This window comes from Struthio camelus, chromosome 20 (assembly GCF_040807025.1).
Source record: "Struthio camelus isolate bStrCam1 chromosome 20, bStrCam1.hap1, whole genome shotgun sequence".
NCBI lineage: Eukaryota > Metazoa > Chordata > Aves > Struthioniformes > Struthionidae > Struthio > Struthio camelus.
The window spans coordinates 4008868-4079193 of record NC_090961.1 but is presented as its reverse complement, the minus strand read 5'-3'; the positions used below and the strand labels follow the sequence as shown (position 1 = coordinate 4079193).

Sequence of the window (70326 nt, the reverse complement as noted above, 5' to 3'; positions counted from 1 at the left end):
CCAGAGCCACGGCCACAGGCCAGCACGGGTCCCCTGGGTTCGGATGCGGGACCGCTCGAGGCCGCCGGGTCCTGTCCTCCCAGGGGCTTGCCTGTCCGCCATACAGCGCAGATCCGTCTTCCTCTGCCGTTCGCTTTGGCAGATACGGGAGCTTTCTCCTGGGGGAGGGAGGACAACAAACAAGAAAGAGAAAAGGGCAGGAGAAGGCAGAGATCAAACAAAAAGAAAAGGATTAAAAAAAAAGAATATTTTTCTCCTTTCCTGGTAACCCGAATGAGAGCAGGCCAGGTGCCCGCGCCCTCCGGGAACGCCAGGTTCTGCGGGTCACGGCTCGCCGCGCACAAAAATCTCCCCTTTCATCTTCTCGCCTATCTCTTATGCTTAAGTATGCAAATACATCAGAGGAGCGTTTCAATCCACCGACTGCAAACAGATCTGAAGGCCCTTTGAGCTCTTGAAAGGCACCTGCCTTACCCCGAGGAAAACCGCGGCTGCGGGGTATTCCCGCTGCTGGGCCGAACCCCGCGCGAGGCCTCGCCCCGGCTCACGCTTTCATCTGCTCAGCTTGAGCATCGCCTGCCCAGCACCGATACCCGGCCGCCAGGAGATGCGGTTCCCCGGCGGTGTGGGACAGCATTTGTCCTGCTGGGGAAAATGCAAAGGGCTCCCCGGCATGTCCTTTGCTCCCTGGTCTTCCCATGAATTATTCTTTGTAAGCGCGGTCTGGGGCAGGGGCTCCGGGGAGCGAAGCGCGGCTCCGACCGCCTGGAGACGCTTGCAGAGATAATGGAGCTCCTCAATTTGAAAACACGGAGCGTGAGTCATGATTCCCAAGAAACAGAACAACAACAACAAAACCACAACGCCAGCTGGGAAGCACAGTGTTTTTGAAAGTCTCTGGTGGGCTCTGATTGAAGCATTTAACTGCAGAGGGACTTGGAGACAAACCTGATTCGGCTGGGCGCACCCAGCCTTGGGCTCCTGGCGTTTAGCACCGTGGCAGGACAAAGCTGAGAAAGCGGAGGTGAGCAAAAGAAACTTTCCAAAAAAGTAAGAGATTCTGGGAGCAGCCAGTATTACTGCGTTTAACACCTCGGCAAACTTTTGTCACATGGCAAGTTTACCATGCCACTATCGTTATCTCTGCTTTATATTTTGGAAAATGGAGGCACGTGGAGAATTTGGGCTGTACCCCTGTTCCCCCAAGGTGACGGCAGAGAGCCCTGGCACCCACGTGTCACCTCCCCAGCCCCGCTCTGGCCATGCTCTTGCTTCGCACGCTGTGTGTCCCCAACCGCGTGGCAGGTGTCTCAGCAGCTCCCGTCCTTCAGGCTTTAGTTGAAGTTGCTCTTTGTTGCACTCTCTTTATTTACTGCTAGGAACTTAAACAAACGCCAAATGTTTGATCCCCAGGCTGACCTGTGGTATATAGTTTAATAAGCTGGTTTAATTATGCCATACCCTAAATCTAAAGGACAGGGGTTTGGTGGCCATAAATATTCAATTTGCATAGACTGGGTCTTTTAAAGTTGCTTTTAATTATTTACGATGAAGCTTCCAAGGCTGCAGGAGAGTGTCGTAACAGTATGAAAAAAACACGCACACACACACACTGTATCTAAAAGCGCAGCATGAGCCATTTTCATATATTATGCATCACTAAGTGCTGTTTCTGGCCATTCTTGGCAGTCTGTACTGTAACGAGGCAGAGTTTGTGCACTCAGAGCAGCGAGGGGACTGGGGCATTTGCTGCACCGCGCATCAGTGCTGTCCGTGCCGGGCGCAGCAAACGGCGATGGGCAAGGCTTGAGGCCAGCGCCACGGGAACGTGCCCAGCGCATCCTCCAGCCCCACTTCCTGGCCAGAATTTAAAACATCTGCAGCTGGGTTGCTGACGATGGGAAAGTTGGCGCATCGCTTGGTCGCCTAGATTTCAGCTGCGGACCTGCTGAAGCACTGCAAGCACCGGTGTGACTTAACGGTCACACTAGCCTCCTGAGCACGTGCATCAGCGGGGATCACCACCAGCTGCAGCAATGGGCAGCCCTGCGTCCGTCCTACATGCATGCAGACCCGTGGGTCCTGTGTTTGGCCCTGAATGAAGGACCAAGCACTCATCTGTGCCAGCTGGATGGAGGTCCCTGGGGGGTCTTTATTCTGCTGGCCAAGCATCTGATGATATTTTGCTGAGAAGAGTCTGAGAAGAGCAAGGTATTATCAATATTAGCTGCATTAAAATGTTACCTGGCTGTCCCAATGTGATACGTCTTAGCCGCAACTGTGCCCTGCTGCCTCTTAAAAGATCTCAGCAAACACGATGAAATGCCTGAAAACAAAGGAGAATGTGTTGGATGCAGTCAGCAGAAGGGGGGGGTCAGCGCTGCGGCCAAACATCGTCCCACGTGGCGTTGGGCGTCAGGGTTGCCCCTATCAGATGCGATTGCCACTGGAAGAGGAATCCCATCTGCACTGATCAAACTCGGGGCCATGGGGCAAGCTAGCAGAGAGGTTGTCAAAGCTCAAATCAGTCGAACAGCTGAAATGGCCCCTGATGAACACCGAGACGGACTTTGTCTCTATGCAGAGCAGCACGACGCAGCCTAATTGATTGCTCTTTCCAGATGCTGTTGGAGAGCGGCTTTATTATCCTATCTTTTCAATTTTTTAGCAGTCCTCAGCTCTGCCTCCCAGAGAAGTTCCTTCTTCTGCAAAAAACCTGCAGCCCCTGCTCCCCAGGCACCCCTCATCCAGTGCACATCAAAGAAGCAAATATGCTGGGAGCTAAACCCCCAGGGAAGGCTTTGAGATGTTGCAAAGCCCAGGAAGGCCGGATTACACGGAATTTGGAAAAATGCACTGTCCTTTGTATCATGGAGCTAATGAGTCTTGGTCTCCTGCAGGTTTGTATTATGAACCTGATCTCCCACTTGAAGTCTCTGTGCAGTGCGAGGGGAACCTAAATGGGTTTGCCCATACTGCATGCAGACTGGCCTGCAAACTAAAAAGGAAAGGAGGAATGATGGGCAAGCAAATGGATGTACAGCATGCACACGCATGCACGCAGCGTGTGATCTCACAGGCTTCATTTTGAGAGGAAGTCAGGTTTAAAATTAAGGCTAATGGGAGTTAAAAAAGCACTGCAGTTACCCTAAACCAAATGATACTATAATGTACTCAGTATATTACATTCTCAATAGCAAAGCAGCATCTGCTACATAAAATGAAATGTGTGTGTCACCATATGTAGGCAGCATAATGTGGACTCAAATTAAATAAAAACATTTCAGAGTATATGGTCCAATATGCAATCTGGGCCCTGGGAAATGCTGAGATTTACTCTATAGTTCTTAGCAGTTGGCTAAAACGCTGAACCCAAAACAGTGCAAACTTGTTTTTTTAGCAACATAAGCTGTTGTCAGCACTTCCCTCCCTATGAGCCAATATTACTTCTGGAAATTTAGGAATTCATTGTTTTGCTTTTTAATTTTTTTCTATTTTTCCCAATCTCATTTTGTATGAGGCTTTTTGCATGTTTCCATTAGCTGCAAAATATCTGAGAGAGCAGAACCCCAAATGGTAGCAAACACTGCTTTCCATCTAATCAGCTGCACTTCACAAATGCCATGGAAACTCTTCAAGAGCATGCAATTTAAAAGCCCCATAAACCAGTCAGATAGTCTGTGATCTGTGTGCTACAAATAAACTGAAAGAGGTAAACTTGGCAAAATGACTTGACTCTCACCTTTTTCAGCTTTTTTTCTGCCCTCTGAAATCTCTCCTGGAGCAAGGGGCTCAGGAAAGCGTGTAGAATATAGTGTTATTTTGCAAGAGATCAGGCTGCTAACGCGAACAAGGCAATCTTCCCTGTGTGAATCTAGCTTGCCGAGTCTCTAATGTTAGCTATTATCCTCCTTGACCTCATTTGTTTGATGCGAAAACGTGGCAGAAAGCATTGACTCCTTCCAGGTGTCAGAAACCCTAGGAATATACTGGACATTTTTGCCTGGCTTGAATACCAGAAGAGTTTATTATCGTGAAACATTGATCCTTGTGTGAGTTCAAGGCTGCTGGGAAGCTTGCAGGCACTTTAAAATGGGCTAATGTGGATTTTTTTTCTTTTGGAGAAAATTCATCAGGTGCAAAGGAAGAAAACATAAAGCCGCTTTACAGTGCTAGGAAGGAAAGTGATGCTTTGCACGGTGCTTGGGACAGGGTGGCTCAGGCAATTGTGCCCTCCCAAGCCGAGTTCACCTGATTGTGGTTTTATCTTTCTTACTCAACTCCTTGAATTAGTTGGGTAATGAGGAGGCCAGGAGAGGCACTGTTCCGCTCTTTAAAAGCAATGATATAAAATTTCCAACTGTGAGGCTTGGACTGAAGTGTCTGATGAGGTAAAAATACAACTGTACCAGAAAGCAAAGGAAAACACAATGCCAGCTAATGACACTAGCTGTGCCTCCGTCTGGAAATTCTGGATACACCTACAAAGACCCTAGGAAGTCGCTACGACGCAAAGGCAAAATATCTGCATGCCCTTCACACCAGGAAAAGGAATTCAAGGCAAATAGTAGGGACAATACTGCAGCAAACCTGTTTCTGCCTGGGGCACTACAGCTGACAGGAGCCTTTGCCTTGGGGTTACTGGAGACTTTATGCAGTGATGGGGAAAGGACTCAGCATCTCCTTTTGCACACATCCACCACCTGGCTCCCTTCACCATTGCAAGCAGATGTGCAACTCAGTGCAGCCAACAAAGAAACAAGCTGCAAACGTTACAATAATTGACCTGGTAGGTCTTTGTTTTCATGCCTACCTATGTGCAAGTTGCTGGAGTGAGAAGGAAGATTATTGCCATCATTTTAACTAGTAAGCCTCCTAAAGTGGCTGAAACAATGCGATACAACCCAACATCTGGAGCAGGCTCTCGTTTCCCTCCCGCAGCCCCTGAGTCTCTCCTGGTGCTCCGAAGATGAGTCCCCCATCCAAGACCAGCTTTATGAGCTGGGCCATAGAAAATGGCATAGCTACAAAGTTCAGCCCTAGCTCTCCATGGAGAAACCATCCTGTTGTCCTCTACTTAATTGCACTTTCTTCTGGGGAGTTAATACAGAAACTCAACAGCTAATCGCCAACAAGCATTCCCTCGCCTTTTGATTTGTCTTTTCCAGTTATCTTCCTGCTATTCATCCTCTCCGCCTCCTCATTTCTTCAGCTGCTTTATCATTTCTTCTCTCTGATGTAAAAGGCTGGTTCTTACCATTCCTCACATGCACTGCCTGTTTCTGACCTGTGCTCACCTGCTCTCCCTGAAGCATTAGTGGATGGACTGAAGTCAAGTGGTGTCTGCTCTTCAACCCATTTCTAAACAGGAAAGTAAAGAGCTGCAAGGAGTGAGAGTTGTTTACTAAAAATACAAGCAAGCCACCTTTTCAGATGCATGCAGGCATCTTGCTTTCCTTTCCTACCTCCTCCATCGTTTGGGTGCATTTTAGACCCCCAGTGCTGAGACAGCAGGTGAAAATGCAAGGGAAACGGTCCTGCCTGACCCCAGATCAACTTCCCAAGAGACTACGTCCTCAGAGGAGGAGGTAAATCTGTGACATACGTCTGCAATCAGTTGATATTGTCCCTAGGCTGTTCACAGCACTTCAGGCTATGGGCAGATACTGCAGCACCTTTTCCAGTCCCCTGTGGACATTAATTTTACAGCCAAGGGGTGTGCAGAGCACAGCCGTGGTGCATACATGAAGGCATCTGCCCAATCCATTGCAGTTCCATCCCAGAAGGCAAGGTGCTGCTGCAGCTCTGCTCCCCGATGCAAGCTTGGAGATGGCGCAGACAAGTGTTTTGCCCAGAGAATTAGCTCTGGCAAGGAAAGAGCACAAAGATTTGCAACCACCACCCTGCTCCCTCCATCAGCTGGAGTGTGGTGCCACGGCTACCCAGCACAGGTGGAAAATGGATGTTGTTTGGGAATGCTTCTGCACTCCTTGGACCTTCAGTCCAAACGCAAAGCCCACTAACAGGAGGTTTTAATGGGCCAGTTTCTAATCTTGTGTTTGGCTTGGGCAGCCAAAGATCACAGCATAGACAAGGCTCAGGTGTAGGAGAGTTTGGAAGAGCCACATGAAAGCCCCTTGCGTGCATTGGCCAAAGACACTCCATTGGCTTGGAGCCTCTGCTTGGAGGGGATGAAGGCAGCTGCAAACAAGATGTTTCCGGACATAAATAGTACATGGGCACGTGTAGGATTGTTTTTCAAGAAAAAAATAAAAAATAAACATCCTGTCAATACATGTAACCCTAGGGCAACATAACATATATCCTGGCAATGTATGTGGGTTTTACTGTTCCATGACAATTTACTTTGCTATTCATGAAAAAATATGTTGGTGCTGTTACCTTAGCAACTGCCGCATCACGTTATGGTGATGCTCTGCCCGAGGTACATGGAGCCCTGTCTTAAAGGAGCACATACTTATTTAGTTGTACCTTTACCTGTGCCAAGGGAGAAGAGCTGAGTCTGCACCCTTGCCAGGGAAGCTACAGTAGCTAGTAATGAAACAGGAGGAAACGCATTAATTTACATTTACTGTTTGGACCACAACACTGCCTGATAATGGCCCAGAGCCACTTTGGACTACATGCTGTATAAACGTACAGCAAAATGTGGTTATTTTCTCAAAACAGTTACACTTATAGAGGAAGGACAAGGGCAGTAAGTGACCACAGGCAGGCTGAAGGTATGGTGAGGAGCAATTTTGTTCACTGCAACAGGCAGGAATCTCCATCCGTACCGTCCCTATTAGCATCCTCTACTAAAGCTGGCCAATTTTCCAAGAAACACCAATTTTTGTCTTCCTTTGGGCTGATGCCAATAACAAACATGCACTGGAGAAATCCACCCCCAATGTGTGCAGCTGGGATCCTGAGGCGTCCCTCGGAGGAGGTGGAAGCAGAACCTCTTGCATGGGCCATCGCGGTAGCATCCAGGCTGCCAGAAGAAAACGTCCAGTGTTCATCGTTGATCTGCATGAAGAAGGCTGCTCAGGAGGATCACATGCATGATTTTCTCTGAGGACAGATTGCCTGTTATTCCAGTATCGGATGCTACCGAGCCATCATTGCACACTGAAGGGAGCACTCCTGGAGGGGCCCCAGCAGCAAGCTCTCCTTTCACACACCAGGTAGCCCCATGACAGCATTTTTCTGGCAAAGGGATCTATACTTTGGGTCAGTCTGGAAAGTTAATTTTATGCTGGGCAGCCCTTGAAGGGCCACCAACAAAATGTCAGGAGAGCCAAGGCCCCAGGAAGAGATGAGCTCTACCTGAACTCACTTATTATACATAAATGGTGAGCAGGGGAGGAGAAGGGAACGCTTTACAAATGTGTATTCCTACACAGGTCGGTTAAATAGTCTCCTCAGCTTTTGTATTGTCTCTTGCGGAGCCATCGTCCAGTGTCGTCCAATTGCACTGCTCTGTTTGACCATTTCTCATGTGGTAGCAGAGCCCTGAAGCCAGGAGGATGGAGGTTGCCTGATCACACACAGCTCACTGGCATGAGCCAGGGAACTGCTTCCTGGGAAGGAAAGTTTCCACAGGGATATTTTCCCATGGTTTTCCTCAGGAGAGACCAATCCAGGGAGCAGAAAATGGCAGACTTCTTCTTTATAAGCGTTTACACATCCATGTCTTCACTGCACATTAACCCTGGCAAGCCTGACACCAAAACGTCAGAGGAAAGGGCACAAAAGAGATAGAAAGGCATCTTAAGTGGATTTATATAAAAGAAAATGCAAATGAATGTGAAAATAGGTCTTTTGAAAAAGTTGTTTTGGAAATGTCCTAGGTAGCAAAGCCTGGTAGAAGCTCTTTTCACTGGGCCTGCAATAGCTTCATCTCAGTGGAGAGGAAGAGAACGGGATCCTCGCGAGCAAGAGCCACTTGGCTCCACAAGAGGCTTTTCAAGAACCATAATGGTAGGAGAGGGGAGATTGCAGAACTGGGAAAACTACCGGGGAGGGAGACTAACAAGCTGCTCTTTGAGGAGAAAACAGAAAGTTTTGTTCTTTAAATCTAGGCACTAGTAAAGGGCAGAGAGAACTAGGCCACACGAATGAAGGGCCACCATCTGGCCTTGCTCAGGGAGCACGGTGGATGGGGCCCTGTCACGCATGTGAAAGGACCAAAATAGCCAAAACTCAGCGCACAGGGAGGAGGGTCAGGCTGGAGCTCAGCGTGCTGCCGAGGGCATTTCGGCCTCCCAAACTTAGTCTCAGAGTGGGAAAGCCAGGCCGTCCCGCAAAGCCCTTCGAGCCCGGCTCTCTGAAGAGCTCCATGAAGCGGCACCTCTGGCTCCCGGTGGAAGGACGATAATGCAACATGGGTGGCTGGGTTGCCTGCTCATCTGTGGAGACAACCCTCCACTTTTCCCAAATGGGAAGTCTGGTTTCAGCTGAAGCCAAAGAAGGGGACGGCCGGGGTGTTGGGGGGCTGGCGTGCCGAATTCCTAAGGGGCAGAACCAGAGTCGGGGATGCTGCAATCCCAAAGGACCGCTACATGCAAACAGTTGTGGCTAATGCTTTTTAAAATTTCACAAGCAAAATTTTATAAAATACACCCAAAAATGCACATGATTCCAGCAAGATTGCGCACCAGCCTGTGGATTACTTCACCTTTCCAGGCACCCATGGTTGACCTCTCCACAGACTGCCAGGACAGACCTTTCTTGATCTCACCCCACCATGGCTGCATGTGGCTGCTCTGCAGAGGAGGGTGGGGGCAGGAGAGGCAGGGCCAGGGGCAGCTTGCTGTCCCCCACCAGCGCAATGCTTGCGCACTGAGATCAAGCGCATGTCCTGGCAGCAGGATGCTCCGGAGAGGCAGTGTGGTCTCGGGCAGAGGGTGCTGGCCAAAATCGTGTTACACGCCTGAAGCTTTCTGATCTGTTCTGCAGCAGGACTTCACTGACTGCGTCTTGCCTGTAATCTGTGGCGGAGCTAGGATACATCTTTCCAAAAGGCTCTTGGCTCTGATTTAACTATGTCAGGCAACGGAGAGGGCACCATGCCTTTCGCTGAGTTACTTCACAGTCTGATTACCCTCCTTTTAGGAAAAAAATAGGCCCTATTTCTAACCTGATTTTTTTCCAAAATCCACTCCAAACTATTGACTCTTAGGTGGCAGATAAAAGAGCCTTCATGTGTAAGAAACCTTTCCCCCAGGCAGTCCCCTCTCAACCCTCCCTTTCGCTGGTGAAACCTATGGAGCCTCGCTGGCCTCACTCTGTCGGGCAGGTTTTCCAGACCTTGAACTGTTCTCTTCCCTGAACCCTTTCCAACTTTCCAGCATTGTTCTTCAAAGTCTGCGTAAGACAGTGGGGGTTCGCAAGCTCATATGTGGTGTCACACTGGGCAGATTTTTTCTGTTTCTTTTGCCTTCTGTGATTGACATCTGCAGCGTGGAGCTCCCTGGGACAGGCGCTTCCCTGGAGGACGACCGTACAGGGCCTCCACATTGGAGTCTGGAGCTCCAGTTCAATGACAAGGTTCTTGATACTAATTATAAAAGCCTTTAAAAGAACAATGAATTAAAGCTAATTATAGAACTGATGCTTTGGTCATTTACCCAAGTGCAAACTGTGACTATTGCCACAAAAGCCAGTGAAGTCAGAGGCATATAAAAGCAAAAAAGGTGGGGGAAAGGGCTCACCCCCTTGGCGGCATGCTGCAGCTAACCTGGAAAAGGGCTATTTCAGAGCCTTATCACCTAGAAAGAGTTGCCTGAAACTACAGGATGCTGGTGAGAAACCCAAGTGGACTGTGTAGGGAGGTCCAGGCAACATAACAGCCATCTGCACAGTCCAAACGTTTCCTTGGACATTTTTCTGGTGGGAACACATTGAAATCTTTGTTCAGTTCATTCTCAGCTATCTGTTGCTGCTAAACCTCAGCCCAGGGTCCCCTTTTTGCAAATTTCCCGACTTCTGCTGAACGCTGTGCTCTGCACTCCCATTCGCGGGGAAGGGCCGTATGTCAGCTCATCCCTGCGGGGAGCCTGGCTCTGGCAACCCGATAACCTGCTCCCAGCAATAGCAGGTGGCAAAGGACTCGAAAAAGAAGACACCCTTCGCAAGGAGCAATCAAAATCCTCTTGTGGGGTCTCTGCTGATTGTGGGTGTCTGGCAAGTGATTTCAATTAAAACATTCAATAATCATTAAGAGAAGGAGAACTTCTGTGTTACATTTTCTGCCTCTAAAAGAGGAGGGTGATGCTATTCACCTGTGCTGCCAGATACTAAGAGACCTGGTAGAATTTGGGAGGTCCTGGGTAAACTCTGGATTAGAAACCATTTGAAGTGTGCGATTAAGAAAAAGAAAAATCAGGGGTCAGCACTCTTGTTCTGAGGAGAGGAGAGGAAGGGAAGGAGCCAGAGCTGTGCCAGGAACAAGCACTGCCTGCAGTCACTCCTGGTGAACCCAGCTGTGCTGCTGAAGTTGTCCTGGGAGCTGAGGAGTGGAAGGACGCCAGGTAAAGTGCCGCATGGGGACTTTCATCATGTGCACGCTGGCCTGAATAGATCTGGGTCTGAGTTTTGCATTAGGTCTTGTACAAGAGGGTTTGGTTTGGGAAGGTGTCTTTGGTGTTAATGCCTGGGTGGGGAGGTGCAATTTCCACCCCCCCCACTTCCCCCATCCTGGTCTTGGCACCCTCTCCTCAAACTGCAACTGAACAAGACCAGAGGTAGCAAAGAAAGTACATGAGCTCAGCATTTTGGGGGTCTCATCTCCCCTCCTGGCTGCAGTCTAGGGCCAGCAGGCAGGGAGGGGGTTAATTGGCCTCTGCTTGCCCAAATGGCCAAGCCACCCTGGCCCAGTGCCTGGTTGCTGCTGTCAGTGCCCTCCCAGCAGGGTCACCTCCAGCCTGTGCAGCATCCCTCCTTGTCTCAGCCCTGTGCCCACCCTGCTCCCCTACATCACACTCCCGAGGTGCTTTTTCCCCCCTCTCCCTTCACTGTGTTTAGTTAAATTTCCCCCGCCTTAGTTGATGTCACATCCTGTTCCACAGCCATCCCCTGCTAGTAGCCAGCCCTACCAATTCCTTTCTTTCTCTTTTTTTTTTTTAATCCCCGTCCTCTCCCCATCACCCCCCCTTTTCAAGGCAAACTTTTGGCAATAGCAGAGATAATCATTTCGTGCTCCGTTGAATTTCTCCTTGCAAATGTTTTTCGATCAGGGGAGCCATTAAAAAAAAAAAAATTGCCGGAGAGCCAGCACAGAGAGCAGAGGAGAGAAACTGGGATCCCAATAAATATGCAAAGTGAAGGCTCTGCTAAGCAGATTTCTTGCATTGCTTCCTGGGGGTGCTGAGAGCCCCCATTCTGATTTTTTTTTTAATTTGCCTTTTTTTGTCTTTTTTTAACTAAAATAATAATAACAATAAAGGACCGAGAAGGCAGCGAGGCACTCGGTGATCGGCACAGGGAGGCTCGCCCGGGAGGAGAGGAGGTGATCTGTATGCAAGGTGCCTAGAACTGGGTGCGAGACATGCAACCGGCAAGCAAGCTCCTGACCCTCTTCTTTCTCATCCTGATGGGCACAGAACTAACTCAAGTAGGTGGCTCGCTTTCTTTTTTCAGCACACCCCCGCACACACCTCCCCGCTTTCTCCCCAACGCCATTTTCTGTTAAACCTAGAGAGCATGAAAGAAAACGGGGGGAGCAAACTGCATCTCGGTGGCTCCCCCGCCGCCAGCACCCGCTTGGCTGAAGCCAGCGATAGAGCTCGGGTACCAAAACCGGGGAGCGCGGCCGCGCAGGGCAGCGGAGCGGCGGGATGGGGCGAGGAGAGGGGTGTCTTCAGCCGCGGCGCGGCCAGGATGCTGCAGCCGCACCGAGGGGCTGGAGAGGGTGGGGGGGATGTGGGCTATGTGTCTGCTCCCCCCCCCACCCAATCTCGTGGTATTAAAAGTTGAGCTTTGGGGAGAGGCGAGGCTGCGGGGGTGCGCGGAGCCCCCGCGGCTGCGGCTCGTCCCGCGCCCCCTCCGTCCCCGCAGCCCCGCCGCTCGTGCGCGCCCAGCTCCGCGCCTCGGGGCTGACGTCTCCGTCCGCCGCTCGCTCGTGGGGGAAAGGAGCATCTTTTTTCCCGTCCCCCCCACCCCTTCCCCTTTATACCAGATTTTAGTGTCTGCCTTTACTTTTCCAGCCCCGGAGTGAGTCGTGGGGCTGGGGGGAGGAGGGGACGCAGGAGAGGAGGCACACAAAAGAGGTACCTTGAAAGTGGGAATAAAAGTCCATTTGACTTCTTTGAGATATTTGGGGGAGGGGGAGAAGGGAGGTCGTGGTGTGCATGTGGATTTTGTTGTTTTCATTTCTGACTGGAAAAAAAAAAAGAAGGAAAAAAGTAATTGCAAGAGGATGCTCTAGATTGTGGGGTTAATTGTGATGCTGCCTGGAAGCAAAAAAGAAAGAAAAAGAAGCTATAAATAGGAAGGGAATGGAGGCTTCTTCCCGTAGAGGCAATTAGCAGCTGGGCTCTCATCCTCGATGGTTTATGTAGATTATTTTTTCCTTTCTCCTGCTGACAATGCTCTCTCCTGTCACTGCTCTGGATGCTGAAGTTTCAGTAGCTAAAGCCTTTTGTGTTTGCACCCTCAGAGTATTTCTGCTGCCCTCGGGAAGAAATGGCTAAAGTAAGAGCTGCCTTTAATTGCCTGGAGCCCTGCAAAGGAGGGATGGGAAGGAAATAATTTGGGGGGGTGGGGACGAGGGAAGGCAAAGAAATCCAAGCTTTGTGAATTAGAGGTGGGAAGGTATCAAGAGCTGCAAGCGACTGCCCAAGAGAAACCCATTGTGTGAGAGGGTATACACGGGGGAGCGCGCATGCGCCGGGCTGGACAAAGCAGTGAGGGATCTGCCAGGGATGCTCTTAAATCGGCGAAAAGTGGCTCCTCCTTAAGCACCCGGCACCCTGCTGACTGCCCAGCGAGCCTGGGCACCTGGGGCAGTTTCTCGGTTAAGCTTGGTGGTTTTATCAGGCCACCCCTCACTCTGCCACCCAGTGAGCTGGGGAGTGTGTCCCTGGCACAGGAGCCCTGCACCACCTGGCCAGGTTGCACATGCCTCCCGAGGTGCTGTCACCTTCCCTTTGTTGGCCCTTTCAGCCCCTATCTCTTTGCACTGGTGTTTTGTTTTGGGGTTTTTTTTTTTTTCCTCTCTCTCACCAAGGACACCGTGTTATCACATCTCATGCTGAGGATGCCTCTGTGGCTGGCTACTTTTCCCTTGTCTTGCTTTGTTTTTTGTGAATGTGGCATTCAAACTTTCTGCCCAACTTTAAGCTGGGGTGGGAGCGGGGAGTTAAATCTGGCCCTGAACTGTGGGGCTGAGCGTTGCTAGCTGACTTCGGTGGAGGGACCTCAAAGCAGGTCTCAGACCACTGGCTCAAGGCTTAAAACCCTAGCTAAAACCCTGACTTTCCAGAGCTAAGGTTTGGCTGGGATATATCCTCGCTTGCTCGGTCTACATGGGATTTGCTGCCTGGAGATAGCCTGTTCCCGCAGGCCGCCGTTCTCCGGGCATGGAGAGCTTGCCCGCCAGTGTGTTTGCTGACTTGTTTGGCACTGCAGATCCCTTTCAGAGTTTTATCATCTTGTTTCTGTAGCACAGCTGCCAGATGCAATCCCCAAATCTGCCTTTCAACCCAGGCACCGCCCAGGCCGGCGTCTTCCACGTTTAACTCGGTGGTGCCAGGTTCACATCTCCATCACATGCATGGAGTCTCTGCCATCCCCTACTGAGATCCCGTGCCGGAGGGAGGAGGGATCGTGGTTTGGGGCAGAGAGGTTTCAGATTTAGGCAGCTTCCCCTGGCGATGCGGGAGCTGCTGCCATCCCCTCCTCTCCCTCTCTGCAGTGACGCGGGGCCGGCATGCAAGGAAGGAAGAAATGGGCAGTGTCGGGGGGGAGAGCACCTGGCCGTCCCTCTGCCGGGCACCGCTCCGGGACCGCTCTCCCACAGAGGGAGGAAGCTGTCATCCCGCTGGTGGCACCGCAGCACCCCTCTCCGAGCAGGAGGAGGACGCCTGTGCCCCATCCGAAAGGGCGCAGGACCGATGCAGGCACCGCGGGCTCAGTGCCCCACATTTGGCAGAGGCTTTGAGACCTGCCTACAGTGCACGGCCACTTTATCCGTGTGAAACACAGAGGAGCTGCCCTGGCATGAGCCCCCATCCCGGGACCCCCTGCTGTGCCCTCCCTCCCCGGCAGGCCGGGCTCGGGGGCTGCCTTAGCCCCAGCCCCACAGCCAGCCTTGCAGGACGGGCAGGGATTTCCTCCAGCCACCAGACTCCTCCTAGTTCATTTTGCATCTTGCTTTGGCTCTTCACAGGTCAGTGATCAAACCCTGGAGTGATGAACATCTCGGCGGGGTTGAACGGGATGATTTTTGCACGTGGTTGCCGGGTATGGGTGGGGGCCGCTCGCTGCTACGGGCTGCCCCAGAGTGGGGGGTCCTGTGCTCTCGCTGTGCGAGTGGGTTTGTGCAGAGTGTTTCTGGGGCAAAGCACGTGGCTTGCTCTCCTGGGCAGCTCTGGTGACAACCGGGGCCATGAAGGAGCAGAGCTGCCTTCCGCCCTCCAAGGACCTGTCCCCTGCCTTGTTTTCCATGCGCGGAAATAGGTGGTGCTGCCAAAAGGACAGTGGGTTTTGGCTGCTGTAGTGAAGCCTGGGTTATCGACAGAGGGGGCCCAGGATGCCATCTGCTCGTCTGTCTGTCCGTCCTGTCCCCCTGCCGTGCCTCGTGCTTGCTGGCAGCCTGCCCCCTCTGCTGTGGTATTTGTAGGAAAAAACCTCTGCATTCCTCAAAGTTTTGAAGGTGCAGAACAGGGCCAACAGCGCTTGGACATCCACTTATGCAAAAATCATTGAAACCACACAGGAAGAAATACCATCCTGGAGCAGGGAGTTATTAAACCTTCCGGGCTTCTGTGAGCCCAAAAAAAGAAAAAGCGCTTTTTTTTTTTTCCCCCTCCTTCCCCATTGATTTCCCTAAAAGCATGTCGGGGCTGCTCCCAAGGACAGGGGGGAGCTGGCAGAGGAGCAGGCGCTGTCCCTCGGGCTGCCGCTCGTCCCCGGCCCGGCGGCTCCCGCGGCGCCTGGTGCACCCGCCGGGCACTGCTTCGGCGGCTCTTCCCCAAAGCTGCTTGGGCTCCCGGCCAGCCCTTGCCATCAGTGGGAGACTTTCAAGCTCCCAATTTGATGGCTGGGCTCTTTCCTCTCCTGTCACCGAGACGCGCTGAAACTAGTAGGATTAAGCTGCAAATCTGCAGCCTGTAACAGGAGGCAGCTGCCTCATCTCATAAACCAATTTATGTCTCATTTCACTAACTTCAGCTTTAACCAATAAAAGAGAAAGGTAATTTTCAGCCTTGGGTCATATTTATTACTCAAGTTATCAGTCCTTGTAATCGGTATTAGCATCACTGCGTAAAGTAATACAAAACTAATTACTATCGGAGTGAATTAGATAGATGGAGGCCGTAGGCTGCGTAGACGGTGGAAGGAGCTAATTCTCAGTTATGAGTGATAAGCGTTGGCTTTTCCTCGTCGTGATGAAACAACAAACAAAAGAGAATAGTAACGCTCCCAGCAGCTGCTGGCGGCACTGGGGTGGGCTGGGAAAGGCGGTCGGAGGAGCGTCCCTTTGGGTTTGTTACTGGAGAGGGATTGCATGGGGCTCTTGGGGAGACCAGGGCAGGGAGCGGGATTTCCTGGGAGTATTGGGACAACTGAGAGGCCGCGGTCGGTCAGTCGAGCTGTCCCCCAGAAAGGGGAAGGCACCCATGGGGAAACTGAGGCATGGGGCCTGAGCCAGGTCGTAGCATGAGCAAATCCCAACTGCCGGACAGGGAAGAGCACCTGAAAATCCTAGTTCTCGCTCTTTTTGCAGGCTATGACCATTACTTGTGACTTCTTTCTCAGGACTGAGCCCAGGAGCTCTGACTCCCAGCCACCAGGCTTGCTTTTTTTCTGGATTTTGCCCCTGCAAAGCTTTCTCCCCTCTCAGAAGTGGGAACAGAGCCTAGGACTCCTGACTTCCACCTTCCCATCCTGGCTGGGAGACAATGTTCAAAATCAGCCAAAACATGAAGGATCTTTTGGAAAGATAAGCAGCAGGGCAATAGCACATGTCAGCCAGCGCTCTAGTAACAGAAAAAGTGACACCCAGAACAATTTTTTTTTTATAGCAAGCAACACTCAGAACATTTTAATGTAAAGGCACTTTCTGACTGGGGGCGTGGGACTGACCCAGGGAAATACGCCAGAAGAGATCATCCTTCTTAACCAAAACATTAAGTAACAGGAACCTGCTGAAGCTCCTGCAAAACCTGCGCTGATTTTAATGGGCTCTGATCTGGCCCAGAGGCTCTGACATGTATTGGCACTCACGGCTAGAGCGTGGGTTTAATGTCAAGAGCAGCTTTCGCTAAACACCGATTTAGTACAAAGTGCAGACCTGGAAAGGGGATTATTCTCTTCTGACATGACATGGAGAGCGTATGCTTTCTGCTGCACAGTTTTTCTACTCGCTGTGTGGATGACCAAAGGAAAAGATTGCAGGGTGTTGGGTGTGCTGGAGGAGATGCCCCAATGCGCACAGCTGGAAGTTAACTTTGCGGAGCAAACACTGCGCTCCGGCAGCAGAGCGGTACGCTGCCCACCGGCAGGCGGTTTTATGCAAAGTCCCGCTGGGAGTTGGCAGCGCTCTGCAGCACCGTGCTCACTGTTTCCAAAGCACTTTGGGGTCTTGAATTGTCTTTACTTCTCCTTCCTTCCTTCACTTCCCCATCTGTCCACCCATGCCTTCCTTGTGACAGGAGGAGCTTGTTCTTCGTTGTACAGTGGTCGCAGGTCCAGCTCCAGGACTGGCGCTTGTAGGATTGATGGTTGCATAAATAGTGACATTAATAGCAGAAGGGGTAAGATTGCTTGGAATTCAGACCCTGTGTGAGAGATCAGGGAAACTCGGTGGTACCTGCATTGCTCTGGCAGTCCTGGCCTGCTGAGGGACGGAGCCCACACAGCAAATGCAGCAGAAGATCCTCCCCTGCCCCCCAGATGATGCGAGGGACAAAATCCATGGCCCTCAGTGAGGGTAACGCTGCCCACGCCACCTCCCAGGGCAAAGGGTACCTGCTCTGCTGGGAGCTGCTCCCACCCCTCCGTGGGCTTGTGCAGAGAGATTTTGGATCTCTCCTGCCACAAGGCAGGCAATGGGCAACATAAGGGAAGAGGATGCACTTTTAAGAGGTTGAGAAAGGGATGAGAAACTTCTTCCCTCTCTCAGGAGCAGAGCCCAGGGCTCTGCCCTCCCGAGCCCCCACGATGCCTGGCAGACAGCAGAGACGTGCAGTGATTGCCTGCTGGCAGCGCGTTTCCTTGGGGCTGTGGCTGTGCTGGGGTGGGCTTGGAGTCTAAGCTTGCTGCATGCAGCAGGGCTGGGTTTTTACTGACAGCTCCTTCCATGGGGCCTTGGAGCCCCATGCCCCCCCTGCCAGGCCCAGTGCTGGGAGCCCCATGCAGAGCTGCTCTGCACCCTCTGGGCTTTTGCTGCCACATCTGCTGTGGTGTGCTAGGGAGCTGCTGCACTTGCCTCCCACTTCTTGGGATCTTCTCCCCGTTCTTGGAGGCAGAGGTGATGGGGGATGGAGAGCAGGCACTTCTGCTGCTGCAGCTCATCTGCCTCCATGCAATCATCAAAATATTCTGTGATCCTGTGAATCCCTGATGCATTAAGTGCAGCAGCACCTGCAAGTGGAGCAGCAATAGGGACACTCGCACCCCGGCATCACTCAGGACTCCGGGGGTGGTGAAGAGTCAATGGAGGGAGAGGATCCTTCAGAGGCCAGTTCAGGGCTCCTCCCTTGACTATAGAAGGGAGCATTGGAGAAAAGTCACTTGATTCAAGTATTTAAGCAAGATCCATAAAGTTAGGCAGTGTGGTCTCTCCAGAAACAGCAGCCCTTTCCTGCAGCCCCCTGGTTGAAGGGCACAGCATGTGGAAGGCATCTCACAGGTCTCCAGGGCAGAGAGGAGGAGTGGGAGACACCTGGGGTCTGGGCTCTCCCACACAGCGCAGAGCCACCCCAGGGCAGGCAAGAGTGCCCTGCCAAGTTATCCAGTCCCACGCTCCCAGGACAGGCGCTTCAAGCGCTGGCAAGGTGCCTGCTGTGCTTGCTGCCAGTGGTCCGGGACAGCTGGCTCAGCTGCACACACCCTCGCTGTAGATGTTGGATATTAACTGAGATGCGACCTGCACACACTGAGCCAGCTTGGAGCAACAGCAGCATTTGAAGCTATTAAAATATATGGGCATATGTATTTTAAGCCAGCCCCCTCCCTCTCACTGTGCAGTCGGTAGGAGTCCTTTGCCCAGTGCCTATGGAAACCATTGGCCTCTTCTGCTTGGTAGCTACAGAAACTTCCATCACCTCTTCTGTGAACCAGCCAGGAGAGGGAGACAATGACCATCGTGTAGCACGCAGGCAGGGATGGGTTGGCCATGTTTGCAAACGTTGACTCTCGTAGGGCTCACTGAGGCAGCAGCCGCGTTGTGCATTACTGTGGGGAAAACAAACTTTCCCCGGTAGTGGATTTTTCCACTAAGGAGCTATTTGGAAGGACTCTGTTCTTTTCTTTTACCTATCTTTCCTCCTCCTTCACTGCTCAGGATAGATGCATGCAAATGGGATCTTTTGTTTCCTGGTAGTTCATCTTTTCCTGCTCTTCATTCTCTGCTTGCAGCAGTAATCCCTTCCTGGTGACACCCAAAAAGGCGGCTCTGCTCTTGGAGCATGGGGACAGAAGGAGCCTTTTTCCAAGCCAATGCCCTGCGCGATAAAAAACAAAGCAATTAGGAGACAGGTAAACTCAGCCAGGTAGACAAAACTGGTACCAAAAGCGATTGCTGCAGACATTTCAAGGGAAAGTTGCTCTTTAAGGGTCAGGCCCTGCTTTGCCCAGGAAAAGGCCCGTAAGTGAATGCTGTCAAGTTGAAAAGAGTAATCCGAGTCTCCTCCTCGATTTCTCTAGCATTTCTCCTGATTTGCTCTAGCATGAATAAAGGTAATGTCAGGTCTCCTGAATTAAGTTTATGTCCTTACTGGGTTTCTGTTGTCTTTGTTTTGTTTTGTTGCGGTGTTTGGCTTTTAAAACCAGGGAAGTTGTAAGGACCTGAGTCATTAGCTAGGAAGGAAGTTTCCCTGTTTGCACTTTATTTAGCTCAGGCACTGAAACGACAGTGGTCGTTTTCATGTTTCCTGCCCAGTGGTGTCTGCGTTGACTGGCAGCATCTCACTGCAAAGCAACAACCACCACCCGTTCCCTCCCAATAATCCATCGCCCTTGAAGAAGAGAACAGCCATTTCTGGGAGCCTGGTTTATGGCAGGCCTCTGCTTTGGGCCGACATGGTGTAGCCTTGCCATGGGCAAGCCTGACAGTTTGGGAGAAGGGCCGTAGCAAGTCTGTGGTAGCTCAGGCTGTTTTCTAACTAAGGCCTGAGGGCTGCAATAGCAGAGCCTCATCCTGCTCACGGGCACAGGTAGTAAATGCATTAAGTCATTGAATTGTCTGGAAAGTGCAGAAGAACAGCTGGTCTCTAGATGTCCCTGCCGTAACTCCTGTATGCTAATAGCAAAGAAAAGATTCCCAAGAAAACTGCCACTCTTGGCTATTTCATAAACGCTGGAAGCAAAAGGAACAAAAAAATTCACCTGGATTTCTCTCTTCCAGGTTGCTATACACACAGCCACTCCCTCAGCTGACATAAAAAGGTAAAACGCAATGGAAATCAATGCAACGCTGCCGGTTAACGCTGCTGGAGCCTGGCCCACCAGCCTCCTGCACAGATGGTCTGTACTGGGTGGCTGGAAAAGGCACTGGGGTCCTCTCCTGATTTAGCAGGGATCTGTGGCTGCTGCTCCTCTCTCTAGGCCTCGCTATCCCCATCTGCAGAAACTTGAATCATTGTAAAGCATTTGAAGGGCATGCAAGTAAAATCACCTGCACACCCTGGCAGGCAATGAATCTCTCTTTAGTCCTAGTGGAATCCAGAGTGAAGCAAAGGAATGGGTTTTCCCCCACTCTGAACATAATTTTAAATGAAGAAGTATCTGTAGATCTAAGTCCCTTTATATGTGTTTGGAGCAGACAAATATGAGAGGCAAACTTTACTTCAAACCCAATTTCGAAATGAACATTAAAATGATGTAAGCGAGGCACTCAATTGTTTTATACAGGATGAAATCAGATATGAAAGCAGGTTCTCAGCTATTACAATGCTGAGCACAATGTAAGAACCTGCTTAGAATAGAATAGACTAAAACAGAATAGAGTGAAATGTGATTTCTTTCAAAAGATCACCAGCTGCTGACTAGCATTACTGGAAACGTCAGCATCCAGGATTGCACTCTGTGGAAGTGTGCAAGGGCCGACTCTGATCTTGCTGTTGCCGGAGCAAACCCTGTCACTGTTTCGGTGAAGGTAGTAGCCAGCTGGGCCAGCATGGGATTATCTCGTTTGATATTCATGCAAGCAAGGAAAAAAATCTTTCATCTTCCACCAGCATCTGTGGCTTTTTCCAAGGCCATAAATTTTTTTTCACTAGCCTGCATGAGACTTCAGTCTGGCCAGCTCTCGTGGGACTGGGCATATTCGCCTCCTTCGCTCCTGCCGACACCATCCAAGGCTTTTGCCTAATAAGTCTGTTCCTGCATTCACAGCATGAAATGCCTCCTGGTTGTTGAGCACCTCCTCAGGCAGAGCGCTGCACAAAACGACTGCAGTTTTGCCACGGAAAGGATACATAGAAACTGGGGAGCACCTAGGTCCTGGCTTGGCAAAGCTGACCGCACAGGATGCAAATAGTTTAGCTAGTTTAGGAGTCTGAAGCAGGACAGTGGCTGATTCAGAGTCCAGGAGGTTTTTCTCATTGATCTTAGCCCAGCTGATTGACCTGTCCTGTGGCTTATTTAGCTGGATTAGAGCTGATCTATTATGAACGGAGGGGGAAAAGGGCAGGGGTGGCACAGCTCAGGGACGCAGGGAGCTGAGGGAAGGTGCTGGCACTTTGAACGCTGCAGCCTGCAAGATGCGCTAGCCGCGGACTCTCTGCTGCCGCGTTCTCGGAGGGACTGGATCAGATCTGGCTTCAGCACTTACACACCAGCTCATCTCTTTTTCTCCACCTGGTGGACTTGTTAAATGTGCTTTCATTTCGGTGCTTTACTGAAGCTCCCCTGCACTCTCTGTGGAGACTGAGCTGCTTTGCTCTGCCGTCTCCCCGGTCCTCCTTGCCCAGAGCAGCGGTGCTGAGGATGCGCTGAGGAGCTCCCAAGCTCAGGGCCAGTCCCGGCTAGGTGAGACAGTCCTAGCCATGCAGCGAAGGCATTTCATGGCACAGCTCCCTTCATCCCTGAGCACCGAGGCTGGTCTCCCTGGAGTCCTGACCTTCCCACACGCCCTTGGGAGCAGATCCCAGCACCCAAACTCCCTCTCTCGGCCAGTGCCCAGTCGGAGGCCTGGGTGCTGTGTGGCCAGGAGGGACTGGTGGGGCAAGGCCATCGCGCACCCCTCATGCCCATCCTGTACTGCACCCCAGCACCATGGGAGGGGGCCATGAACCCCACCACCCCGAAGAACGCCTTACAGGGAGATAGGGGGCGAAGGGGGGTAATTTGGGGGCTAGTCCTGTGGAAAGTCAGTGGGGATGTCACTTCTACCTGCTAGAGAGAGCTGGGGTGGAGGGAGTTTTCTTCAAACTCCAGATGCTCCAGCAGCAACCCATGCCGTGCCCGTGCATCCCTGCTTGCTGGGGACCGGGTGACACTGCCGTTGCAGCCAGCACAGCCAACTCAAGGGCGGGCAGAGTTGGCCGGGGACACTTGTGGGTTTGTAGAGCACCTCGCAGAGCACCGGCCCTGTGCGCCTGGGGTGGGGGGGGGGGGCGAATCTGGGCTATCCCTCGCCCTGGGGAGCGCCCAGGTTAGCCGGGGAGGAAGCAGGTGCGGTGCGCGCAGGGAGGGAAGGCTGCTCCCGGCGCCTCTGGCTGGCAGCAACTCCCCCTTCCCCCCGCCCCGGTCCCGGTCCCGGTTCCAGTCCCGGTCCCGGAGCGTCCTCGGGGGCTGCGGGCGGGTCCGGCCGCGGTGCCGCCGCCTCCGCCGGCCCCGCGCTGCTCCCGGCGGCGCCGCCGCGAGCCAGCAGGGGGCGCCGCAGCGCCGCGCCGCAGCCGGGCTGCGCCGCAGCGGGGGGAGCCGCCCCCGGCTCGGCCCGGCCCGGCCCCCCCGGCCCGTCCTGCCCTCCTCCCTGCAGCCCCCCTTCCCCAAACCCTGCCCCTCCCCACGCCTTTTCTCCTCCCTCCCCAAACCTTTTTTTTCCTCTTCTCCCCAAGCCTTCTCCCCTCTCAAAAATCTTTTCCCCTCCCCTCAAATCTCTCCCCCTCCCCAAATCCTCCTCCCCCTCCCACATCTTTTCCCCCTTCCTCAAATCTCTCCCCCCCTCCCCAAGCCCTTCTCCTTTCCAAATCTTTCCCCCTTCCCCAAAACTTTCCCCGCCCTTCCCCAAATCTTGTCCACCCTTCCCAAATCTTTTCCCCCCTTCCCACATTTTTCCCCTTCCCCAAATCCGTTTCCCCGCCTCAGATCTTTTCCCCTTCATCACATCTCTTCCCCTCTCCCCAAGTCCTCTCCCCTTCCCAAATCTTTTCTCCCTCCCCAAATCTCTCCCCTCAGATCTTCCCCCCTCCAATTTTTCCCTCTTTCCCCCAATCTTTTCCTCTTTCTCTTAATTTTTTCCCCCTTCCCCGAATCTCCTCCCTCCTCCCCGAATCTCTTTCCCCCTCCTACATCTCTCCCCTCCCCTCCCTCCGCTCCCCCCTCCCCAGGCCTGGCCGCCCCCCCACCCCCGGCGGCCCGGGCTGGCTGCGCGCCCCTCCCCTCCCCTCCCCTCCCCTCCCTTCCCCGCCCCTCCCGCCGGCTCCGCGCACCGCGCACCGGCTCCGACGGGGCTCGCCCGGCGGCGAGCGGAGGCAGCGCCAGCGCCCCCCCCCTCTTCCTCCAGCCTCAGCGCCAGCGCCGGGCAGCACCGCCCGGCCCCGGCGAGCCGCGGCGGCGGAGGATGGGCCGGCAGCGAGCGGCGCCGGCGGCCGGGCTGGCGCAGCCCGTCCCCAGCGGCATGGAGCCCGGCGCCGGTGCAGAATGAAGGGTGCCTGGCGCCCACCCCCGCAGACATGTCCGTGCCTTTACTCAAGATTGGAGTCGTCCTCAGCACCATGGCCATGATCACCAACTGGATGTCGCAGACGCTGCCCTCCCTCGTGGGGCTCAACACCACTAAACTCACCGCGGCCACGGGTGGCACCTTGGACCGCAGCACGGGAGTGAGTGCGGGGGGCCGGCGGCGCGGGGAGGAGGGGAGGGGGCTCCCGGACCTGCCCCGGCTCCCCCCCGGCCGCCTGGGTCCCCTGGCGCGAGGCTGGTCCGTGCCCAGCCCGGGGCGGGGGCCGCCCGGGTCTCTCGGGGAGCGGAGCGGGGAGCAGGGCGCCGGCGGGTCCCCGGAGCCCCGCTGCCTGGGGGCGAGCGCCCGGCTCCCCTCCGGGCTTGCCTCCGGCCGGGGGAATTGCCGAGTTGCGGCCGCTTTGCTGGGGGGAGCAGGTGCGAGTCCCGCAGGCTGCGCCCCGCTCCCTCGCCTTCCACCAGCAGCCGTTAATGGGAGGGAAAATGCGGAGGGGAAGTTGCAGTGTATTTTGGTCACGCCGTGCGTTTGCTGTCCTTGTTTTGCTGGAGGGCTAGCGGGGAGCCTGGTCTTACCACTTCGGCAATGGCTGAGGAAAACAAGCCTTCTTTCTTCCCTTAGCAGGAAAGAAATGGGTACCTTCCGCCTCCAGGCTGCACGCTTGCACCTTATAAAAAAGCTAACGTTTTGCGGCTCCCCTCTTTCAAGTATTTTGTGTAGTGTCTCCGCTCGTTGTGAATGAAGCTGAGATTTTTTTGCCATGTTACCGGGGATGATGGGACCCAAATTTTGGGGATTGTTTTAGCTAGAGAATCAAACTGTCTGTCTGTCTGCCTAGCCGTCTCTCAGTTAGTGCGTGTCTATCAACACGGGTATTTGCAAGATTATTTGTAATAAACTGAAACAGTAGAAAGAACATTTTCTTTCTGGCTGGTAAAACAGTGGTACGTTCAAAGTGATCAGAGGCTGAATTGTGATTAAATAATATATTTTGCAAAGTGCTGCGAGACTGAAGGGGAGTTAAGATCCGGGATTTGGAGGGTACAAGGGGCAGGAGAGAGGCTGGAGAGCGCGTTGTGTTTTTTGCTGGGCTCCCCGTCCGCGGTGTGTCCTGGGAGCTCCGACAGAGGCGCCGGTCGCATCCTCCTGGCTGCGTCCCTTGTTTGCTGGCATGCTTTGCAGGGCACAGCGCCGGGGTTTCCTTCCCTGGGACCCTCGGAATATTTGGAGAGGAACAGTTGTCCTGGTGAACCTCCCTGCCCCCGGAGAGTCTGCCAGAAGAGGGGGGAAATGTAACTCCTGGTATCGGTTTACTCGGAAGAGCTGATTCCCAGAGCGGAGCCTGGGAGCGCTCTGCAGATGCACGCCGATGCCTGCTCAGCTCGCAGCCAGGACGCTGTATCCTCGCTGTTGGCTCAGGCTGCCCAGCCTCCTCGGAGCGTCAAGGAGAAGTTGAGCACATCTAATGACGGCGTGGAGCAGGTTTCCCACCGGCTCGGTGGGCGTCCTGATGCGCTCAGCAGTTTGCAACACGCTACCAAACCTCGCCGCTTCATGATTTTTCTCGTGTGCCTGCTTTCCTGCTTGCGTTGCCTTGTCTGCTTCGGCTCTTGCTCTCCTTTTCAGACCCTTCTGTTATTTGTCCCCAATCCATATTTTTGCATTACAAGTGAATCCTGCTTGCTGGGCCCCCAGAGGAGCCTGTTTATTCCACCGTTCCAGTATTTACCACTTTTATGCTGCTTTCTCCCTCCGTTTCCACTCAGCCTCTCTCCCTCCCACATTCATCTCCCCACACTCCCACCAGGCCTCCCCCTTTTTCCTTAACCCGTCTTTCCCTGTGTTAATTAGGTGTTGCCTACCAACCCAGAGGAAAGCTGGCAGGTCTACAGCTCTGCCCAAGATAGCGAGGGACGTTGTATATGCACAGTGGTGGCACCTCAGCAGACGATGTGCTCGCGTGATGCCAGGACAAAGCAGCTGAGACAACTATTAGAAAAGGTAACGGCTGGCCCATGCTGGGAGAGGTGCTTCGGTGCGGGGGGGTTAAAGTCTGGGAGAGCTGGGCTGAGCCTCTCTTCCCAGGAGAGCCGGACGCTGTGGGCCAGCCCCCCCGTGCCGCCGCTCTCCCCGCGTCTGGAGGGGGGAATAATCGGCCGCGGCGGGAGGAAGAACCTCTTGTGTTTTGGAGGCATGGAGGAAAAGGGACCGCAGCCTAAGGTCGGGTTAAAACAGTTGAGATTAGAGAGATGGTATTGAAGCACATCATTTTTTTTTAAAAAACGGGTAAATCTCATCATTTTTTATTACGTTAGCACAAGCAGTTTCAAAGGATGAGCCTCCAAAAGAGGCGTGAGGGTAGAATTAAAAAAGCAAAGCCCATGCACTCTTAGCCAAGCTGATATTAAAAAGGTCAGATAAAACAGCACAAGCCGTCAACATCAAATAGTACAGAAGTGACAGTTAGTGGTTTTCTTTCTAATGTTGACATCCACTTGATTAGTTTTTAATAGTCTACTGTCCAAAGAGATCAAAGAATCTCATTAGGGAAGCATTCCTGATAACAAGAAGTTTTCCAGATAATAGATTTCATTGAAGAAATGCTGTTTCATGTGAAATGGTGCTCCTCTTTTTAAAATGTAAGTGGACTCTTGTGCTGGATATGTAATTACCCCTCCTGCCCTAATGCTATGTTGGCATGTGTTATGCATGACAAAATAATTTTCATCCTGCTGCTTTCAGGAAGTTGATGTATTAGTCACTCATAACAATATTAAACCTACGCTTTACTGATTTTCCTATGCGATAAGTACTATAAACCAAGACAGGAAACACTTAGCCCTAAAACAGTTCTTCAGTATGTCATGGACTTCTAAAAATAATCACACAAAAGCTTTTATTTCTCTAAGCAATAACAGTAATTGGTCAAACAGAACAGCATTTGTCTAAGAGGGAGCAAGAATTATCTTCCTGGACGACACAGGAGTCGGAGACCCGTTGTGTTCCCAGAACTGGTCACGTGTGTAAAATAAGTAGGATTTTGACCCAATGCCCTCTGCTAATGGACGGGCGAGCTGGGTATGCAAGACCTGGAATAACATCACTTCCAGTGCAGAGGCTGTAAACACTCAGTGGTTTTTTTTTTGTTTTTTTGTTGTTTTCCTCCCTTATGCAGCTTTCTGGCTGCCAGTGAATTCAGTGAGGGAGGAATGGTATTTAAAGGCATGTGTTCTGAGGATATGTTACCTGCGTGCTGATCTGTCTGCATCTCACTCCTACGCTAACCTATATGAAAACCCCAAAATAAAGAATAGGCTCTTAGTGCCAGACATCCAGTCTTGATCAAGGCTGGAATGATAATCCCTATAGGAAAATATAACTGCAAAGGAGAACTTCCAGCTTCCCAAGAAGGATTTCAAACCCTGCTACCCCTTCCCCCGACTGACATTTTAACTCTAGTTTTGTGATGGGAAAATTCCTGTCTCCTTATTTCTCTCTGCCGGCAGATTAAGGAACATAATGTGTCAAAGAGGTAATTGTGTTTGGATTTTCAAAGGACACTTAGTACTCACCTATGGAGATAATGAGGCATTGCTTTTGTGAGCCAGAGCCAAGCTGCATTTATGCGTGTGTGTTTGTGTATGTACACAAACCAATTAGAGCATCCTCAGTGAAAATCTCTGCACAGAGGCTTTGGCAGCTGAACGTAGCTTAAGGTTCAAAGCTGCCAAGACCCCATCTACCTTAAACACATGGGCATGAACATATGATGAGAAACTTCAATTCATGCTACTTGCAAGGCAGTACTGGACACCCCATTGGTTTAAAGAACAAGCATAAGTCAGCAAAGGCGTGTGTGGTCTGCTCCCCACCGCACGTACTGTTCAGCCTGCGCTTCGACACCGAGGTGTCTGAGCTCATCTTTGGCTGGAGTACGTGGAGCCCTTCCAGCCTTATGTGTCAGGTGTTGAGCACAGATCTTGGACTAAGTCCAAACCAAGACTTCACCTAAATCCTGCTCATAAGCAGATTGTGTTTTATCTTCAGAATGATTTTTTTTTTGTCCTTGTTACTCTGGGAAGGCTTCCTCCTGATGCTTAAGCCATTTTTTTTTTGTTTCTTGCCTGCATTTTATCTTCACCCTCACTATCTTCTAGCTTAAATAGTTCTTTTTTCACTCTTGATGGTGCCTACAGAGAGGACAACGACATCTCTTCTCAGCCTTCACTTTGCCTTCTACTGTCCTTACAAGATAAACTTCTCGTGTCTGCATCAATAGGTTGAGCCCATCTCTGCTGATCGTTTCTGTAGACCACAGAAACCTCCTTCAAGATGTCTCATGCTGTTGAGTCAGTCTGTCCAGCTACCTAAAGCTACTATGCCAGTCCTATAATAAAGATTCATCCAGATTCAGTCCTCAAAGATGGACTTAGAACAGCTCTTTCTGAATCGGCACAAAAGGCTGATCAACAAGCAGGGGTGAGCAAGTTTAAAAATATGACACCAGCCGTATAAATCTTAATCGAGTCATCTGGCCAGTATTAGCTCTGTTCCTCTAGTTTAATTCTGACATAACTCAGCATCAAACAAGATGACAGGAATTGGAAGCTTCATTTGTATCAATTTTCTGTTTCAAATGATAAAATAGCTCTTTTTCTCAAGACAATTACAGGTTTATCTATCCCATTAGCTTGATGGAAAATGAGGTTTCATGTTGAGAGTGCATGCTCCAGCCAATGGGGGCAGAAAGCATTTTAGCTGATGTTTAAAGGGCAGCAGTTAATGGATGAAGCTTTGGGGATCTGAGAGACAATATGCTTAGGTCTCAGTTCGTTAGAGCGCTTATGTACGTGCTTAACTTTAAGCATGTGAGCAGTCTCATTGAATTCTAATCATGTGCCGAAGTACTTTGCTAGATCAAGGGCTTAATATGCTAATGAAGCAAAACAAGTAGATCTTCAGATGATGAAGCACGCGTTACAGTCAGAGATCAAGCACGACGGAGACTGAGTTTTAGATGTCTCACCAGAATCTCGTCTGGTTGAAAACAATATGGGCAACAAAGAATGAACTTGCAAAACACATCCCTGAAATAGCACAGCAGCTAATTTTAGATATCTCAGTTGAGATGCACGTTAGGAGGCCAATTTCCTTTGTAGTCAGGGGAGAGCCAGACTCCTCCAGAGGTGATTCAGAGCAGAGGCCTGAGTGCGATGCTCTGATTCACTTCCTAGCAGAGTCTGTCTCTCCATCTCCGCTGTCCAAGAGACAGCGTAAGGAGCCTGCCTGAGCTTCAGCCAGGACCTGTGGGGCAGGGGTGCTGGCACACTCCAGTGTCTCACTACAGGAAAAACTCTTTTCTGATTGCTTCTAATTACTTGCAGCTTGGCCTTTAATTGGAGTTAAGCATTAGTGGAGTAAATGAGATCAATTTTGTATGATCCCTGCAAGTAATTCCTATTCTAGCCCATTTTAAAAATTCTGCTATGTAGATGCAGGCTCAGAGGAGGGTAGGGTGGATTAAGAGGATAAAAATATCTAACAGGAGAGAGTGTGGAACAGTCATCCTTGTCTAAGACTTCCCCTCTTCTGCCTCAGGGCAAAGAGAGGTCTTCAAACTCCTCCAGGCCAGGTAAATCAGTGCCTGAGCAGTCTGGACAAGAGGCGTTTGGCCGTATCTGCTGAGAGCTCACCTACCTCCAGAGTGAGGTACAGGAGCAACGTTGGACCAGTCCCAACACAGGCTGGCTCTTTTCCTCTCCAACCGACGTGGTCTTGTTCTCCTCCTCCTCGTTCCTCACGCGTCCCTGAGTGGGTCTTGGGTCTTGGGTCTTCAGCAGTAGTCAGGATGGTTGCTGGTCTCTGGGCATTACTGATGACCTGTGGGGACTCAGAGACTGAAAATACCTTCCCCTTTCCTGAGAAAGACTATTAGACCCCAGAGCAATTGTACTGGTTGTACAAAACACTTCTTTTCTTCCCTGCTGGCCTTTGAAATATAGGTTGTCCATACATTTTTAATAGGTCCCTGTAATAGTTTTCTTGTCGTCATGCGTTAGCAATGGGTATTTTGATCACTTCAGCTACAGATGCAAAAGTTAGCATTTGACCTATGCTGGTTTCAGCAAGTAGTCTCCAAGAGACCTAGATGTGTATGGGTGCCAAACCATCTCCTTGCTTCGTCTTTCAAGGTAAGTCACAGCAGTGCAGTGTGATTTGCTGGAGGAAATATTGCACTTAACGTCGCTCTCTGCCCATCTCAGCCTTTCTACGCTTAGCTTTGTCGAGGCTGCAGACAGGAGCTGATGTGGCAGCATGAACTCTGGAAAGTGTTTTGGAGGGTATCCGCAGCGACAGTCTTGGCTCACATTTGGGTTGTGCTCAGACTCCCACAGGCAAAGAGACTTGAACCAGGATGCCTTTAATGTTAGGGCCCTGACTCAGCATCGTGCTCGGCTGGCTGATTCATTTGAAACGCAGGCGTCATCCCTCCTAGTACCGATAGGCTCAGTCTTACTTTGTTGGTAAGGTGGAAGCGGTAGGAGCACCAGGCGTGGGCTGAGCCCCATAATGTACAAAACGTGGTACAAACACAGCCGTCCCGGATGCAAAGACCTTAAATTACACCCGTCGCTTAACGTTAGATACGTGCTTACGTACTTGGCTAAGTCAGAGCTTCATTTAACATTTTGCAGCCGAAAAAAAATGTGGGAGGGAAATATCTTAATAAGTCAGATGACAGCCAACCTTCAAAATCAGGTCATTCTAGTTATCGTTTCCCTCCCCTCTTTACACCTTCCTGAGCGCAAGCAGCTCGTTTTCTCACGATCGGCCCAGCCAGCGCTCTTACATCATCCTTCGGCAGGCACAGATGGGCCCCGTGCGGGGAGCCGCGCGGCCGGGCTGCGCGGGGGAACGCGGCATCGCTGGGGTGAGGAAAGATCCTGCCCGACGCGGTAGCCGGCAGGCTCCAGCAGGGGAGGGAACGGCAGCGCGGAGGCTTGCGCGCCGCAGCCCGTGCCAGCGACCGCGTTATTCACTAGTCACAGGGCAGCCTAACCCACCGCCGCCTGTGTTGTGGCAGCTGCCGCGTACATAGCGAGGCTCTTTGGGTAATGAAGTTTTACTGGCTGGGAGTAAAGCCTGCACTTAGGCAGTCAGTAAGTGCCGCTTACGTGCAGGAGGAAACGCTAACGTGCACCTCAGCAAAAGCCCTTTTCAGAGTCGGATGCTAAACTAATAGCCTTTCCTTCTGCAAAGGCAGGCGGCGCGTGCCGTTTCTGCCTATTGAAGAGGCCGTTATGACTAACGCGTTTTATACTTGGCCGCAATCCTGATTCGCAAGTCTGATGCTTAAATTATTTTCTGGGGCATGGCAGAACGAATGTTTATGAAGCTGATTTGCTCTGTTTTAGAGTGTGGGGTCACGATACTGTGCGGTGCTGTTGATCAACTAGTAAATAATGCAGACGCTAATTACCCTTTAGCTTTGTAGGCTGTGTGGGAAAAGGGCAGTGTTTTGTGTTGGGATGTGGGTAGTGCTACCTGGCGACCGTGCAAGTGTCTTCTTTTAAACAAGTCGCTTCTCATTTGGCAGGTGCAAAACATGTCCCAGTCAATAGAGGTATTGGACAGGCGGACTCAGAGAGACCTACAGTATGTCGAGAAGATGGAAAATCAGATGAGGGGACTGGAATCAAAATTTAAGCAAGTGGAAGAAAGCCACAAGCAGCACCTGGCAAGGCAGTTTAAGGTATGTCTTTTTTTCCAAAGCGCTAATAAAGCTGCAGGCAGGGATTCAGCAGGGAGAGCAAGGTGGTGGTCCCCAGCCCTCGGTCAAGTAGCGTTGCCCTGCTGGGGCTTTGGGCTGCGTCATGCACCGCGCTGGTGGCCGCTGGCCGTGCAGCATCCACCTACCCAAAGCATAGCCAGATCCAGGCTGCAGGATCGCTTCCCTGCCGTGAAATCCTGCAGACGTTTTCTCTAGGGCAAAAATAAAATTCTCCGAGTTTCTGCACCCACGAACCGCCTGGATGTCCAAAATAGGGCACCCCGGCTTCTCCGCAGCAGGCGGTAGGATCAACCCCGCCGGGACCTGTGGGCCACGGCAGAGCGTGAGACGCGCTGGTGGGGCGCCCGCCGTGCGCGCCCTTCGTTCGTTAGTCCCGAGTCCTTGCCGTGCTCGGCGGCGGCCGTCGGAGCGGCCGGGAGAGGGCGAATCCAGAGTGAAATCTGGGGCCAGCTGAAGTCAGTCGTGATTCCTTCAGCTGACCTGGGGTTTCACTCCTGAGCTTCCCTCGCCTGGCAGGAAGCCCTAGGGTCGTGCCTTGGACCCGTTTATTCCCGGCAGAGCCGAGGGTTGGAGCTGTGGTGGCGTTTCTGAAGCACGTGGAGCAGAGCAATGGGCTGACCCCGCATCGGTTCCCTTTCGCTTTCTTCCCGTCCGTGTATCAATCAGGCAGACAAGCAAGCAAATAAACCCCAGGCAAAGAAGACACGTACAGTGTCCTCAGCCTGGCAAACTGTGCCTCTTAAGGATGTGTAAATGTCCAATTTTGAAGTAATGATCTTGGGAACAGAGCCAGCACCTTTTGATGAATTATATATGTTTTGTCCCGCTGTCATGCAAATTAGAAGTAAAGATAGCAGCCTTTTAAAGGAAGCTGTCATTGCAAGCAGCGCTCGAACTTGCAAGAACTTGAATGAATACAAGTGAAGTTGCCAAAAAGAGATTGTCAGCAATATCTGAAATGTTAAAATTTAGTAAAATTTTGGATTAATAGAAATAAAAAACAAATGGAGAAAATGTGTAGTGCAATTTGGGGAGAAGGTTTCCCCTTTGTTTCCAGTCAGCTACCCAGCTAACTGGTGTTTTAAACTATCTGTATCTTACCTGATACGCTGAATACTGCAATACCAAGACTACATCATGAAAAACTGGGAAGAGGATTCCTAAAAACGTTCACCAGTTCCACCTCCTCCCCTCCCCAACTTCCAGTTACCGCAGGAGCACTAATTTAGCTCAGCAGTCTGGATCTCAGGCCTATCTTTCTGAGTTAAGCATGAGTTGCCTTTTTTCTTCTTTCTGGTGAGTTTTAGACTGCCCTATTTCCTGATGGAAAACCTGCACCAGGAAGTGCAAATAAGTGAGTAAGTAAATACATTTCCCAGACATAAAGTGCAGGAAGGAAAGCCTCTTGATTTAAATAGGAGGGGACGGAAAGCAAAGACATGAGGACAAGGGGGCCAGTTTCTGATCCCATTCACTCCAGAGTTACTTCACCAGACAGTCAAATATCACAGCCCTGAACATGGTAGATTTGGTCTCTGCCCTGCTCTGGATATACGTTAGTTTAACGGGCTCCAGTGCCAGGTGGCCTGTGTATACTAACCATGCTTCATTAACGGGTAGGTGCATGCATATTTATGTCTGCTCATTAGCTGCTGGAGCAAAGCATCTTCAACAAAATGCTGTGCACTGCGCCTTTAAACAAGGCCTTTATTTAATTAGAGAAAAGAATGTCTGCGTTTCTGCAAAATAAATTGCGTAATGACTTTGATTTTTATGCTCTTTATAGCATGCCTAAAAACAGTAAGGATTTTTTGTATAATTTGCTGCCAAGGCATCATTTTAAATAACAGCCACAGCATTTTGTTTCTGCTAATGCCAGCATTAAAGTGTGAGTGGTTTGGAAATCTTATGTTTTTTCTCTCTTTAGTTCCGTAAGAGTATTTGTCTATGAATGGCTATCTATATAAGGCAGGTTAGTGAGCTAGATCCTCAACAGTATTTCATTTTCTTGCTTACAGGGCTAACTTAAAAGCAAGTTTTTTCAATGCTGCAGTGACTGAAGAAGCAGTTCACTCCCATGTAACCATGAAAAGAGGGCCACAGAGCATTTTGCACCATGCATTTATTTTTTTGATTATTTTCCAAATTAGCACCATATCTCACTAAGGAACCTTGAACCACACAACCAAGATCTTCCTTTGCATGCAATTGTAGATGCATTTCATGAATAGTTTGAAACCCTTGTCAATGCATATATATATTATTTTATTTTATTTTTTGGAAAGAAAAAAAAAAGAACTCTTTGTGTATGTGATCTGAAGCATGTAACCCTAAGATGTTGCATTCTAAAAATGACAAATAAAGGCCTTTCCCAAATATTTTGGTGTTCTGCAGCCTGTTTAATATGTTCTTTCCAATACATCATTTGGACCAAAGTAATAATTAAAATAATTTTTATGCTAATAATTGTGGGCTATGAACATTGCACTCACGTAGGAAGCAACCAGGTCAAGGCAGAGTGTTGCAGATTTTTGCACGCATAGCACTGAACCAAGCTTATTTTAACCTTGCAGGCAATAAAAGCGAAAATGGAGGAACTTAGGCCTTTGATACCAGTGTTGGAAGAGTACAAAGCCGATGCAAAATTGGTATTGCAGTTTAAAGAGGAGGTCCAGAATCTGACGTCAGTTCTAAACGAACTCCAGGAAGAGATTGGCGCCTATGACTACGAAGAGCTTCAGAACAGAGTGTCAAATCTTGAAGAAAGGCTTCGTGCATGCATGCAAAAATTAGGTAGGCTCAGAACAACATGGTGGCACTGGCCAAACACCATCAATGTTAACACATCACATCTGGAGAAAGAGATGCTAGACTGGACATCTCCTTGGGCCCTGCCTGGCTGTAAGGGATGAGCTCGCACAGCCAGGTTTGATCCTGTAAATATTTATGCTATAAGTAACATTAATCTTGGGAGTAGTCCCGCTGGGGATTACTTGCATGACCAAAGTTACTCGTGGCATAAGTGCTTCAGGATCGGGCCCTCAACTAGGCATGTGGCTTTTTGCAGCGTTTGCATAAGTGGACAGTGAAATGTGGTACATACCCAGCCTGTTTTAAATAGTGCTTATGCAAAGCAAACACGTGCACCCATTTTGCTTATACATCAGTGTCCAATCTTTTTGCTAACTGGACCTTGCACACCGGACTGTACCGTATGCACTGAAATTGCGCGCTTGCAATTCCTCTGCATACCTTTTTAAGTGGTATGTGTGCGGGCTGTGACTTAGTTGCCTTTTTCCTTTCCTTTCGCTGCTTGCAAAGGCCTGTTCAGGAGAGCTGCTGGGGGTTCATGTTTTGGCGTGGGCTGTGACACTAGGCAGGATACAAATCCTACCCATCGCTTCCTTTCCCCAAAAGCGCAGGGAACTCCTTCAGGCAGGCCAAGCCAATAGCAATGCTAAAACCCAAGGGGTTCATCTGTGATCTCATTTAGACAGCGTTAATTGACCCAAGCCCCGCTGTGGGTTTACAGCGGGGAGCCGCTGCTGGAGCTAAAACCAGCATCTGGCCCGAGGCAGAGGGTGGAGATGGGGGGCCGAAGGGCACTGCCTCCCGCGGCTGCAAGAAGTCGGCCCGCCATTTGTTGCGAAAGATCTGACTTGATTTAATTTCTACGTACGTTATTGACTTTCTTGTTAAGCAATTTAGATAATCTAAACACATTAACTGCTCTGCAGTCTATTTTGGTAGCACGTATGAAATTACACTCTCAGGAAACTTCAAGAAAGAGCAGAGCGCTTCTCAGCATTATGTATCTTTGGCAAGGTAACGTGCTGCTTCTCCCCTGTCTGTGCTGCTGGAATTGCTTTTGCTTGTTTCGAGACACTTCTGCGTTTCTGTAAGCAGCCTCCACCCCTGTATTTCCCCTAGCATTTTAATCCTGTCTTTTGTTATCTTGTACTTTCCTTGTAACCTGCCTGTCGCTTGAAATCTCAGAGAGGAAAGCGAATTTTCGCTGAAGCCCAGACTCTCAGAGGTATTCGAGCAAGAGGCGCAGTGAGGTACGCGCAGAAATACCTCCGGGGAGCTGCACCGGAGGAGCCCGGGCGCCCAGCGCCGCCGGGAGCATCGCCCTCCGCAGCGCTCGGGAACGGACGGGGCGGCTGGCGCAAACCCTGCCGGCTAAGTGAGCGGGGAGAATCTCATTTCTAATTTACGATACGGTGCTGATGGCCCCGGGTTTGGGTTGGGGGTGGGACAGATTGAGGCAAATCGAGCTGTTGCTTTCTGTGTAGCGCGTGCAGCCCGCCGCGGTCCTTCTCTGCTCTTCCCGTGACGGTGACGTTTGCTCCGGCTCAGGGAAGCCAGCAAGACCTCCGAGCAGGGCTGCTGTGGGGTGTCAGCGAAGTCCAGACCTTGCTCTAGCCCCTTGAATTTCACTGTGCAAGTTTCACTGTTCATTAAGAAATGATGGAGGTTGTAATCACTTGGTAATTTCTGTTTTAGCAATACCTAACAGTATAGCCTAGAGCTGTATCCCACGGGGACTGTACAGACATCTGATGAAAGACAATCCTGCCATGGATCAGATATGAAAGGATGGGGAACAGGCATAGAAAAGTCCCTTTGGCCAAGGTGACAAAGCAAACCCCTGGCAGCCCAGCACCTCCAGCCTGGCCCCTCACGCAAGGGCAGCTCTGCCCCGGCTCCCAGCTTCTCTAATTCCTCCCCCTGCAAAGGCGGAGGTGGGTTTGAGACGAGGAGGTGGTGTCCGAGTAGCGCCTGTTTGTTGCATCCGTAGCCTTCAGCCCAGCTCCTGAAAATGAAGAGAAGCTGTGGGTGATGGGAAGGAGAACGGCAGCAGGACCGGGGGTGCGAATCACAGCCGTGGGAATACTGTGCCAAGGATAGTTCTTTGAACAAAACCATCCCAGTCCTCCTCGCCACCGCTCCAGCCGGCTTCGGTGGAGCCGCGCAGCCCAAGGGACGCAGCGATGATGCTCCCCGCAGAGTGGTGGCAGACCTTGAGAAGGGGGTCCCCAACCCGTTCAACCTGCGAAAGCAGGGTCTGCTCTTGCACTGTTAGCCTCCCCTGCTACCCGCAGTCCCAAGAACCAGCCTCACACACACTGCCAGGCTGCAAGAGGCCTTCTGGCTCCAAGCTCCAAGCAGGATGGACTTCTGGACCTTTCCTGAGCTGCATTTCTTTGGATATTTTGTATCCCCACAGATTAAAGGTGTGATTTGATGTTGATTAGGAGCTCACAGCCCTGGTCTCTGCCCTGTTGCACAGCTGTGGCTCACGCCAGTGTCAGCAGTAAATGCAGTATGACACCTGGGAAGGGTTAAGGGGCTGCTGGCCTGCTGGGTGACTCTGTGGGGCTTTAAATGCTGGGCAGGGGCAGTCCTGGACTTGATAGCTGAGAAGGGGAGCATTGCAGCAGGGCAGGGAATTATCCTGGGGGAAGGTTAGTACAGAGGTTTTCTTTCTTATTTTCTTCTAAGCTGGACCTAAGCTTGGTGCTAGATAGGTATGTTACATCCTTATACAGCCCTCTTAGATGAAAAGCTCTATGTAAGGCAGCTGGAACAGCGAGCTCTTGCAAGCAGTTCTTCCTAGAAACATTTGCAACTCTTCCAGGCAGCTCTTTCTAAAAACATTTGGTTTATTGGGAATTTATTTGAGACTTTGTTCAGGCTCTCTGGCTGTGCCCCTTCTTTCTCCTCCTGCCTGTCCACCCTCTCGGTGGCTGCTCGCTGTGACCCTGCATGCTGGGCACTTGTCTGCCTTGGGGCTTTGCAGCAGCCCCCAGGTGCAGTGGAGACAGAGACCGAGGCTCACAGGGGTCTGCCCTGGGAGGGTTTGCCTGCTCGTCCGCACAGGTGATTTATTTGGTCACTTAGAGCAAGCAGCATAGATTGAATGTCCAATGTTGTTTATCTCTCCAGAGTGTAAACCAGTGAAAATGGTAGTTAATCGAGTTAAATTCGGGTAACAACCTTCTAGACGCTTTGCTGGCGCAAGATGAGGCCCTGTTCGCTGACTGTTGCTATTTGCTACAAATTACCTGCTCAGAGGGATTCACTGGAGCTTCAGATAATGTGTTTTAGTGTAGATTTGCTCATGCATGGGCTGACAAGTGCTGCTCACCCAGTGCTTGTTAGCGTGCCGCAGTCTGGGAGCTCACGAGCTTGGAATAGAGCTTGGGAGTGCCCAAAGCAGGATCAGGAGCTGCTGCAAAAGCATGGGATGGACAGGGAAAATAGCAGGTTTGCACTGTGTTCCTGGCCAGTTCTCCTCTCCCCATCCTCCAGACAGCACTGACATCCCCAGTGCAGCAGCAGCGTTTTCTTTAGACAAGGTCCTTTTCAGTATTTCGGGTTTCCTAAGTGTGTCGATGGATCAGTAGTGGAAACACTTCCTGACCCTGGACTGCATATGTGTGGTGAGGGGAGGGAATCGGTAATGGCACGGTGAATTCTTTATTCTATTTGCATTCTTAAAGATCACTATTTGTATAGGGACTTTAAGGTTTCCGTTACTGTTCCTGAGAGAAGTCTTGGAAGATGGGAGAGGATGTCACTCCTCCTTGAACCAGAGGGTGGATTTAGCAGAGCTGCCCTAAGTGGGCTCGCGTTTGCCTGACAGCACAAGCTTTCCTTGACTCTTGCAGTGCTGATACGTGCTACTCCTCCAGGAAATAGGGGCTAAGCAAAAAATTCCAGCAAAAAAGCCCACGATTCTAGTATAGAGAAGGGGAAAGGGCAAGCACATCCTCCTCCTCTCTTGCTAAGAGTGCCTGTGCCAGGTGCATTTCCATCAGCATCGGACGGGAGGGCTCTTGGCCACGCGCATTCCCGTGCTCGGCATTGCTATTGCCACGGCGGTGGGCAGGCTCTCGATGCTGCTCGCGTTAAAACTGGTGTTGGTGCGGGGCAGTGCGTTAGGTTGCAGGATGCACTGAGGGGCAAGCTGAGTGTCACCAGGTGGCAACAAGAGCTGGGGGAGCCCTGTTGCCTTGCACGGGGCTCTGGCACGTGGCGTGGGCTTGCAAAATCTGCCCGAGGGACCTCACCTCCTTCTGGTATCTCTTTCAAGGCCTTCCTGCCCTCTAGCAGCACTGGCAAGAGTGTGCCACGCTGTGAAATCAGTGTAACGAGCAGGGTCTGCTCTCCTGACAGCCTTTTGCTCCAAAACTACAGCTCTGTCCCTGCTGCGAAGGGCCTAGGAGCGGGGAATGAGGGATCAGACCTTGATTTCATGGAAAGCTCGAGTAGGGAAAGCTCTCGGGCTGTAGCAGCACCAGCCCAACAGGCACCGCAGAGCCCGGAGTCAGACGGCGCCGTTGGCGGCGTGATGGCTGCGTTGGCAGAGAAATTGCTGCCGAGCTGCTAAACATCACTTGTGGGCTGGATCTTAGGAGAAATATGGAGCGGGGGTGTTAGTATCCTGAGAGGCTGGTAGCTCTCGTTTTAGCTGGTTGAAGGAAAGCATATCTTCTCCTGGTGGAAAATTCCTTGCATGGCCAGAGAACAAGGAAGGGGTTGCGTGCCTGAGGGTGGTGCTTCACCACTGCTCGCCTCAGCCGCTGGGTCTGCCTGGAGAGTCAGTCTGGAAGAGGCTGATTTTGTGCTATTTTCCAGGGGACACGCAGGCCCCAGTGGGCCACAGTTACAGGGACCTGAATAGAGCTGGGAAAACTGGAATGAACCAGCGTCTCTGTGCATGCCCGGATAACTGCTATTCACAGGCTTTCCCTGTGTCCCGGGCTTGTGTGGGCACCAGATCGTGCTTTCCCATTTCACCTTCATCCCTGAATGCCTTGAAACGCTCAGGGTATTTCAGCATCAAGAACGGTCCCCAAAGGAAAACCATCCTGAATGCAGCATCTCCACTATTCCTGTGTTTAGTGAAATACTGGAGATATTTGACCTGAGAACCACCATGCAAATGCCACAGGGTGCGAGTCCTGCTGCGTCTCGCTGTGTCTGAGCTGCGAAATCAGGACCCCCTGCCCGGGGCTGTTCAGACTGGGGCTGTCTCACCATCCAGCTGCGCCTTCTGGGGCTGGGTAGGCTGCAAAAAGCTCAGCACCCGTGGGTGCCAGGCTGCTCTGGGGCAGGGTGCTGCTGGGCAATCGAGCCTCAGCATTTAAGCAATCACAGCTGGGACTTTAAAACTCCCTTCTGCAAGTCAGTGGAGTATGATAAAGAGAAGACTTTGACACTGGGCATCTTGGGCACTTGGTTTATGCCAAGGCAGTGAAAGAGCAGCGCTCTTGCACTGCTGAAGAGCTGTTATGAATGTGCCTCCAGCTAAACGTGCGTGAGATGTAGCCTCGCTACTTGCAAACAACAGCAGTTTACCCTTATCAGCTGCTGCGGTGCTTTTTCTTTTTTTCTTTTTAATCAATGAGTTTTTATACAACCTTTCTCTCCAGGGAAATAGGAGGGAAAAGATAAAGTGACAGCAATGTAGGGCTCTGATAATGGCAGGCAGCATTCAGCAGATCTGTGATTAGAGGAAGGCTGGGCCTCTGCGAGAGGAGTTTGCAAGAGATTAGGCATTTATTGTTTTAACCCCTCGCATCCCCTTGTCGATGCCTTGCTCTCCTCCTGAATGGAGAAGTTTTGAATAAGTCAGGCAGGCAGGAGGATAAATTCTCGTACGCTTCAGAGCGTGTCCGTGGCTCAGTGAGGCTGGGGAAGCTCTGTGCTTTTTGGTGTGGCATCTCTGATTTGTTCTGCCCTCCCCGTTTAGGAGGCAGAAGAAATCTCTGATATCCCTTAAGCTCCAAAGAGGAAGGCAGAAACAAAGGTGTTTAGCAGATAACGTAAGGAAATAATGAGTGGTGAGGGGGCTGTGCTTTCCATAGCAGAGCTAAGGAGCGTTTTTTGTCCCAGGCTTTGTGTCATTGACCTAAAGGCACTGTGGGTTGCTTTTGCTGCTTTTTCACTTTTATGATGCACTAAGCAGTACAGGCTGTTTTGCTGCTGCAAAGCCCAAAAGTGCAGCATTTTTTCTGTGGTGCCTTAGGTAGGCAAGGCCAGGCACGTGTCCCTTGGTTTAGCATGGACCTCACCTCCCCCTCCCTCACGGTAACACGAAGGGGTTTGTTTGCAATGTATTTGCCCAGGAAGGTCACTGAGGTGCATCTGATGTCCTTGCGGTGAAGAAGGCACCTTTTTGTTGAGTGCTGAGTAGAGCAAGAGGGAGGTGAGGAGAAGAGACCAGGAGGCATTATCTACTTGGCTTCTGAAGGCCACTCTTCAGGGCAGAGGGTTGCCTGAGACTTACTTGTTAAATTTATTCACACCACCTCCAAAAGACCCTTGGGGAGAGCAGCCGTGAGCTGCCTTCCCGCTCTCCTAAGCTGGGGTTGTTCACGGGCCCTCCTGCAATCAGCCTGCCTGGACTGCATCTTCCCAACGAGTGACAGCACTGCCTAGATTTTTGCTCTAGCTATGACCCACGCCTCTCCCTCCTCTTGACCGCATGTTGGGAGAAGTCCTCAAAAGGTAGCCGTATTACTGTCTCGATTCTGCCAGATCGAGGGCCTTCAGCGCCCTGCCATCCAGCGCTTTTACCTGGTGCAAAGAGGGAGAAGCAGTCAAGCCTGGTGGTCCCCTTGGCTGAGTGCTACTGATTCATATCAGGAATATCTTCATCCCTTGAACATCCCTGGGGAAGGGTGACCCCTTTGCCCAGCAGCTCCGAGCTGAGGTGCATGTATGTGTCCAGTGGCCGTAATCAGGAATACAAGGGGCCTGGAAGAACAGATTGAGGAGAAAGGGTTCCTGTAACATCTATTAGTTGCCTAAGCCTAGGTATTTGATAATTTGGAGCAGAAGAACCTTGTCCTGAGCTGGCAGAAGCTGGCACAGCTCCACACGCATTTCAGCAGCACCTCAGCTAACTCCCACCTGAGGTGCTGGCCCCAGACTTCCTCCGCTGAGTAAAGGAGCTGTTCGTACTGCAGTGCAGCGCAAGCCTCGAAACCCAGCCCCGGGAGCAGGTGCTCCGTTTTAGCTCTGTGACCTTCCCCCTGGATGAGCCTGCCAGAGGCTTCCACATCCAAGGAGAGAAGTCAGGAAACACTTTCTGAACTTGAGCTTGCAATCGTTCCCCCTTGAGCCCCTGACCATAGCGTGCGTTGCTCAGGAGATGCTCCCGCAAGACCTGATGCGCACAGAGCGTGTCCAGGTTTTAAATGACTGCTCCTGTAGCAACAGTACGCTCAATATGAGCCTGGAGTTCCTCCTGCTGCATTGTACGTTATCTCTTTACCTGTCACTTCTCCGTGCACGTATACTTAAATGCTAGTGTTTCAACAGCCCGGAATGGCAGCTTGGCTGAAACTTGTGGCTATCGTTGCAAATGGGAAATCGGCATATGGCTGCACCTTGGCTGCTGAGAGGCTGAGACGGTAGCATTGCAGGCAGCAGCTCACGGGGTCCCCGGAGAGCAGCTGGATTTGGTGTCAGTAGGCAGAACTGCAGAGAGGGAGCAGGCTGCCCCCGGCTGCCAGCGCAGCGCGTGGAGGGGGAGAGGTGCAGCTGGCCTCGCCGGGTGTTCAGGGCTGAAAAACGCAGCTAGGCACTTGCAAATATGCTGATGGGCCCCCTGAATTGAGGGGGCTTGAAATCCATGGGATGAGGCACCTAAACATGTTTCCGTATCAGGCCCTTAATTTTGAGCCATTTTTGTGCAGGTTCACGTTCCCGGTCGGATGGTGCTGGGAGTTCGGGCAGGAGTCCCAGTGGCAGCTCCTGGCTGTGCAGAGCACCCGCAGCAGCCAGGCCCTGCTCTCCCAGGCTTTCAGAGGGGCTGAGCACCACAGCTGAGTTTGAGGCCTCAGGATGCACCTTTGGCGTTCACATTCCTCTCCTGGGGCTCGCTGAGCTCAGAGGGATGGGAGGAGGGGTGGCGAATGCATTAGTGTCTCTTAAGTGTGCAGATGTGATAGTCAACAGAAAAAGTGGCTGTTAGAAGCCAGTAGATGTTTTCTGTAGAGGAGAGATTTATAGTGTATATAATTTACCACTTTTTTTCCCCTTCAGTGCATAACCTGTAACAAATGCATGTTTCCAGCAGGGCTGGAATAGACTCGTCTGTCTCTTTGTCTTGGCTGCACCCACTCTATTATCACAGAAATGAGCAGAGCTATTCAGCTAATTTCTCCACCTGGCTGCTTGACCCTGGCTAACTCTTCTCATTTGCTATTCTGCAACGCTAGCAGCATGGCTGTCTTCAGGAAAGCTTGTTTTGTTGGGGGGCAGCGCAATAAGGAGAACTGTTATGAAGAGGAATGAAACAAACAAAAGCACGTGGCAGTTGTTCTTGGCCTAATTAGCTCTAATTAACTAAAAACATAGCTTGCCATTGGTTGGGGAGAGCAGCAGGCAGAGCGGCACGGGCAGTTTTAGCACTGGTGCCACTGGCCCAATTGCTGGGGTCAGGCAGGCAAGGCCGTCCCGTGGGAACGTGTGCACACGAGCCAAAGCCGCAGTGGGCGAGCGTTTGAAGCGGCGCTCGCCAACCTTGCACTTTTTTTTTTTTTTCCTCCAGCTTGTGGCAAGCTGACCGGAATAAGTGACCCGATCACAATTAAAACCTCTGGGTCCAGGTTTGGATCATGGATGACGGATCCTCTCGCCCCTGAGGGAGAAAACAAGGTAAGACTGAGACAGCTTCATCTCTGTGCTCCCCCCGAAGTCACGGCCAAGGTCATTGCAAACTCATTAGGTCCAAGCACTGAAGCCCATGCTGTGCCTTGGGAAGCCCTTGCACAGGCCTGAATTCATCTCGTAGGGCTCCACTGACCTTGTCTGCAATGAGAAGCTAGCAAGGCTTGTGCGGGGAGGGAGGATGAGGAAGGCAAGCTGAGCAGCGCAGTGTCGAGACCTCTTCCTGGGGCACGGGAAGCTTTTGCCTCTCTGCTGCAGGTGGAGAGCTTCTTCAGTCTCTTCCCAGCCAACTTCTTCCCTTTGAATGAGTGCTTCATCTTGGAAATGTTGCCACGAGGTCTGTGCCCCAGCAGGAGGGAGGATCAAATCTTGGGCTGGTGTTTCTCGGGCTGGTGTTTCTCATCCGGGTTTGTTTTTTCCAGCTGTGGAGAGCCACCTCATGTGCCTACAAGAGGTTGTGCCTGCAGCAGGCGCAAAGGAGTTGGGGCCAAGTGGAACGGCCCCGTAATCCTGGTCGCTGCTGCCATTCTGCTGCCAGCACCTCCAATAATGTCATTTGACTCCATTTGCCCTCCCTCCTCTGCTGTCACTGTTGTGAAGAATTAACTGACTGCAGCCAGGGAGAGATTTGTTTTGCTTTGTTTGGGTCTATTTTTTCTATTCAGACCATTCAGTTTTGATCCCAATGAGGTAGGAGGCCAATAACTGGCTGAAAATCAATCCAGGCTTCCCATGACTGATGGAATGGAAAATATCTCAAGTGTTTGCTGAGGATTTGTAGGCAGAAAAACAAAGCAAAAATCACAGACCTTGGCTACATGGAAATTCCCTCCTGTGTGAAGCAGCCTTCATCAAAGGATGAAGGCGCAGTTGAGGGCTGTGTTGGGGGAGGCTATTTTGAGAGCTTGCCCTGTGATCGTCCTTCTGTAGCAAAGTGAGGACTAGGGATGCTCTGGAGAAGCCAGCCCCCACACCTGCCAGTGCAGATCCTGCTTGGGGAGGTTTCCTCACTCCGAACATGGGTGTTCGGGAGATGGACAGATGGTCTGCGTCGGTGTCTCTCCAGCTCCAGTTCCTTGCTGGCCTCCCACGCGTGTTCCTGGGAGGCTTCAGGAGAGGTGCGAGATCTCCAGAGATGGAGCTCATTGTGGTGCCAGACCCAGCTTCCAGCACTGCTGGCGGGAGCCTTAGGAAAAGCCTGGAGATAGTGTCAGAAGAGATGGGAGTCCTGTCAGCAGATAAGGGCTTCCCGCTGTGACACAACTAGCAAGGTGAACCAAAGTATTCATTTTCAAAGCTGGAGACTGAGAGCTGGCGACAGGCCCCTGTGATGACCCATTTGCTGCTATTGTACCTTGGAATTGATGCAGGTTTAATTGCTTGGTCTGATGGCAGCAAGTGGAGGTGGAGATCTCTCTTGCTGGCCCTTGTCTGCTGCGTCCCACTGGCTGGGCCGTGGACATGCCGTGAGCCTGAACAGCAGCGATATGGGATGCCCAGTTCTTTCCCTCAAGGGATTTAGAGATGCCCCTCCAGCAGCCAAGTGGTTGGTGCTGGTTCCCCAATATACCACCTCTGTGCTTTACAGTGATGAAGCAAAACTTCACATGTAACCCCAACGAGATCCTAATGGTGAAGTGGGATGGGAAGGCTTTACCCACATCACAACCTGTTTGGATCACAACTGCATTTGCTGCATCCCTGGGCCCTGATGGAGTACTGTACTGATCTGCAAGTCTGCAGAGGGGTAGTCAGGCCAGTCACAGCTGAAGCTGGTTAATGCCATGCTGAAGATCTTCCTGTGTCTTCAGAGAGCTTTGTCTGAAACCAGTTCTTTTTTAAATTTTTATCTATGTCTTTTTCTGCAGTGAATTTTTATTCCTGAGAGTAGACAAAGCGGTTTTCTCATGGAATATAGCCCAAGCTTCATAAGAGCGTGTATGTGTGTATCTATTATATAAATCTACTGTGAATTTTATTAGAAGCATGCAATTAAGTGAATTTCACTGGCTACCTGGCAGAGTGTGGAAGCTGGTGATGGGGAGAAACTGGGCAGTATGTCACATCCAGGTTATGTCACCAAGCCAGAGGTGTTTGGTGGTTTGCAGGGCTTTTTGTTTGTGCTGTGAAATCATTGAACGCAACGGGGCAAAACAGCAAGTCTGCCAGGAGAAGGCTGGTGGCAAGACAGCAGGCGGGTGCTGAGCACCGGGATCGATGTGTATTGGCAAGACCGTGTGGGAGAGAGTTGCTCAGAGGCAGCCGGTGCTGCAAGGCAGTGCTCTCCATCAATCTCTGCTTCTCCAGAGCACAAGATCTTGTTGCATCTTGCCACCTTGCAGCACTAGCAGGATAACTAGGGTTTCTTTCTGGGCTTCTCTTTGTGTGTCTAAAACTGAGACACATGCCTTGAGATGCGTAATTTTTTAATACCAAATAATGATATGGGAGCAGCAGAGAGGCAATTGGCTTTCAGGGCTTTTATGTCATTTCCCAAGCTAGTTTAGTTGAATACAGACTTTGCATTAGCTGCAGAGTGTTTTCCAGCACTGCCTCCGACTGGGGAAACCCTCCCAGGCTGCTGGCAGTTTTCTACCATGGGCTCAGCAACATGTTGGGGTTTTGTTTGTTTTTTTTCCCCCCCTGCTACTTTTGCTGCCATCCTCAAGCCCACAGTGGAGGTATGAAGACTGGAGTGATCTGGCGCATGTTCCTCTGCAGTGGCTGCAGTCAGGGCAGTACTGACGGAGGGTCTAATGTTCCTTATGATGTTTTTGCTGACCTCACTTGGCCCTTCAAATATAACAAGCCAGCTACAATACCCATGCACACACCTTGGGTAGATGTTTGTCTGGTCTTCTGATGGACCCTGGAAAGAGCACTATTGCAGAGACGATGTGTTTAGATTTTGCAAGGGGGTTGCAAAAGAAACTTGTGCTGAAACATTAGCCAAATCTGTGTCTTTAAAGGCATTCTGGCAGCTCTTCTCCTGTTTACACAGCTCCTGCTTTAGAAAGCAGCTGTCTTACTTTTAGGCAACAAATGCAGACAATGTCACTAACAGGATGGATGTTTCGTCTTGCTCTTAACTGTCTAGCCTGGTCGTTTGCCTCAGGATGGGTTGCAAATGGCTAAAGCTTTTTTTAAGAAGTTTAGGTAGTGTTCCTGATGAGCTGACGTTTAAACGATGATCTAAAATATCTCTCCAATCTACCAGTAGTGAGATTTTGATGTCTTTTTCTCTTATTTTGATGTCTTTTTCTCTTTTCTCTTTTTTTCTCAGCAGCCTAGGTTGAAGCTTTTGATGCAGAAGTGTATGATTTTTAAATCACTGTAGATTTTGTCCCAATTTCCTTGACAATAAGCAATTGCATTCATATGCTTCTGCATGCCAAATTAATGGAGTTCTGCACAGCAGATGATATCATTTAGGAAGTGCTACCATGATAGAGCTTACGGGAAGGAAAAGTAGCAGCAATGTAATACTCCGGCTTTACCTAGTCAGAGAAAGATGCTAATTGTCCTTTAGGAGGACTGTGTCAATCACACTACTTCCGAGGAACAGCTTAAGTTCCCGAGCTCCTGGGGAGATATTGGTTTATCCATCTGGGACACCTTTCTTATTCCGGATGATTTCTTGGCTGTGTTTTGCGTTGCAGCCTGGGTTTATTTCTGAGCACGGGTGACATGCTCTGGTTGCATCCTTTTCTAGCAAGTTGCTGAATGAATCTGTCCTCCTGGCAGTTTGCTTTGGATTTCTTCTGACCCAGGAGCTTGCAGGCAGCTGCTCCCCATGGTGCTCCGTACCCTCTGCAGGATGTCCCGGCCGTCAGAGCCCCTCGGCTGCTGCCAAGTTGGCTGTGCCAAGGCAGGAGGGGAAGCTGGAGAGGTCACCTCACGTGGGCCCTTGCTCTCACGAGCACCATGAGGCTCAGTGGGGGGAAAAAAAGCTTTTTGGAAATGCAGGCATCTCTAATTTCTTTGTCAGATCATTATATTTGAGCACCTGGCTTAGTTTCTGGGGTGGCTTGCAAAGGTGAAACCCCTCCTAACCCACAGGAGGGTTAAGGTGGTTCTCCACTGCTTTCTAACACCACATATTTCTGTTGTTTGCTTAGGTCTGGTACATGGACAGCTACCACAACAACCGCTTTGTCCGTGAGTATAAATCCATGGCAGATTTCATGAATACTGACAATTTTACCTCTCACCGTCTCCCTCACCCTTGGTCTGGCACTGGTCAAGTGGTCTACAATGGCTCTATCTATTTCAATAAATACCAAAGCCACATAATTATCAGGTTTGACTTGAAAACAGAGACCATTCTCAAGACTCGCAGCCTGGATTATGCCGGCTACAACAACATGTACCACTATGCCTGGGGCGGCCACTCGGACATTGACCTCATGGTGGACGAGAACGGCCTCTGGGCCGTCTACGCCACCAACCAGAACGCGGGCAACATTGTCATCAGTAAGCTGGACCCCAACACGCTGCAGAGCCTCCAGACCTGGAACACCAGCTACCCGAAACGCAGTGCTGGGGAGGCCTTCATCATCTGCGGCACGCTCTACGTCACCAATGGCTACTCGGGAGGCACCAAGGTGCACTATGCCTACCAGACCAACGCCTCCACCTATGAGTACATCGACATCCCGTTTCAAAACAAGTACTCGCACATTTCCATGTTGGACTACAACCCCAAGGATCGTGCCCTCTATGCCTGGAACAACGGGCACCAAATACTTTACAATGTCACCCTCTTCCATGTCATCCGGTCTGACGAGTTGTAGTCCATCCTTCTTTAGAAACTGATTTAGGGGGGAAAAAAAAGAAAAAGGGAGAAAAGAATTAATACTAATATCAAGGAAACACTTTAAATAAACAGCTGCCAAAATTAAGATCAATGTCATGGAGGATTATTCAGCATAAACCTGACAGATCAGCATTACCTCTGCATTTCTGGAAGTCTGGCCCTGTGTTATAGACTTAAGAGTAATCATGTACTTGCAGCTGGAACTGCACTTAAAGAATCACTTAAGTTTTGGGTTTTGTTTTGGTTTTTTGTTCCTATAGCAAATCTATAGTACATACTAAAGAAGTAAGGCAATGACTGTTGAAAGTTTATCCTTGGGAGACTCGCTCTCTTCTGTGTGGGTTGCATGGACATTTTCTGACATCGTGGTCAGCTGTGATGGATGTGTGATTTGTACTTCTAAGCCGAAAAAGCTGACCCGTGAGGAGCTCTCGCTGTCTGAATAAGCCCTATCACAGGTTAGTTTTTCTTGCATTCCATAGCAGCTACTGTCTCTCAACTGTGTTTTTGTCACTTAGATTAACTGTGCTGAGACTCGAAGTAGCTCATGGATCTGTGTCTTAGTAACTATTAAACACGATGGTTTAAGTATGTATTATGAACAAGTTGTTGTACCCATATTGTTTGAACTTATGTATTCAGCAAATATATTGTATAATGTATGTCTGTTATTTACCAGAGGTGGCAAAACTTTGTATGTCCAGTTTATGCAATGAATGTTGTAAATGCGATGATGTAGTTTGGATTAATAAATGATGGTTTTGTTTCTAAAAAGAAAAAAAGATCAGTGTTCACCCTTATACACAGCTAACCAATTTCATGTTGATAATTACAAGAATACTCTCTTACTGTTATAATATCTACATAGCATTATGGTGGTTGGAAATAGCTTCTGTGGAAAGTCTGTGGCATCAGATTCCCATGGGAAGCCCTGTTTATGGAAGTGTGAAGGTAATTAATTTTTTTTAAGAGGAAAACTTTGTACTATCCACAGTTATCTAATGAACAATAAAAACATTAGGAGACTTCCTGGTTTTGCTTATTGTGTGTTCTGCGTCCGAGTGAACGTTTGTAGCAGAGGGGCAGAATAACAGGAGTTCTTGGTTATTTTGGTAATTGCTGAGTGTTTGGCCACCTCAGCGTGCCCCAGGTGATGGTGCAGTGGTGTATGGGGAGCTGACAGCATTTGATGTCAGTGCTGCAACTAGGGGGAAATGAGGTTGTCTATTGTGTGCGTTAGAGTTGAAGACATTGTGCCTTGGACTGCCTGATGGAATTGGATCGTTTTCCGTCTTGGGTGCTTGGACTGCTTTTCATCATGATTTTGCTAGAGTTTTACAGCGGTAAAAATCTTCCATGTATTGCATCTGGCACTGCAAAACTTATTATGATGAGCAGTTGTTACTATTTGGGCCTGAGCACTCAATACAGTCAAGATTATCTTGGTTTTGCTAAAGCAAAGACCTCATAGCATTGCAGAATGCTGCAGTACAGCCTCCCTTACCTTGCAATGATATGAGGCATTTTTCCAGCTGAATGCTCCTAAAGCTCTTAATATTTGGGAGCTTAAGATGCTGGAAGCTCACATGCTCTTCTAAACAGCCTTTAGTAAATGCCACACATCTCCCCTTATCCCTTTATGGACTTCCATCTTATGGTCTCTGAACTGCCACAGGGCTCCTTGTAACGGGCACCTAGCACCACTGCTGAGTTCATTCTGCTGACTGCCACTGTATGTCGTGGGGTATGTGGGGTCCCATCTCCTGTCACCCCAGCTGCTGTAATGTTGAGCAGTATTGAGTTCTCAGCTGCAGCTAGCCCCAGGTGAAGGGGAAGGACTGGTCCCCTGCTCAAGGAGACCTGCTGGGCTGGCTCTTGTGTGCAGCTGGGATGCCCGGTGGCTTTGCAGCCTCTTCCTCTGGCATCAATAGACCATTGCCTCTTTCCCAAAAAGCGGAGGAGGTGAATGTGCCTAGCACCACCACGTGTGAAGCTATTTCAGCTAAGTGGTGCTTGATCAGCTATGGTATTTGGTGAGGTTTAGCCTTCCAACTCAGCAGGCTGATGTATGAGAGGACTTGGAAGGAGGGAAGCACACCAATTTGAGGAAAGCAAATATATGCAGTTGGTGATTTCTGCAAAATGCACATATGGATTTCAATTTCTTGGCCTTAGCAAAAGATCCCTGCTTGCCTCTTCCACAGGAGGAGAGGCAGGGGAAATTTTACGTAACGTGGTTTCCCAGAGCTGGATTAAACCACAAGCAACGAATGATGCTCCACATGCAGATGTTTGAGCCAGTTACACAGGTTTGAGATACTACCTTGTGTCAGCACTACTCTTCCCACTGCAATGTTGGCTGTAACCAAAATGGGGACAGCTCTCTGAGGACTCCTCTGTGTGCTACACACCATATTTCTAGTGCGCTGGGCTGCCAGCTTTGTGGAGATCTTCGATATAAAGGAGTGGTTTTCCCTCCAAGAAGCTAAAAATGGGAATAGAGAACCATGGTGTAATTGGCAGCAGTTCTGATTTTTTTAATGCACGAGAGAAATCTGGGAAGCCAAAAACCTTTAAGGCACCTGCAGTCATTTCTATTTAACTAATGTATTTCTTCAGTACCAACCCGTTTCAGGGGAGCGCAGTGTTCTTAAAAGATTTAGAGCTGGATCCAGTGACCACTGAAATCAATGGGAAAGATGCGGTTGCCTGCAAGAGGGGCTAGGCTCTTTGTGTGTATCAGGATGGATATGCCTTTCTCTTTCACATTCATTGTGTAGTTTTGGATCACAGTTATTGCCAGCTGTTCTGCTTTTCTGTGTAGGTCCCAGCATCTGTGGCATCCACGTGGGCTTTACGTATTGTTTTCACTGTCTGCTTGCAAGCCAAGGAGCTACGCTAATTACTCTAATCACCAGAAAGTCTTTCTTTAACGCTTCTGTAGATGTTAATAGATCGTGTAAGCTGGTCTGTGCGGTTTTGGGGAGGTGCACGTGGCTCCTTCAGGCACACTGGTGTACATGGGTGGGTACCACCAGCGCCCACCAGCGTCCTGGCCAGACAGTCTGCCACATCCCAGGCACTGGAATGCCTCTGCGGGCACCCAAGTGCCCAGAGTCCTCTTCGTCATTAGGCAAGATCTGAGGACAAAAGAACACATTTGCTTCAAAACATTGATCTGTAGAAATAAATTGAATTACAGAAAGGCAAAATAATGCTGTTTGCTTTAGGGCAAGGCACAGCCACATTTAGATTCTAATTTTCCTAGTGCAATTCATTTAATACAAAACTCAACAGCGCAAAATGTCCTTGAACACAACAAAGACAGAACAGCTTTCCCATAACATGTACCCAAAGTTAATGAGATGAGAAAAGTGCTTTAAGGGGCTGTACCTTTGTCCTATTTGCCTGTAGTGCAATATTCTATAAATGGATGCCATATGGTCATATAGTTAATGGTATGTATTACTTTTCAAGTGGATGAGCCTTTCAAAGACAAGTAAGTCCCAGTGGATTGCTTTCTATAGCCTGTGACTTAATTACTTGGGGCATGAGGCTTGCCGGTCCAAATTTAGTCATGGAAGTCAGTGAGTTACATCAGTGAAACATCTGACCATACATTTGTATATGTGTCTATGTGTTGTTAATATTTTACAAGGGATTACTTTAAAAGCACTTTACTAGACATTTGTGAGGGCTTCAGTTTGCTGCAGAGAGGACACATTGTGCTCAGAGGGCCCCGTAGCATCTACCAGCCATACCGAGCACTGGCTCTGTAGCCATGTAAATAACTAAACAGCTTTCAAGTTGCCTGTCATGACATTGCTTCCCTTTGTCCTTTGAGTCAGATGAATCAATGCTCTCCAGCTGGTTCATAACTACCTCGGGATGAATGAAGTGTCTACTGGTGGACGGATGATGCTTGTTTTTATGTTTGAGCTTCACCAAGCTTTTTGGTCTTTCAGTCAGCCCTCTTCCCTGGAGTCAAAATTCTTGTAGCAGAGCATATCTGCTGCAGCTTTGGGGCGTGGGAGGCACGAATGCAGCTATATGCTTCCTGGACCAGACCTGGTTTGCACCTGGCCGGCTTAGGCCATGAGCAAAAGCTCTTTCTGCACCTCTGAAGAAGATATGCCATGACATTTGTGCGGTTCTGTAGGCCATGTCTAGCAACGTGCAATTGGTTTTGTGTGCACAGGAGAGCCTGGCTTTTAGGGCTGGCATATGGAAACCGAAGCTATTCCTTCCCCCAGCAGTGGCAAAGCCCAGGGGAGCAGCAGTGGACTGTGAAATGCAACTTAGCGCTGTGATAGCAGTTACACAGACTGTCCCATTGAATTAAATGAAGCTCGCTTCAGCACCTGGCCTGAAACCCAGGCAGGAATACTGAGACTGTTGCCTACCATCATGACAATACCAAAAGCTCAAAATGTTCCTTTCTTTCCTTGCTGTTACTTCTGTGACCTTCATTAGTTTTGCAAGCACTGAATGCAGAGCCCATATGGAGCTAGATATCATAAAAAAAATGAATCCTGGCCCCTTAATTAGCTCCTCATTATCTGAGAGCTCCATATTGAAGCATTAAGATGTTGCAAAGCAGTTTGTTGAGTTTCCAATTAAAACTTTTTAGAATTGTTGAGCCTTTTAATACTTTGTGTTTACAAATTACCTTGGACCTAGACCAATGCACACATTTCCTTCACTGGGGAAATATAGCTGAGGAGCCTATAGTTATTAATATAAAATCCTTGGTTTTAATAAAGTCATAAACTATGGCAATGAAGCTGCTTTTTTTATACCTGACACAATAGAGATGAGTTTCTTTGAATGAGTGCCGAAGCATAAGATTCATTAAGAGGGCAATTATAGTCTGATTTCTTAATAACTTCAATTTTACAGCACTGTAAAAACAAATGTACACATCCCTCTTTATACTAATTTAGCCTGGATACGTTCCTGCCAGATGATGGTAGGTGCCAAGACCCTCAGTTTCTCGGGAGCAGCAGGAGTTAGAAAGGCTCAGCTCCTCCCCGAAGGCTAACAGCGCGCGGCAGGATCAGGCCCTTCATGAATACATAAAAGCCAGATGGGCATGGATTATAGTCACTGTATTGCACAAGCTGTTAGCTGGAGGAGTGCAGCCACGAGATACTAACACATAAGAAAAATGGGTCTCTCCTACAAAGCATGGAATTGCATAGACTTTGCTTGGATTCCTTGGAAATGTCTAGTGCCTGATCCACCACAGTGGCTGATCAGAAGGAGGTAGGCCAGCGAGGAACAGTGAAATTATCAGTAGATAATTTTTCTTTCCTGAATTTTGGCAGGGCCACAGCAGACAGAAACGACGTTCTAAGAAGCATTTCCCAAAATATCCAAGTGACATAAGAGCTAAGCTGCCATTCTCTCTCCATGAGATGTAGGAGTCTAAGGCCCGGATCCCTGGAGATACTCATCCACGGGTTTCCACGGGTCTGTTTCTGAAACAGGCTGCTCTGAGGGCCTGGCCAAAGTTAGAGGCAAAGGACTCCTGCTCTCCATTCCTATCCACAGTAGAAACGAAGCATCAGGACTCTAACGAGATGCAATTAGCTGTGACTATGCTGCCCACTGCAACGTGGTGCAGATGCACAAGCTAGCCGGGACTGTGCTGGTACACCTGGCGGGAGCATTTGCAATGTGTAGAGCTGCTGCCTTTGCAACGCGGATGCATCAGGGCAGAGCTGGAGGCCACCGAGCACTTCAGCAGGACTTGGCAGTGAACTCTTGGAGACAAGCAGAGCTTCATGGGAGCTGTGAAATGGGCTGGCCGGGGCAGCAGAAGGAATTACATCTTGCATTCCTGCTTTTTGTTGTGGATGTGCTGGATGGGGATGTGTAACTGAGCACCTGCCATGCCAGGCCACAGCAGCTTCTCCCTCGGGGCTCATACGCAGGTGGCTGCTCTTGGCTCGTGGGCTGCCACCAGACAAACCCTGAGCTGTGCTGCCCCTAATATCTGCAAAGCTGGCATGGAGCAAGGGCCAATAGGCTCCGTGTGGCAGTGGCTTCCTCGGCCTGGGGTGAAGCAGTGCACTGAGGAAGGGAGACGGCTCAAGTGATTCGCTTAAAGCTTCTTAGAAACGGGTCCCAAAGCCATATGGCGGCAATGGGCATCTCCACATCAAGTCCAGCGAGCATTAAGAAGGCATGTAGCCTATCTGAGCCCACAGAGCTCTAACTAACCACAGGCAACTTCCTCCTGCAAACAGTCCCCAGGTCTGCCAGGCTGAGCAAGTTCACTGCCATTAAGTGTCTGTTGTATAATCATCATAGGAAGCCACGTACTGCCTAGGGGAGCCGACCGCGGGAAGCGGCTTTTGTGTGCCGCAGTGCTGGGAGGAACAATCTGTGGAATATATGACAAACATCACCTCTTCGAAGCTACGTGCACTGGGCTTTTGTTCTCAGCCTGTGCTCAGGACTTTTGATAATGCAGTACTTAACGTTCTTTGGGATGTTGTAAAGCCATGAGCTGATCTGTATTGAACATGTCATTTGTATTCCCACGCTGTTTTTTAAGCAAATCTGTCAAATAAAACCAGAAAAAAAAAAGAATGAAAAGGGGAAAGCAAAGGAGGGATTACATAAGGAATTCACTGCACAACATCCATGGCTGCTTGCGCGCTGGCAGCTTCATGGCCTTGCTGTCCTCTAGGTTTAAAGCACCCTGAGAAATAGGTCTGGAAGCGAGAGCAGCGTCCCAAACCCAGAGGGGCAGAGCCACCTCTAGCCACTTTGGTACTGCGTAGCAGCCACAGGCTGCTTCTTCCTTTGCCCATCAGCATCCTCTCATCTTTGGAGCTGTTTTGCAGTGAATCAGTTCTCTCTCAATGGGCGAGAGCTGAGCACCTCTTCCAAGACAAACAGTTCATGCCGCTCTCTGCATATCTTCTCATGTCTGAGCTTCTGAGCCCCCAGCTACCAAAAAAGGTGTCTACTAACAGATCAGCACTGGCAGCAGCAATGCGGGTCCTTCCTCAAGTACACATCTTGAGCCCCCAGCAACACAGGCAAGGGACCTTCACTAAAGGAAAACATAAATCTGCCATCTGTGGCAATTTAGCATTTACCAGTCATATTGCACTAGGGCACTGTCACTTTGAATGAATGTTAAAGCATTTTCCCTCCACGGACCAAGCATTCTCCTTTTCCCACCAAATTGGCCATGGCATGCCATAATAAAATAGACATACTGTGGCTGCAAAGGGTCACTCAGAGAGGCTGACATTAACTCAGGGAAGTCCCCTTTTGAGGAAGCCATTCAATTAAAGTTTTATCGCAATTCTGCAATGTGAAGCCGCAAGGGCGAGTCTCAATAGCTGTGCTGGGATTTTAAATTAGAAGTTGAGTACTAATTTGCCAGTCATCCTGATCGTGAGTGCGGGGCAGTCAGCTGTACTCGCTCTGGGGAGTCAGGTTCAGCGAAAACGCATGGTGGCACAGAGCATTTGGGTTTGTTTTCAACGCTCAGCATGATGGGGATGCACAAGTGCGGGGTCACTGGTGAGCAGAGAGATGGGGGGAAGGATTAAAGCCCTGATGTGGCTTTCAGGAGCTCCGTCGCCACTTACTGCCCTACCTCCGAGCCAGCGAAAGGGCTATGGTGAGAGGCACCATCCAGAGGACGGTGGGTGGCTTTGGTATCTAGGGTTTAGGAAGCACTTTGAGACCATAGCATGAACCACAGACTTGAGTTTGTCTGAAGGAAAGGTGTTAGGTTAGGTCCAGTATCTTTGAGCACAAATATTTGTGCTTTCAATCAAGATTTCCTCTTGCAAACACTGCTGGAGAGTTGGCAGCCTTCAGCTGTAGGGTACATGGAAGAGCTCAGAGAAAAGCTGAGAAAGGTAGCCAGGTTCTGTGCATGTGTGTGTACGTATATACATCCATTTATAGAGAGAGGTGGTTTTAAATCTGGGAGGCTGTTTGCTCTTTTTTTCCCCCCCTTCTAATACGTAATCTAATACAGGGGCATATTCCAGCCTAGGCCATGTAACTGCAGAGAGTTTCTATTCTTGGCAGTGAACTTCTGTTAGATTAGTCATTCTCATAGGTCAGATCCTGCATCCTTTACTCAGTTTTTACACTGGCAAAGTCCCAGGTTCAGACGAGGCTTCGGTCACAGTATAAGCACAGGATTTGTCTTGGCGTTTGCACTTTATGTAAGGCAGGGAGGTGACTCTGTCTCCTCCACGGGGCTAGACGAAAGCTGGGTCTCCTTGTAAACCCTCGTCATCCCGGCTGGCATCGATTTGTGGTTACTGATGAAGTCGCAGCCACCTTTCCTTCTTGCCAAAGTACTCCGAGGTCAATATTCACGTTACACAAGTGACAGGCTCTGACGCTGTTCCCAGCAACCTGCACAAAACAGATGGATTTCTTTCCCTGGTCATTAGTGCATTGAAGTAGGAGTTGGCTTGTCAGCCTGAGGCAGCAGTTGCGCTCTGTCCAGAGCCGGGCCGGGACCTGGGCTCTCGCTCTGAACCCCAGGGGGGTGTCTGGGCTGGATCTGTGCCCGGTTCCTGTCCCACCTCATAGGGCTTCGAGCTTGCACCTGCACTGCAGATAGGTCAGGGCCTTGGATCTCCTTGCAGCTTTTAGGGTCAAAAACCCATACACCTCCATTAGGGAAACAGTTTTTATACCAGTCTCCGGGAACTCTGGGGACAAGAACATCCCACATTTCCGTAGTCCTTAGCATGTTGCAGACATCCAGCACCACTCAGGTATGACCTTGTAGCACATCCGCCACTGCAGCCAGAGGAGGGTACGCTGGTGCAAATGAGGCAGGGCCCAGTGCCCCGATTTTAGCCGTAACACTTTCTCTCAAAAATTCAGTGAAATAGCGTTTTGAACAGGAAAAACTGACAGTCCTTTAATTACCGGCCATCGTTACTGCGTTATAATAATGCGAGTGAATAGGCCTGCCAGATGCTCCCTTTCTGGAAACGGTGTCAGTCCTTCCGCCGGCGCAGAGACCACAGCGCTGCCCTCCTGTCCCCAGGCTCGGGACCGGGGCGCTCGCCTCAGCTCGGCTTGAGTGGCCAGGACACAGGCTGGGATGAAGAACTGTGAAATGATCCAGCCTTCAGGACAAAAATAACCTCTGCAGTTAAACCAGATGGGATAAAACCAGCATAAGAGCAATCAATCCTTGTGCACCAGGGCGCAGGATGATTGTCAGCTAGGGGTCAGGAGGAAACTCATCCTAGCGGCGATGCTATCTAATGGGCTGTGTTAGAAGTTTTAATACTTTCTGCTGAAAACGTGCAGCAGTAGCTACTGTTGGAACAGGGTACCAGACTTGATGGCCCATAGTGTTGTTCTAATACATTTTGCACTTTAAATATTAAATGTGGTATTAATATTATAATTCTCTTCTGTTAAGTCAATACCGTAAGTACTCTATCATGTCAAACACAGTATACGCTCATGCTCACAGGAGGACTGAGGCACTACAAAAGCTGTTGGGCCAGAAACTTTCTCTACCCCTGCTCACTTTCTCCATAAGGCTCCTGGGCAGCCGGCTGGTTTTGATTTCAGCCCAGGTGTGGAGCTGGCAATTATTGGCATATCTCAAACCCCATGAGAAGATAAAGCCAAACTAAGCCAGGCAAAGGTCCATCCTGCCCCAGCATGGTGTCTCTGGGGGTGGCCAGCCACAGGGAGGAGAGCGGCAAGTGATGTAAAATCTCTCCCCGTCTCTGGGATTTCCAGAGCCAGAAGAAGGGTTTGTGGTTGCTGCAGGGTTGTCGAGACCAGCTGGGCCATCAACGCCTTGGAGAGCACCCAGCATCCTGGGCCCGTCCCGCGCGCGGGTGGCCTTCAGCGCTGCCGGGGAGCCAGGGCGGTGCAAGAGCTGCACGTAAGCAGAGGGGCGAAGAAGAACAGACCCTGGGAACTTGGATCACTTTATCCCATAGCAACAAGACTGTTCAACAGGAGGAGCGTGTTCACAGCAGAGCCCTAAAAAAGGAGCTGTTAAAATAAACATTGGCATATCTCACACCTCCCTCTTCCCTGAAGGATACTCTCTGGAAGCACATGTGGACAAAATAGAGAAGGGAAGAGAAGGAAAATAGTGATGAAGCGGAAGATTAGAGGTACTGTAATTAAAGTGTTGAAATTAATCCTCTGTTGTCTTTCGCTACCTAATATGTTTAATCATTACGGCACCTCTGTTGTTCACTGATGAATCCAGTTGTCTCTTTCAGAGCATCTGGTCATATTATTCCCTTGCTTAATGACAGCATAAAAAATCCAGCGTTTGCTGGTGGAGTGGTTGTCTTACACGCGCAAGCCATCTTGCACGCAGGCAGTGAAGGAGCGGGTGGCCGGACGCTTGCAGCTCGCAGCCCGGCTCGGCCCCATCCCGCAGCCCCTTGCTGCCCCGAGGGCTCCTGCCGGCCGGGAGCCGGGAACGACGACATCCCCAGCCCAGAGGGGATGCAGAGTTTTCCCCTGCTTTCTGTGTGTTAATATGCGATGCAGAGGGAGGAAAAAAATGCCATTTTTCTTCTATGAACCGGAATAAGACTCCTGGAGCCTGTACAAGCTGGCACGCTCTTTGCTCAGGACCTAACGGGGGAGGTGCGAACCCCCCAAACTTACCATGCGCAAGGGCATAACTCTGCCATCCACACTGCGAAGCAGCTGATGAGCTGAAAGGCTCCTCAAGAGGATCTCTGGACACTTTTGCCGCACGGTCTTTGGTCTTTGAGGGCAGGCCAGGATCATTTTATTTTAAACTTAGACTCACGCTAGCATTCGCTTCCCTTTCCCCCTCCCCTCGTTTTGGTTTGTCTTTTTGCAGAGGAGTAGACCAAAACACTACATGTCACTGTCATTGCCGAGTAGCTGAAAATGTGACATGATTAGAGATCAGGACAATAATGAGACAGTTTATCTTCCCTACACATACAGCACTGGGTGAACCACTGGGAAATAAAAAAAGCTTCAATAAATCATATTGTCTCTGCCATGGAAGTAATAACACCGGCAACCTCAGGTACAGTGAAAAGTTTGTTCCAAGAGCAGCTCCGCAGAGAGCACGGCTGCGAGCGATGCAGCGGTCCCCGTTAAATCCCCTCGCCCCGCTCGGGGCGCTTCTGGAGCCGCTCAGCCCGGAGTGGGCGGCTGGCGCTCGGCTCGGCGCTCTGATGGAAGGAGACGTTCAGAGCCAGGCAAAAGCCTTTGAAATGCAGTTCCTGTTGCCTTTACCTGGAGGCTCGGTGTCTCCCAGCCTGGGCTGGAACGGGGACCGTTCTCTTACTGTTTTTGAGGAGGAACCCTAATCATTGTTAATGGGGTTGTTCACCTCAGGAAGGCGGGTTAGCGGGTGAGACTCAGCAGTGAGCGTGTGCCATGCAGCTGGGTGAGCCAGACTGTCGTTCTTCTTTGCTTCTCCACGTTAAATCACAATTTCTCACTGAAAACGCCAACACCAAGCGACTCTGTCCGAGTCCCAACCCCACAGGCCTTAAGAGGAAGGGCGTCTGGCCAGCAAGCTCGGTGCAAAAGGGGGACGGGTGCAAAGAGACCAGCGAACTACAGATCCCATGAAGCTCAGTGAAAAGCTGCAGGGGAGGCAGCACCTTGCACAGGGCTGGTTGGGAGCAGGGTGGGTTGTCCTCTTCTCCACCCTGGGTGAGAACAACATGTCCCACCAGGTGCAGCCAGTGCCTGCCTCCATATTAACCCAGGTCAGACCTGCGACCAAATACTTCAGCTTGGCCACACCATTTCCCCTTGCATAATCCCAGGGCTGGAGAAAAGCGACTCGTACCGGCTTCCCACTCACATGTCCAACCTCCTGCAAGCCACTTCTTGTCCTGGTTGAATACAATATTGTGAAACTGCCATAAATAGGTAGCAATCAAATAATGCTGCAACCCACTCCCATCTGCCAGCAGAAAATCCTGCCCAAATGAAAGTGCGAGAGAGCTGGGAAGAATAGCTGCATCCTGCGCTGTGCGCTAGGCACCAGCCTCTGCTTCGTGCTCAGCGCCCGTAGCAGTGTCTGGGCAGGGATTTGGAGCGGCCGGCACTTCTCATGTTGGGGTAGGACATGCTGCTTGCAGGTGAACATGTGGCAGTTCAAACGTGGCTGAAAGAGTCATAGGTTTTGTTTAGAACATGATATTGGCAATGTTGCAGCAAGACCTTGAAAAATGAAGAAAAACGAAGCCACATGTCGGGGAAAATGTGTAAAACTCTGTAATTCCAGTTTGGAGCAGGCTTGCATCACACCACGTAGGACGTGACTGTGCAGACATACCTTTAGGAGGGTTCTGCTGCTGCAAAGAATCAGTTCTGCAAAAAATCAGGGTAGAAGTCAGTGCCCCTTTGCACCAGCGGCATCCAAACCTGCTCTGCCACGGTGCCTGGGGCAACGCGGCACGGCTGCTCCCCCTGCACGAGGGTCCGGCCTTGAGACGTTGACTCGCAAGGGCCGCACTGCTGGCTCCGAAAGCTAACACAACCCCCCCGCGCCGGTAGGATTTGGAGTCTAGGGCCATATGTTCACATAGGCGCATGCAGAACAGAGAGGAAATCGCTCTCTTTTAGAGCAATGAGGAAAGGCGGAGGGGGAAAAGAAGAAAAGGTTAATCACAAGAATCCTTTTCATCTGCTTTCCCTGGCTCTTCTGACTGACAGGTCGTAACAACATAAGCTCCAGCTGATCCGCGGCGAATCCCTCGGATGAGAGCGGAGGGGGAGACAGGCTGAACGCAGCGGGCGCCGGGAAGGGCTCTGCCTGCGCCGCTGCCGCGGGATTCGGCCGCGAGGCTCTGGGTTGCTGGTGGCCCTCGGAGACCTCGCGCCCGTACCACAAGCGCTGATTCACCTCGCTGCCGCTCGAGGCAGAAGAACACCTGGTTAAGTCACCGGCCTATAAATAACGCGCAAGGTGTAACCGCGGGAGCGAAGAACGGCGCTGGAAGAGCTCAGACTTGCACGATAGGCTTTTCCTTCTCTCCGGCGGGGCCTCGCCTCACCTCTGGGACTACCTCCTTGTTCAGAAGACATCAAAGAGCGAGCTGTTTCTCTTCTGTTGCAGCAGTAATTGTTCCATGAAAATTAGGTAATTTCCCCTTCCGCTGCAGTTTGCTTGTGCCTCAGGTGTACCAGGTCTTTGATAACCCTCCGCTCGGAGCTGGCTCTGGTTTCCCCCTTGGCCAAGGGGTGCGTGGGGTCAACATCCCTTTTATTTTTTTTCAGGCGTTGAAGAGGAAGAAGAAATACAGTACAACAAAATACAGTGAATAGAACAAAAGCAGTAAACACATAATTGGCAGCGCTGCTTTAATCACCGACAGGCCAACTAACGGCCGAGCTGGCAGGCCTGCCGCTGCAGGACGGCACGAGAGGCTCCACGTTTTAATCGAGCCTCATTAAGTGGACTTCGCGTTTCACTCGGAAAGGAGTCAGCGCCCGGCTCAGCCGTGCCGGGGGAGCGACGAGCGCGCTAACGAGAGCCCAGTCCTGGGGCTGTGAATTATTCGCCGTCGTCCTCGGTGTCTAAGGTGCCGCGGAGCTGCACAAAGGCTGCGTGGACTCCTTCCCCCACGTGCCTTCGCCCCATCCTGCAGGCACCTCCCTGCACTTTGCAAACCGCCATGGTCAGGTCCGTGAAGGCATCTCAACCCCCTGCAGCCCTGAGCTTCAGAGAGAGAAAGTGGCCGGTTTTCCCAGCCGGAGCCTGGCCGGCCGGGGAGCAACGCTGGGCTGAGTCTGCATGGCAGCCGGACATGTGTACGCTTCCAGCACCTCTTCCCTATGGAAGTTTCTCCCTACCATAAAATTATAAACCAATTTTTTAAGTTCTTTTTCCTGTTCAAGCTCTCAGTGTTAACATCCAAAAAGAGGCCTTTGTTTTGCACTCTGAAGCATCCATCCGATTTATTTTTATGGCATATCAAGCCTTATAAATTACTGCCTTGGCAAGGAGCTTTGGGTATTTGTCGGAAAAGAAATCCCTTGGCCTTTCTTCTCTGCACACTGTGCTGATTAGGACATCTGCGGTGCAATCGCTGTCCTAAGATTAACACAAGCCAACACTAAAGTAACCAAGGTGGGAAGAGTCTTTGCCTGCCTCCTGCCTTCCCACCGGGAGGACCAGGCTGGTCCTACCACGCTGCTCAGGAGCAACTGGTCTTTGAACCCTGTGGAGGAGTGAGAAACGATGGCGAGGCGTGCGGGCAGGGGAGAAACTCTGACGCCTGGTTCTCATGGGATGCAGCAAACTGATGCAACAGGCTGCAAAGAGCTGAGCTTTGCCTGATGTATCCTTGCGTTGGGTCGTGCTTGCAAGACAGTTGCCAGCTCTGATCTCTGCAAAGGGAAGACGCGTGAGGAGGCTCTTGTGAAACAGCACCGGCTGCTGGGCTCATTTCCCCAGGCAGACGTGTCGGATGTGCCGGAGGTAGCATCTCAGGAAGCGGGTCTATAATATCCCTTTATTAATTCGGAACAGCTTTTCCTGCCAAGAACCATCTTGGCATATTTTTGAGAGAGCAAAACACTAATCATCTCCAGTGGTTCGGCTGTTTTAGAAAACGACGATCTTAACATTCTTGCACTGAACACAAGTAATAATAATGTATCCCTCTGGCTCCTCCAAACAAGGGTCTGGGAGATTATAACTAAGCCCATGGTATAGGCACATATCCCACTGCTTTCTCTTGCTTGACGATTCTCAAAAGCCGTGAAGTTGCTCCAGTGCCTGTCGCAGGGCCCTTGTCAGTAGTGCCGAGGGACAGGAGTCTTCGCAGTCCCCATCTCAGAGGCGCCTGCCCAATTGTACCGGCAGTATTTTTTGAATGTGCTTTCCTGCGTTGCCTATATTTGATAAGGTCAAAAACACCTTGAGGACAGCTGCTCGGCTGCCTATTTTGGCTTTTCCTCTTCTGGATCCAGGGAAGACACAGTCGTTGTGACCTTTTACGTAAACCTAGTTAAAGGCGGTCAAGAAATACACATATATTCCCCAAAGCAGTTTGAAGGAAGGGGCCATGATGTCTTTTATTTGAAATGCCAGCTCTTCCGAAGAGTCACTTAGAGGGGGTCAGGGCTGTTGACTTTTTTCACTGAAAGCAAAGATAAGCGAAATAGAGTCAGTTAACCACCAGGAAGAGCTTCTCTTTCTAAAACAGATTTCCTTTGGAATTTTATGACCAGACAAGGAAGGAAAGAAACAGCCAGCAACCTGTTCTGGTCAACAAGGTTTTTCATTTTCTTTTTTGGGACTGAGAGTGTTGCACATATTAAATCCAGATTTTGTAGTGGCTCCTGCAGGGTCAGAGTTCTGGGCAACCGCATTGCAGCGAGTCATGGTGGAGACCTCCCACGAGCTTAGCCGTGTTACAGACCTGAGACTGGGAATTACAAAGCATTGCTGAGCGCCTTTGAGAAGTCCTCTGGGCCTCCTCAGCACCAAGTCTGGTTTCTGGTGCAAACCATAGCCAACTCTGCCGACACGATGGGCTCAAACACTGGTCAGCTGCGCCTGCCGGAGCCTTGTCTATGGGGGAGGAACCAGATTAGGGAACTGGTGACCGTAAAAAGCTACACTGACCCATTTTCATCTGGATGATGGATACAGGGATTGGTAAAAGCTCCATAGCAACTGGATGTGCACAGCTTAATTATTAAATCCCCATGGTGCTCCCTTGCAAAGATAAATGCATCCAGGATATTTTCACCTTCTGCAGCCATTAAAAGAGCCTCTATATTTAGAAGGTCCCGTTCCACTTCACGGTGTGTCATGCAGTAGCACAGCTGAAGGAAGGACAATACTTTTGATCAGTACGGCCAGGCTAGGAGTGCCCTTGCAGGAAGGTTTGCAAGCGCAAGAAGCCTGCTTGTCCTTGTGTGGCACTTTGGGTAGTCACCTTCTCCGAGGCAAAGTGGCTGGTACACACTGTCAAATTAGAGTAGCAGCATTTCACACTCATTTGGCCCTAGTGCAAATAATAAGACAAAGCATAACGGAGAACTCAGTAACCCAGTCCTAGGTGTTAATCCCAAATGGGGAGACAGATCCAGCTCTGGTCTTTGACCAGTGTGCGTTAGGCATGAAGAATTTGGCAAAAATAAAGCAATAGATGAAAAGTATTAGAGGCTTTTTTTTTTTTTTTTTACATTCATTCAAGTTCTTTTGCAGACTTCTTTTGTTCAGGCTCTCAACAAAAGTTCAGGTCAGCTGTTATTACATTCCAGCTGTCACTCCTATTCCATGGCACGGAGCAGCGAGACACAGCCGGTGAGAACTTGCAGCTGGAATGATAAATAAAATAGATGCCGTTATTAAAGCATTGTCCTGATTTCTGCTGCCATGGTATCTCTCGTCTTGTCTGGCTTATTGGTGATGTCTTCTGTCAGCCCAGCTTGCCTTTTTTGAGTGTTTGATTTATGGTCCAGGGAAACTGAGCAGAAACATGTGAAAATTGCAAATGAGGATGCTGAGAGTAGGATGGTCAAGAAAACAAGAAGCGGATGTGACAGGGATGTTGAAGTGGGTCCTTCTCCCGCCACCCTCTGAAAAGGGACAGTCTTTGGAGAGGTGGGGAGGGTTACAGTGAGCTTGGACAACTGAGTGGCTGTCTCCGAGCTCAGGGGTACAATGTGGCTCCAGGGCTCCGTCTTGCAACGTTGGAGCTGAGAGAAATAAAACCTAGAGCAGAGACTGCCGTCCCTGCTACCATATACGGGGAAATGGAAGGAGAGATAAGCTCTCCAACCCCTGCACGAATGCCTGCGGGGTGCCTTGGCACCTGCTCTTAAAAGTCCAGGCAACAGCCACGCAATGCACAGTCAAGGTCCAGGCAGCGGCAAGATGCCCAGAAGCCAAATCCTCACCTGGTGAAAATTCATCATGTTCCTTATGCTTCAGGGCGTTTGTTCCCTTTCATGCCTGTCTAGCTGCAGCCTAGCGCTGCTTCCGCATAGGCAAGGCACACAGTAACGCGGGGCAGAAACCACAGGCTGCTGCATGCGTTAGCGAGCTGTCCTTGCTGCTAGCGACTGCAGCTCGGCAGGATGCGATTTTCATTCCCCTGTCTGCAGCTCGTGATAATTGAAAGCTGTTCCACTCGGTCCGGCAGCCTCCCCGCGCTCCAGGTGCCTCTCGAGCATCTCTCCTCCTGCCGCTCTGAAGCTCGGGAGGAGTTTTGAAGTGCCAGCTAACAGCCCCCGGTCCTCGGTGCCTTTCCTTACCTCCTGCACAAGAGCAGGGCTGGGAAAAAAGGAGAAAAGGGGGATCATTGCTCCGGAGCTGTGCGGGACCCCCCATCCTGCATGGGCCCCACACAGCCCTCCAGTGCCAGGAGGGTGTTTAGATACTTCTGCTCAGGTTTCAAAGTGACTTGGACGTTTCAGAGACTAGCTCTCCTCGAAACCTGGGCTCCCCAGAGGTCCAGGCATGTGTGAGCACCCATGCGGTGGGGAGGGAGAGCATTTCCAAAAGGCTCCCAATAATCCTTCCCCTAAATCAGAGAAAAGATGAGAAACGGGGATTTGGGTTGTTTCGAAATGAAAGTCAAACTGCTAACTGAGTTGTTTCATTTCCTTGCACTAAACAGCACAGAATTTGCAAAGACCGTTTTGAGGCAGATGCTTTTCCTTTAATCCGGTATTATGGCCAGTTACACACACGTGCACTAGTCATGCTTGGATTACACTTTTGCATCAAGGATTACCGTTCAAATCCAGCAGTGCCTTTAATGCTTGGAACCAGGCAAGGAAGCGGATGTTAATATATTTCAGGAGTGCGCAAACACAGCCGGAGGGTTAGTCATTATACAGTATGATTTAGGATTATAATGCAAGTTGGTGAAATCAGACATACTGGGGCATTTCCAACTGTGTATTTGTCTTGGGCTGTGTCACTCACTAGTTGATAAGTTCTGGATTCAAGATAATTACTGTGGGGAAGATGCAAGGAGCGACGGCACTTGGGAATACTAATGCAACCTGTTGTGTTTGCGCAAGGGCTCAGCACACAGGCAGGACAGGTTCCAGCACACCCATCCAGATTGCGCTGCCACACGGTGAATACTAATTGGTGGCCTTGTTATCTATCTGCTTCTGAGCCACCAGAAACTTCAGGATAGGAGTCACTGCAGATATACTAACAAATGCCAACAGTCAAAGGTTTTCAAGAAGAACCAGTGAATTCAGTTGTTTTGGGTTCTGGGTGCCTTGTTTAAGATAATTTAACATCTAATTGAAGAGACAAAGGCCTGGGCTATAAAGATATATGCATAAACATGTATACACATTATATATAAAGGTGTTTCAGTAAGCCCTGCAACATCCCTATGGAAGTAAAAAAACATAGTTGCACAGATGACATCTCTTCTTGTTGGCAGCGCTCACGATGTGGGTAGATAGTTGCAGGAGACTGAGTTACAGGGGCTTAATGAATTTCCATTCATCAGCAGAACCACGGCAATGAATCGTGCATGTGCTTAGCCCAGAATAAATGCCAAATAGCAGGCACTGCACAGAAGCTTACGCAAATAAGGTCAAAGCAAACCTAGGAGAACAGTTCCTGTCTCTGTCCGGTCGTCTCAGGGAAGCCGCGAACTGCATGATCAAGTAATTCCCCAGCGCCTTCTGGATCAAACCATGGGTTTGCTGCAGTATGAACCCAGCAAAGCACGTAATTGCTCCAGTTGGCTAAAGAGGGGTAAATCTGTAGGGAAATTGGTGTTATCTGGAGCAGTACATGCCCGTTGAGAAGTGCATCTACTCCAACTGCAGCACATCTTGAAGAAGCCATTGCCATCAGCAAGACTGTACATCCAGCGACAGAAACAGTGTGCCATGGCACGTGGGGAAAGGAGGGGATTTTCCTAGCTGTGGTCTCACACTTTCTTTTCTTACTGGCTTTCAGGAAAGGGTTAACTCTCTGCTTGCAGGGCTTGCTCCTCCGCTCTCACCTGCTGCAGAGAGGGTGCTAATTGAACAAGCTGGACGGCCAAGGGATTAGCAAGTGAAACAGGTGAAAATGAAATTGGGGAGGAAGCAGGCTAATTAGCTTCCACTGGCAGAAAGCTATGAAGCACCCCTGAGCAGAGGAGGGAGGCTGCTCTGTGTGGAGGAGCAGGGCTCAAGAGGCTGGGAGCGTGCCCTCACTAGAGCACCGGTGCTGGGACCTGGACCCGAACCCAGGTTTAGGGCAATGGTTGCTGCCTGTTAGGCTTGGTTGAGGAGCTCTGTATCTGAGTGAGTATGCAGCATTCTTGCTGCTTTTGTGACCTTGTTTGTATGGCTTTGCTTTTCTGCCTCTGTTTCCCTGAAGCAGCCCTGGCTGTTGGTGTCTGCTAAGTGGGAGGCTGCTGCTGCAGAGAGGCATGAGACCCCTGTCTGAAGGGTGCTGGTTCATCAGTATTTGCACTAATGGAGTCTAGTTCAGGGTTTTGTTTGTGGAGGCTGCTGTGGTGAATAAACTGGGCCTCTCTGAAGTTGTCTTTGTCATCTGTCCTTCCACCAGCTGTCAGTCACTGGGGCTGCGTGACCTCAAGGAAGAAGTAAATGCTGCCTCCCTAGCAGCAAAGTGGGCTGATGTCTGTCTGGTTGGGGTGAGCACTGGTCACCAGCATGGTTAGAGGGCAAACCCACCAGGTGTTCCTCAGGGCTGGGAGCATGAGCAGGGAGGAAGGGTCATGCATCTGTGTTGTGTCAGGCTGCAAGCCTGCAAGTGGCAGCCTGCTTTAAACAGGACCTGACTGGGTTTTAATACCCAGGGTCATGGGTATTAAATGCTCTCTTACTTACTTGTAACTGCCTTATAATTATTTTGACTCCTGCTCAGGACATAGTATTAGGCAACAGCTGTAGTGGATTGCCTTTACCTAAGGATCTGAAGGAAAACATTTCTGTTTTCCCAGTGATTGTCTAAAAGACTTGAAAGCAGCTGAGCGTTGACTCGCAAGTGAGGCCCCGTATCCTGGTGGGACACAGGGCGTCCCAAGGGTTGTGCTGTATGTTTGCATGTAACAACATTGGGCAAGATTTTGGCAGTCCCCTGACTTTGGAGCTGGGTGCCCAGCTGGTGGAGATCAATGGCTCAGCTGAACCATCTGAGGACATAGTCCTTCTGACTTCATCTGTATTTACAAGTAAAAGGAGCCTAAAATGGCTTTACCATTAGAAAGTAAAGTGAGTTCAGTTGAGGACTCTGTCTTGAGTCATCTCGGCTGAAAATCACTCTGGGTAAACTTTCCATTTCAGTAGACTTAAGAAAGCAGAAATTAAGCTGCTTAGGGATTTCAGATGGTGGCAGAGGTTAATAAAATATAGAAGAGGCATGCCATCTGTAACTGTCGGCAGGATAGGGGGCCAGAATCCCCAACGGGGCAGTTCACCTGGGCTCAAGAGCAGCATCAGTGGTTGCCCTGTTTAAGATGGGCACCCATCCTGTAGGGCTGCCAGCTGTTCACAGGGAATGCAGACATAGGAGGCTGGGTAATGAGGCAGACAGCAGAGCTCGGCTCCCTTTTCTCCTTGTCTGCTGCTCATGGCCACCCTGCTCTGTAAAGTGCAGGTGGGAGGCAGCTGTGGGAATACCCTGTGGTGGCTGCGTAATTGCACAGCCTACTGTGGTGCAGAATTGTGGTCTTCTGCTATGATTTTATTTAAATTGATTGCTGTAACACTCATTTAATTAAAGCAAAGAACCAAAGGGGAATGTTTCCCTATAGATGAGGTGCTGGTATGGGACCAAAGAAGAAACTGTAACACAACTTTGGCTTTTTAGGATGTCGTAATCCTGCACACCAGGACTGCTCAGAGCTGAAACATGTAGCTGAGGTCTTTCTGCTCCAGGGGCAGAGCTGCCACCACCCAGCCTTTCCAGGGGAGTCTCCATTCGCCCTTTGTAGCATAGGGCACAGAGAATGGTTTGGGTCCATCTAGTGGAATAATTAGGCTCAGGCAATCTGCAAAGCTATGCACAAACTAAATCATTAATTGCAATCTTGGTCTTTGCAGTATGGCAATGAAGCATTTCCACCTTGTCTTACACCCCTGCCCCTCAAAAAAAAAAGCAGAGTCTAGTGCTAGAGAAGTGCTAGGTGCTCTCAGTTTCCTTAGATGAAGCTGGGAAGCCCTGTGAGATCTGGGTCCCTTGTTGCTGCTCTGCTCAGCTATGGGCAGAGTTAAGAGTGACCCTATCTGCAGCCTAGAGGCAGCTCTCAGCTTGTGTGGTGTGGCTTGTGCCTGTGCATTCGCGATGCAGCTGAAGGAGCAGTTCAGATCCTCCTAGAGAAGGGAACTATAAACAGAGTACTTTGATGTAGAAAGATGTTAAATGGATAACAAAGGAAGGAAAACTGCAAACATACCACTAAAAGGGCTCAGGGCTTAAAGTTCCTAGACGCACAGCTGAGCAGCAAAAATGAAGCTGGAGTGAAGCTATGTGCTGTCCCAGAGAGGGCCATCAGTGGAGGGGAGCCAACCTGCTGTGGTCCTTTCCCAGCTTTGCTGTGCTGTGCCCCAGCCTGGGACAGAATAAAATCAGCTGGGACATGGGAACTGGATGAGGCAACTTGCTTCTGGCTTGGAATCTTCCTCTTGTGAGCAATAAGGCAAGGCTATAGGAAAATAGTAATTATCAGGTGTGGTTGTGCATATATATTTTGAGATGGCTTCTTCTAGAAGCAAAGTTTCTCTTTTCAGTGTCCTATTTTGCTATGCTTACATGCATGCTGATCTTGCTGTGGCAGAGGAATGGGACCCAGGAGTGCTCAGGGCTCAGGTGGCATCAGCTGGTGGCAGCTGGCTCTGGGGAAGAGGAGGAGCTCCAGTGGGCCCCACTGCTGACAGTCTTGGCAGCAGCTAGTTTAGCTCAAATGCTAGGAAATATTCCTATATAGCAAGATGCTGCAGCAAGAAACTTGGTAGGAATCTTTTTGCCAAGTTATAATCCAAAATTGCTCTATATACATATATATTTGGGGTGGGGGGGGGGGAAGAGGTGCTCTGCTGAAAGCTCATGTGCCTTTTCTCTGCTTGTTGTGCGTGCAGGTGTCTTTAATGCATCAAATCTGATACAAAATGAGCTTTTCTGCTTTTCTCCTCAAACCTTTTGTTTTCCTGTCAAGCAGGTGAAGGGACATGTGCCCTCTGCGTGCCCCAACAAGATGTCAGGCAGGCTGAGAAGCCCCGGTGTTCTCCTCTTACCTCTGAAATGATGCATTTTCTATCCCCTAGAAGTCTCCACATGTTCCCAAATAGCTTCAAGACTTTCTTGAACCTTTTCAAACTTTTCCCTAGCAGGGCCTGCTCTATTATTTCTGGATTGGGTTGGCATTTTAACAGGAAAATCAACTTCCCACAAAAATCATAACTTTCAGCAGCAAAAAATAGATTTATTGAATAAAAGAATGGATTTTTTCACTAGGAAAATGGGAACAACAGTTCCCCAGTGCCTACTGGGATGGCTGCTGCTGGTTTTGCTCTTTGCCTTCAGGGAAACCAGCCAGGTGGATGACTCTCAAGCCAGAGAACTGGCTCCCTCAAAGAGTGCTGCTTTTCTGGAATGATTTTCTGCAAAATATTCCACCTCTTAACTTTCTGTTCCAATTCGGAGTGAACAAATACAAATAAATCAACTCCAATTATTTCTTCTCCTATATTTCCCCAAGGGCTGTACTGCTATTATGTGCAAATAAATAAATTAGATTAAAC

The 70326-nt window shown here is 50.3% G+C and overlaps 1 protein-coding gene across 2 annotated transcripts; it reads left to right on the top strand.

Annotated features, from left to right (window-relative positions):
* The first annotated feature begins 11058 nt into the window (after positions 1-11058).
* On the top strand, positions 11059-48614 carry OLFM1 (olfactomedin 1). Of its 2 annotated transcripts, none has more exons than XM_009665725.2 (6): positions 11059-11617; positions 25145-25294; positions 30891-31046; positions 33659-33878; positions 42655-42761; positions 46892-48614. In XM_009665725.2, exons 1-6 carry the CDS (start codon positions 11552-11554, stop codon positions 47564-47566), a joined length of 1374 nt encoding a protein of 457 aa, XP_009664020.1. In that variant the 5' UTR covers positions 11059-11551; the 3' UTR covers positions 47567-48614. The 2 variants fall into 2 exon arrangements, with proteins under 2 accessions (XP_009664020.1, XP_068770843.1); XM_068914742.1 differs by lacking the exon at positions 11059-11617 and adding an exon at positions 23181-23438.
* Positions 48615-70326: the final 21712 nt, after the last annotated feature.

Excerpts from the sequence above, each read along its gene's own strand:
- OLFM1 (XM_068914742.1), top strand. The coding sequence starts at position 23,289 with ATGTCCGTGCCTTTACTCAAGATTGGAGTCGTCCTCAGCACCATGGCC. Across the intron at positions 33,879-42,654 it reads TGCATGCATGCAAAAATTAG|CTTGTGGCAAGCTGACCGGA; the intron begins GTAGGCTCAGAA and ends TTTTTCCTCCAG. Across the intron at positions 42,762-46,891 it reads CCCCTGAGGGAGAAAACAAG|GTCTGGTACATGGACAGCTA; the intron begins GTAAGACTGAGA and ends TTGTTTGCTTAG.